This window comes from Tachysurus vachellii, chromosome 7, assembly GCF_030014155.1.
Source record: "Tachysurus vachellii isolate PV-2020 chromosome 7, HZAU_Pvac_v1, whole genome shotgun sequence".
Classification (NCBI taxonomy): Eukaryota; Metazoa; Chordata; class Actinopteri; order Siluriformes; family Bagridae; genus Tachysurus; species Tachysurus vachellii.
In genome coordinates this window covers 5,499,056-5,565,181 of record NC_083466.1, presented here as the reverse complement: position 1 = coordinate 5,565,181, position 66,126 = coordinate 5,499,056, and the positions used below count along the sequence as shown (strand labels likewise).

The 66,126-nt window shown below is 38.9% G+C and overlaps 7 non-coding genes across 7 annotated transcripts; 3 read left to right on the top strand and 4 right to left on the bottom strand.

Annotated features, from left to right (window-relative positions):
- Positions 1–13,730: 13,730 nt before the first annotated feature.
- trnag-gcc (transfer RNA glycine (anticodon GCC)) lies at positions 13,731–13,801 on the top strand. Its single transcript has one exon. It is a non-coding gene; the product is annotated as a tRNA-Gly (tRNA).
- Positions 13,802–31,139: 17,338 nt separating this feature from the next.
- On the bottom strand, positions 31,140–31,211 carry trnaw-cca (transfer RNA tryptophan (anticodon CCA)). Its single transcript has one exon. It is a non-coding gene; the product is annotated as a tRNA-Trp (tRNA).
- Positions 31,212–31,272: 61 nt separating this feature from the next.
- trnak-uuu (transfer RNA lysine (anticodon UUU)) lies at positions 31,273–31,345 on the top strand. The gene has a single exon. It is a non-coding gene; the product is annotated as a tRNA-Lys (tRNA).
- A 224-nt stretch (positions 31,346–31,569) lies between these two features.
- Positions 31,570–31,641, bottom strand: trnaw-cca (transfer RNA tryptophan (anticodon CCA)). Its single transcript has one exon. It is a non-coding gene; the product is annotated as a tRNA-Trp (tRNA).
- A 5,757-nt stretch (positions 31,642–37,398) lies between these two features.
- trnak-uuu (transfer RNA lysine (anticodon UUU)) lies at positions 37,399–37,471 on the top strand. Its single transcript has one exon. It is a non-coding gene; the product is annotated as a tRNA-Lys (tRNA).
- Positions 37,472–37,763: 292 nt separating this feature from the next.
- trnaw-cca (transfer RNA tryptophan (anticodon CCA)) lies at positions 37,764–37,835 on the bottom strand. The gene has a single exon. It is a non-coding gene; the product is annotated as a tRNA-Trp (tRNA).
- A 907-nt stretch (positions 37,836–38,742) lies between these two features.
- Positions 38,743–38,814, bottom strand: trnaw-cca (transfer RNA tryptophan (anticodon CCA)). Its single transcript has one exon. It is a non-coding gene; the product is annotated as a tRNA-Trp (tRNA).
- Between the last annotated feature and the right edge of the window lie 27,312 nt (positions 38,815–66,126).

Genomic DNA, 66,126 nt, shown 5'->3' with positions numbered 1-66,126 from the left:
CTCATGGTGGGCTTGGCCCTTTTTTCCTCGTTTTACTCTTTCGGTTGCTTCGGCTATCTTTTCTTCTTGTTTTTGCAACCTTTTCTCCAAGCCTCTGCATATTGCTGCTGTGGTTTCTTCTTTTTCATATTGTAGGCCTCTTATCCTTTGCTCGGCACGCTTCTGTTCTTCCTTTAGGTCTCCTCTCAACTCCTCCACTTGCATTTCCAGGTGAGATGTGTGTTCTTTCAGTTCCTGCATTGTCTCATCTGCCTTACAACTTTGTTTCAGAGCTGCTTTAATTGCTTCGCCTTGTTCTTTGTCTGGCCATAGGTTTACCTGTTCTAGTGAGGTTAATTGCACTTCTCCATCTATCCTCACTTTCATGCTTCTGTTGCCAGGCTGAAATTCTTCGTCTTCTGGGCCCATCCCTTGGGATAGTTCCTCCTCATTTTCTGTAGCCAGGGAGGTCTGTGACTGCTGTCCAGCAGATCTTTTCACCCTTTCGTCCACCGTTTCCGCTCCTCCTTTTTCTTCCGTCTCTTGGCGGGGCTCTCCTTGTCCTCCCGCTATGAGGGCCCTTTTGGCGTGAATTTCCAGCTTATCTAGAGATTCGTGCAGTCTATCCATCAGTGCACTCTGTTCTTCCCACTGTATGTCCTGCATTCGCCTTCTACTTGCCCAGTAGGCCTCGTGAATCCTCCTCATCCGATATTCTCTTGAGGCTGGTGTGCTGTGTGCTCGCATGTATTGAGATTGGGGATGTCCTGCCAGCCATTCCGTGTTTATAGCTTCTGTCTGTTGGTGAGATAGGTGAGGATGTTCTTTCCCCCACTGGGTATTAATATCTTCTATCTGATCATCCCAGTGCAACTGGTATCCACCGCCTTCGTCCCTTTCCTGTTGATTTTCTTTTCCTTCTTCTTTTGTAGTCCCTTTTGGGTGTTCTGAGCCCCCTTTTGCTCATCTTTGTGTTTTAGAATCTCATTCTCCTCCCTCTGGCTACCTTCTTCTGAGGAAGGATGATAGGGCCCTTCATACTTGTTCTTAATATCTCCTTTTCCTGCTGACATTTGTCGGATTACTCCTTTGACTTGTCCACCCGTGATTTCCAGTTCTATTTCTTGTGCTTCACCTTCTTGTCCCGTATTTATTACGGGGTATATTCCATGGTAATCGGGCTTCTTTTGTTCGTTGTACGGCGGGGGTTTGAGCTGCTCCACCCATTCACCTGATGGTGGGGCTGTAGCCTTCTCTTTCTCCTGTTCTTTACTCTGTGGCGTTTTTAGCTTCTCTTCCCTTCTTCTCTTTCCTTCCTGTTCAAACCATTCCACTATTTCCCATTTCTTCATAGTTTTATCTATACTCTCTTTTTTCGCTTCCCCCCAGCATTCTATTCTTTCCTTCATCTTTTTACATTTCCCTTCATCAAATGTCCCACTTTCAGGCCACTGCAATTCTCCCTTTGTCCGGTCTTGCCACTTTTTCATGTACTTTCTGATTTCTTTTTCAGCATCCTTGTGCCTCATTATTATAATTGCAGCTGGGGTAATTAGACTTTTTCCCTTCTCCATCATGCACCCCTATCTCGCCCTTGTGGCACTGTCACGTGGTACTGGATTTCTGTGTACTGTTGACTACTTCAGCTGAATGTTTACTCTTTTTCTGGTAAACGTGGTTGTGCAGGATTCCTTCTAGTATGGCTCTCAAGAGAAACAAGGCAGATATTAGGATCTCAAAGTATACGTACAAAAAGTACAACTTTTAATTCCATAGTTATACTTAAAAATGAATTAAAATCAATCAGCTACATAATCAACCAAGTATTGACACATCCCATAATTTAATTCACTAATCAATCAGATAAATACCAGTTATTCAATTAATCCAATCCAGATTAAAATTAAATTGTTTCAGTCACTCGGTAATTTCTCCCAACTGGTTTATTATTCCTTCTCTAACGCCTCGTTTATAACATCATATAATAGTGTGTCCTCTAGTCAGTTAGAGAATGCCCCAGATTGGAAAGAAAACAATCTCTTGTTTTGGTTACACGTATCAGGGCGATTCAAGGCCTTACTGGCACAGAGTTACAGAGGCTAGAATGGAGGTTTCATTTCCACCAAAATAATTTTGCTGTAAAAATACTACAAGATACTACGGTAAACACATGCCAAGAGCCTATGAAGAACTCGAGATCATAACCATACGTCTTAGCTTCCAAAAAACATTTTTTCTAAAGTCAAAGAGACCCAAGAGTGGATTTTATATGAATATTTTACACTAAGCAGTAGTATTTGCTCAAGAACCACGGGAAAGCTATTCTGTGTGTGTGTTCTAGGATTGCGCAATACACCTTAAGAATTTTTATCACTGGCAGCCCCCCCTTGCCAGTTGGCCCTTATCGCACCTCAACTACCACACACACACAACTGCCAACAAACGGAAGGTGTTCTGAATACAGTGGAGAACCGTCATTGGCCTTCACGCTGTCTATCTCTACTCTACGGGCACCTATTGGCTCACGTGGGGTTTGTTTGATTCCTAGGACTCTGGACTACAAATCTGACACCGAATTGTAGTTTTCTGATCCTCCAATGAGAAGTGAGAGATGAACTTCTACTTGCGGTTTTCGGTCAGAACCGTGATGATTGTGAGGCGAGCAAAGTGATGTGGATAATACGGCTGAGATATTCCAACTCCCATGGATTCTTGGGAATCTAAGAATATGAAAATCTATAATATTTGTTATGAAAGAAATCACTCCAGTGAGGAAAAAAAAAAAAAAAAAAGGAAGAGCTTAAAGGCAAGTAAACCAACTGAACTAGCGCCGCCTAGTTCAGGTAACGATCAACTTCATCACACTTGTACGACCACTATAAATCATATTATGCTTTGTGTGTGGGCTTAATAAATAAAACATGACCGTGTATTTAGAGGATCTAATGCTCAAAAGTTACAATGAAGTTAATGCAGCCTCATCCCCTAGCGGTGCTCGTAATACTGGGCGAAGCTGTGCGTGTCCGTGACGTTGTTACTAAGAGGAATTATAACTTAAACGCAGGATGATGATGACTGTTCTTGAATATAAAATGCAACAAAATAATTCTCTTTTCTCGTTTTACTCAGGATATTAACTGCTCTTCATGCAATCCTTTGTGTGTGTAGCCGGATGCGCTGAATCGTGCGTATCGTGCCGTGTTCTGCTGTAACAGAGTACAAGAACTTCTTTACATACGTCCGAATTTTTGAATTTACCCTTTCCACTTTTATTCCGTTATATTTCCACTAAGCATCTTCGTTACTTGTTACTACAGACTAAAACCAGACAAATGCCATAAGGGAGATTACACTGCTCCTAGACTGGATTGCATTACTCATGTCCGCACGCTCCATGGAAAAGCACAAGCGCACGCAGCGTGCACGCGCTGTCAGAGCTGGAAAGAGCGCAAAAAACACCCAACCGCGGTGAAATTCTTGTTCCTACAGTTACAGCACAAACAAAACATTAATGCAAACACTCCATGCAATACTTCATAAACATAATAATCATTACTCTGGTCTTTGTCTTGTCGATATTATTATTTGTTCATTTTATTTATTTATTCATTTATTTTTTTGATGACTACATACTGGACACACTGTGGAGACTGCACACATACATGAACTGATCTATTCAAATTTGTCTATTCTGCCCTTTTACATAATACCATAATTTTTTCTGACTATGTAGTCATATAATATAAACCTCTTGCTTTAATTTCACACTGAGGCCTAAACCCTGCTCCTAGCTTGCCTAAAATCACTCTCAATCCAATCAAATTCACAATCACTGAATTTTACTTCTTATTTCTACTTCAGCTTTTTAAGTACAGTATATATCAGATACTTTGAGATGTTTTGCTTAATTATCATTATAAAAGGTGTTATATTATAATATATATGGTAAAATATTCTACCAAAATCTTTTTCTAGTATGATACTTGCACTTTTATTCAAGTATTGTTTTCTACTACTTTATACAATACTGGTGTCGTGCTTACTTACCTTTGTTCTTTACTTACCCACACACCACACTTTTCCTACATCAACCATCAATCTGAATCGTCATTCGGTTCAGCAATGTTCATGACCGATCCACACACAGTTTGCACACCACCGTGCACCCATCACCGTACACTTATCACGTGTGTACTTGTTTGTTCATGTACACTTATCCCGTGTGTACTTGTTTGTTCATTTGTGCTTGTGTGTTCACGTACACTTATCACGTGTGTACTTATTTTGTGTACTTATCTATGTACACACGTACACTTATCACGTGTGTACTTATTTGTTCATGTATTTATCTATGTACACACGTACACTTATCACCGTGTACTTATATTGTGTACTTATATTGTGTATTTATCTATGTACATACACTTATCACATACATGTATTATCCACTTATTATCATACACTTATTATCATACACAGATTATTATACACAGATTATCATATACAGATTCGCATACACAAATTATCATATACAGATTATCATACACTTAATACCGGGCACTTTACCGTGCACCTATCACCGGGCACTTTACCGTGCACCTATTACCGGGCACTTTACCGTGCACCTATTACCGGGCACTTTACCGTGCACCTATCACCGGGCACTTTACCGTGCACCTATCACCGGGCACTTTACCGTGCACCTATCACCGGGCACTTTACCGTGCACCTATCACCTGGCACTTTACCGTGCACCTATTACCGGGGGCCCCCTCCAAAAATAAATATTTACTCATGAGATTTTTTTCCACACACACACACACACACAGTCACACATCAAAACCTTATCTAGTTATGGAGCTTTCCCTTTGCTTTTTCTCATCCAGCTCTTTATCTCACCCTTATGAGTTCTTATCTCGAGGGCGGCTGTCCGCTCTCCTTCCCGGGGCCAATCCCCCCGCTCAGGCCACAGATTCACTATACACAGACATTTGAGTTTAACAGGCGTCTGCTCACCTTGTTATTTATGGCCGGCCTCTGTAGCCTGTCAGAGAGAGCGGTCCCGGTTCTGGAGGCAGTTCACACCGTCCCTGCAGAGGTCGCTTCGTGGTCGCCATTAAATATGTCGGAACTTAGAGCCCGTCTCCAAGTCGGCACATATCAGGGTGAATTATACTGATATACTTTATAATACTTTTATACTATATAATTGTTACTAAAACTTAATTTACTGATAGCACTAACATTAATACGAATTAAACCAATGGGAAAGCTCCCCAGACCTGGATGAGAATGAGCAAACTTCTTTTATTGTGGTCAATCAGCCAACAATTCTCTAAGAGAAATTGCCAATTTGAAAGTAACAAAAGAAATCCCAAAAACCCAAAAAGAAAAAGCATCTTCATGAAGAGCATCGGCATGCAAAAACAAAAACCCTCAGGACGGTCCTGCAGAGTAACGGGATTTTTTACGCATACACCTTTGGCCCCAAAAATTCTCCTCTATATATACGTTTCCACGCGCCTCCTTATCGGTCCCCCCCCTCACAGACCGGTTTTCATATCACCTTTTCATTATGTCATCTTATTTACCGGAATCATCTCATATGTTTTTGTAACGTCCTGTTCCTTGCAGTCCCCTTGTTTTTCCTTCACCTTTTGCCCATATGCCCATTTATGGATTTTCCTCCCCTTAGTTCCCCGGGACCCAGGCCCGGGAGCCCAGGCCTGTGACCCTAGGTCTTCTTCATTCGCCATAACAATTATGTCTAAACAACAATTTTTGTTATTAAAAAGTGTGCTCAAAAAAGAGCTTCACTCCCTGGTCATTAGTTACATTTGCCTCTCAGTTTTTCTGTGCCAGACGTCCTGAAGATTTAATCCTTCATTCAACTACAATGGGTAAGTTTCTCCTTTGCTATTTTCTTCTATACATGATTTTTAATAATTATAAGTCACTCTATGAGTCTGATTTATGTCAAAAGTTATTATGTTAAAAGAAAGCTCTTATCTATTTGTCATCTTATATTGTCACTATTGCTAAACTCTTGCTAAATTCTTGCTGCTATACTGTTGTCATTATTGTTAAGCTATTTGCTGCTATAATGTTACTTGTGTACAAAAACAATGGAGTTCTTTGCTGACTCCTCTAATCTGTTAACTGCTTGAGTTTTGATATGATCTCATACTATGATCTCATGCTATGATCTCAGCCTGTCCTTGCACAGGCTGGGCTTGTTTACACTTATCTCAAGCTCCCGTTCCTCTATCTCCTCTAACTCCTCTTATCTCCCTTCAGACCCTTCGCATCAGCCAGCTCATCCCGGTTACCCCATCATGTCCTCACCTCACCATCCTCGTCCGTCTCTCTACCCAAGGCCAATGGCCGCTGATGTCATGGAAAGCTATCGCCGCTTCCAGCTACTTCATATCACCCATGAGCTCGTTGCGTGTCTGGAACAGCTCTGTTCTCCTGACCTCCCCGAGCATCCTCATCTGCTGTTCCATATTGTGAGAGGGCCTCTTACTAGCACTTCCTCGACTCAAACCCCTCTGCCTAACCTCGTGGATCAGAGAACCCAAACTGATGGCTGTCCTCATGTTGAGCTTTGCAACCCTGAGCTCGGGACTCCCGCTTCTCCTCCTCCTCCAGTGCCTCATGCCTATATCCGTCCTCTCAGTCCTGCCTTGGCATCTCCTCCCTCTGATTCCGGCCCTGGAACCCCAGATTACATTCCTTCTTCTCCCTCTGATTATGGCCCTGGATCCCCAGACTATTCCCCTACTTCGCCCTCCGATTACTGAGAATGTTTATAATAACCAATAAACCTATAACCATTCCCTCTGACTCCAATGTGGTTCTTATATATATATATATATATACCTCATATACATATATATTATCTTCACTTAATCATTACACCACGTCTTAATAATAATAATAATTATATCTATATATGCATTATATAATATTATAATATTATAATGTAATGTGTATTCTCCTAAGGTTCAAGGATTTTTCACAACACAGCCGTACATCCGTTTGACATCCCCCAATACTGACAACTTTCATGCTCTAACGTCTTTGCAAATTTTGACATAGTAGATTTTTGCATTTTCTTCGGTGCATCTGGACAAGCAGCCATAGCTATGCTCAATGAAACATACGCGTTACACGTGGAGGAGGGTGAAATGGTATTTGAAGACTAAATCCGGGGTGGGCGTGTCCGTTCAGGAGCGTGTGCACACGTGGGACGTTAACGTTATAGATAGCCCCCCATTGGCTAACTTGTTTTAATTACTTGAAAGCAGATACAATGGTGTTAAACAGAACATAAAACATGACAGACTTTTGTCAGATCAAAAGGTATGGCCTTTGATCCATTTCCTATCAGGAAACATTATATATTTACAATCATAAACTTTATTATGAACTTTTAACTTAAACCTAACATCATAAAACATGACAGACATTTGTCAGATCAAAAGGTATGACCTTTGATCTTTGATCCACTTCCTACATCTGTCAGATCAAAAGGTATGACCTTTGATCCACTTCCTACATCTTTCAACTTTATTATGATCTTTTAACTTAAACCTAACATCATAAAACATGACAGACATTTGTCAGATCAAAAGGTATGACCTTTGATCTTTGATCCACTTCCTACATCTGTCAGATCAAAAGGTATGACCTTTGATCCACTTCCTACATCTTTCAACTTTATTATGATCTTTTAACTTAAACCTAACATCATAAAACATGACAGACATTTGTCAGATCAAAAGGTATGACCTTTGATCCACTTCCTACATCTTTCAACTTTATTATGATCTTTTAACTTAAACCTAACATCATAAAACATGACAGACATTTGTCAGATCAAAGGTATAACCTTTGATCTTTGATCCACTTCCTACATCTGTCAGATCAAAAGGTATGACCTTTTGACCCATTTCCGATCAGGAAACATATAATTACAATCATAAACTTTTATTGTTTTATGGTTTTATTGTTTTATGGTTTTATGGTTTTATTGGGGCAATAAAACTGTCAGCTGATGGAAGCCGCCCTCCATATTCTCTCTAACAATAGCTGCTCATCAAATAATTAACTTTTAATATCATTATTCCTATAATGATATGGCACTTTGGGGTATTTCTGTCATGATACCTGAGAATTTAAGAAAATCCTAAAGTTTAGATGTAAAAATTGCTCTATCATGAGCAACAGCTAGGAAGAAGCAATGACTTACTACTATTTTTCATATTAACTGCAAACATATAGATAAATGAAAAGGGGAAAGAGGAAAGCATGCAAAAATATGCAATTTTATAGAAATGTAAATACATAAATATGTTTGAAATAAATGTGTGAATAAAAACAAAGAAATAATAATAAAAAAAACACCAATAAATAAATAAATAAATGATTTCATGTAAATCTTTCTCTTTTTTCAAAAACAAAATGATACTTTTACATTAATAATGAATAAATGTACAGATTCATGTATATATGAATTCCTTTATTAGTATGATTATAAATAAAGCAATAAATTCATGATTAATAAACCCATCAAAACAATCCAAATAAATAAAAACATTCACACACAAGAAAAAACGTGGCTATGAAGCTATAAGAGATCGAGAGACCTTCGAAGATGTTAAACTTTTACAAAACCTGTCACTTGCTCTTACTTTACTTTCAACAACTACTGCTGAGCGGATATAATAACAACAGGCTCTTACAGAGTCACGCACGGGTTTCGATCCCAGTGTCTATGGGCCAGAACTCATAGACGAACACACTAACCATTAGGCTACGGTCCAGAGCTACAATACACGCTCCAAATAGACCCCGCCCATTTTACAGATGATTGGCTGGCACCTTACACAAACCCTCCGCGGATTGGACAGTTTATTAATCGTCACGCAACTCGCGTTAACAACCGGTAGGCAAAACGGGGCTTGTTCACAAATAACAACATCATTGACACACAAGTCCTAACACTATGTTGACCTACAATTTACTACACAGCAGGAATTCCCTTTCTGGTTGTTGCAGTCTCTTGTTTCACTCTGATTGGATAAATCCAAGCGCACGATTATTCAATAGTTTTGAATGACGGGCAAACGGGCCAATACAGAGCTTCTGGTCAACCTAAAGAGATTCACGATGAATAGTTAAAGATATAATAGTTTAATTACTCTAAGCCTCTTATACAGCCCGGTTGCATGCTGCTGTAGCAAATACAATAGTGTTGGGCATTCGTATGATGCATGCTTGCATGCAATTTTGGGATGTAGCCCAGTCCATTGTTATACAATTTCAATGTTGACAGATAATAGGTAACAGGTATTTTTCCTAAATATAGATTTCTAGGAAATATACATTAAGATGACATCTATCATAATATCAGTCAATATAATTCTATTATATATCGTACAAATACAATGTGCTTGCCTGACCTGTCTAGCATCTAGTGTAGTATAAAACACAAAGAATGTAAAAATTACATGTACCTGGGCACTCTATTTGGGTGCAGAAGATGAAATGCAGGTCAGGTTATATTCTACAGTTAAGTCAGATTAGATGATTCCCTATCATTAACACCCCCGGTGCTAATAGTGTGTGTGTGTGTGTGTGTGTGTGTGTGTGTGTTCTATTTATTCAGGCTACTTTCTTCACTCTGCCCACCAATGACTTATCGTGAAGACAATTAATTATCAAAGCCATCTTTTGTTTTTTTTTAATCATTTCTTTAATAAAAAAGACATCAATATACCAAAAGATCTTGCAGAGGCATTTATTATATTAAAAGCAATGTGATACTTTAATGAATTTAACATTTGTACATCAGTCTAGTCATAACTATTGATATTTAAGAATAACTATTTAAGAAAAACATTGTATGTATTGATAATTTTTTTTAGATTTAAATATAAAGTTAGTGGTACTTTGACAAGTAATATTTTAAGGGAAATTTGATTTGGTATTAAATTCTAACCATATCTTAAAGGTGTATGTATGAAACAATGCACAGAAATGTGAACCCTGATGCATGAAATATAAAAAATTATTCAACAAAGTACACAATACCCGCCTCTTCGTCATGCTATTGGCTGGATGGGGATTGCAGGTGGACATTTAAACCACGTCAGCGAGAGTGAAAGGGTGAGAGAGAAAAAGCCGGTTTTGAATGCTGTGTTGTATGCTGTATGCTGTATGCTGTGGCTTGCGTGCCGTGTTACCCCGTTGTGCAAAGCACTGTGAATTGTTGAAATTTTGGGTTGACTTAGTCATTTTGTGTTTTCTGCCTCGTTGTATGTGTGTCCTGTTGTATGTGTTTCCATGTAGTTTTGTAAATATTGTTATATGTAGATATTGCAAATACACCTTGTTTGGTGGTTTGTAGGAAGTCGGTGCCTGTTTTGTTATACGGTTTTTTATTATTGTTTTTGGCTAGATAGGGAGCGAGGGAAGGACATGTATTTTCTTTTCTTTTCTTTGGATCAGGTTAACTGAGTGGTACTTGTTGAGTTAGAGGGAGTTTTATTTATTATTTTGGCCTTTCCGACTTCTGAAGCCGTAACCACCTAAGAGAAGACTGAATAAATCCAAGAAGTGAAACTGTCGTGCCAGTTTTGTATTTTTGTTCCTTTTCTCTTTTCATGCTGAGTTTGAATTTTTACCTGTATGTTACGATCTGACCTAGACCCGGTCGTAACAGGCTACTATTCACTCATGTGATGAAGTATTGGAAATATGTTATAAACAACATTCTAATATTTACATCTTTTAGAAGCAGTCTAGAGTGTTTGGAAAATCTTTAAATATACTTCAATAAGAAATGTATTGGAAAAAATTGAAAAAAGTGTATTTGGAAAAAAAATACATTTAGAGTTAGATCAAATTTGCAAGTTGGCAAATTAAAGTGAGAACAAAATAAAAGAACTACCACAGTAGTTTTCAGAAAACCTTAAACAGACATCCTTTGGTGCATTCTTGATGCCCTCTGTCCTCCTCTGTCTCTTGCCCCGGTGAACCATTTTGACAGTGCCTTCTCAGCTTCTTGCTGGTTGACCTTCGACATCAGGGCATTGATCTCTACAAATACAAATACATTTTTAAGATAAAATATATTACAAACAGCACATTTGTGCTTTTTACAAAGACAGACCATGGTACAAGTAACTGCTTGTGTTACACCTTATTCTTCCCCCACTCAGCCACCCTAACAGACATTAGGTGTGTTCATCTTGAGGTGGCGCTGTCAACACTGATTTATATATAACATCAAAGTACTGTGAGAGCGATTATACAGCCGATCAAACTGTCTGCTCATGTGGTAATTAGATGTCATACACTGAACAGTCTGTGTAGTGTTGCTTTAAGAAAACGCACCAGTGTGGAGTGTGTAGAGTGTGTGTAGTGGTGTGCACTTTGTTTTTTCTAACGTTGAGCATGGCTCCGCATCAGAAAATGACAGACCCTTTTAGTTGTCCATTATTCACCCATCCCCCGTCAGATGTGCCACCACAAATATACCAATTACCCAGAAAGAAATTTTACTTTCAGGTAAGCTCCCATCTCATTACTCAGCAGAGGCAGCAGAACTTACTGCCCTTATAGAAGCCTGCAAGTTGGCAGAGGTTTAGACTGTGAGACACATGACTTTGGTACATTGTGGCAACATCAGGGGTTTTTGGCCTCCTTTCACTCATTATGGCCTGATAGCTGACCTCCAGGATGCAGTCCTACTTCCAAAAGCAATTACAGTCTGTAAATGCGAAACGCATATGCGTAATAATGATCATTTTCCATAGGTAATGCCAATCCTATCGTCCAGGCGTGGTGCAGTCAAGTGCGTAAATTCTCAGTCAGGCTGTCTCTATTTATCCTTCCTTTAATTTGTATGCTCTAGCGGATTTCCCATTATTTTCAAGTTTAAGAGTTTGTCTCCTCCTATCCTTTTATAGATTTACGGTTTTCTGATTTCCCAATATTTTCGACCTCGTTTCTGAGTTTATATTAAAAAAAAACTACTTCTACTTAAGCCTGACACTTCCTGAAACCTGCACATTCCTCTCTGGACTCCAAGGGAACACTTGTGTTTGGATTTTAACAACAGTCTCTGTGGATTATTTGTCCTCAGCCTTCTTATCTTATTGCTTCTATATAAAGTAGTTCTACAGTATGTCATCCCAAGCTTCCAAGCACTCCTGGCATCTTCACTATTTTAGGCAGCTTTCCTTATGCCTCCTCTTCTCCCACCTACTCTCCATCCAGTCCTGAGACTGAGATATCACCTCCTGGATGTCCTAATTCTGCCATTTCTCTCAATCCTACCTGCCCTGTTTACCCTACTTCTCCCTCTCCAGGATGTTCTTATACTTATATTGACTAGGCCTTTCATCAATAGGCAAGGCAAGGCAAGTTTATTTGTGTAGCACATTTCATACACAGAGGTCATTCAAAGTGCTTTACATAGATAAATAAAAACTTTAATAAAAACAATTTAAAATATGTTAAACAAAAAAAAAGAGTAAAACAGGAATAAAAGTGATTTGGATAAAAAGTGCAGTCAGTGTGAAGCAGCACAGTGCTCATTCATTAAATGCAGAGTTAAACAGATGTGTTTTAATCTTGATTTAAAAGTGTCTACTGTTGAAGCACATCTGAGCTCTTCTGGAAGCTGATTCCAGTTATAGGTGGCATAATAACTAAATGCTGACGCACCTTGTTTTGAGTGAACCCATGGTATCTCTAACTGACCTGATCCTGATGATCTGAGTAATCTTGGTTCATATTCAATTATCATATCTATAATGTATTTCGGTTCTAAGCCATGAAGTGATTTATAAACGAGTAACAATACTTTAAAATCTATTCTAAATGTAACTGGAAGCCGGTGTAATGACCTGAGGACTAGAGTGATGTGCTCAATTTTTTTGGTTCTGGTCAGAATTCTGGCAGCACCGTTCTGTATGAGCTGCAGCTGTCTAATGGTCTTTTTGGGGATCCCAGTAAGGAGTCCATTGCAATAATCCACCCTGCTGGTGATGAAAGTATGAACAAGTTTCTCTAAGTCCTATCTTGAGACAAAACATCTAATTCTGGCTATATTTCTGAGATGGTAGTAAGCTGATTTGCTTATCGCTTTCACATGACTACTGAAATTAAGGTCAGACTCTAAAATTACACCAAGATTTCTGACTTTATTTTGTGTCTTTAGACCCCTAGAGTCAGGTATGTGTTAACCTTGAGAGTTTCATCTTTATTTCTGAATACAATGACTTCAGTTTTGTCTTTGTTTAACTGGAGGAAGTTCTGAGGCATCCAACTGTTAATTTCATCAATGCACTTACTTAAAGAGTCAATGGGGATGTAGTCATTAGGGGACAGGGCTAAGTATATCTGGGTGTCATCTGCATAGCTGTGGTAAGCAATTTGGTTCTTTTTCATTATTTGACCAATTGGGAGCATATACAAATTAAAGAGAAGCGGTGAAAGAATTGAGCCCTGTGGGACTCCACATGTCATGGATATCCACTCAGATTTATGGTTACCTATGTTCACATAGTAACCTCTCCCTTTTAGGTATGATTTAAACCATTTGAGGACCATCCCAGAAAGCCCTACCCAGTTTTCCAGTCTATGTAAGAGTATGGTGTGATCTACCGTGTCAATGACAGCACTAAGATCTAGTAGCACCAACCTCTGCTGAAGGTGTCCACAGCCCCTTAACGTAGGCATTGGTGGTTCAGTGGTAGAATTCTCACCTGCCACGCGGGAGCCCCGGGTTTGATTCCTGGCCAATGCACGGTGGGCTTTTGAGGCAGCTTGTGGGCCCACAGCCTTCTTTGTGCAAGCATTGCCAATGCTGATACGACTGGGCTCCTGGAGGCTTCCATGCTGCTCGATTATACAAGGAAAAGGGACTCAGAAAGGAACTTGCGCATCAAATTGAAGAAACAGACTCTTAGCAGGCCCTCAGAGTAGCCTGTAAAGATCCGTTAAAAGTGTGGTCAATCGCACCCGGGGGCGTCCTGGAGCTCTTCTTCTAGGCATTGTTGGGTCATTGCAAGAACTCCTGCTTGCCATGCTGGAGGCCTGGGATTTTATTCAGTGCAAGCTTATGAGTCGGCATGTGTGCCAAGAGCCTTCACCCTGGAAGCATCTTACAAACGTCGCCAATTCTGCTCGGACGAGGCTTCTGGAGCCGTTCCAGGCTGCTCGGTAATACAAGGATGCTGAGGAGTGCTCTTTTAAAGCTGATTAAAACATTGAGTGCCAGACAAGTCTGTTGAAAATAGAAAGGACACTACATGAAGACATACAAACTTTGGCTGCAGTGGATAACAGCGCAGCTCTGTATGGGACTTTAGTGTAAAGTGCACTCTTATGAATTTTTATGAACAGGCTAATCACATGTTGATTCATTCATTCATTCATTCATTCATTCATTCATTTTCTACCGTTTATCTGAACTACTTCGTGTCACGGGGAGCCTGTGCCTATCTCAGGCGTCATCGGGCATCAAGGAAGGATACACCCTGGACGGAGTGCCAACCCATCGCAGGGCACACACACACACTCTCATTCACTCACGCAATCACACACTATGGACAATTTTCCAGGGAAATCGCATGTTGCACATGAAGGTGTACACCCTGCGTCAGTGGCGCTGAAATTGACGTATGCTTAAGGAGCTCTCTTTCAAATCTGATGAACAGATTCACAGCAATTTGGCGAATTTGCAAAGAAAACACGAAGCACATATGAAAGTCTACTCTGCTCGTACGGCTGAACCGCGATCATAGCTCAACGAGAATTGACTTATGCTTAAGGTGCTCTCTTTCAAATTTGATGAACAGATTCACAGCAAGTTGGCGAATTTGCAAACAAAACACGAAGCACATATGAATGTCTAACTCTGCTCATATGGCTGAACCATGATCATAGCTCAATCAGAGCAAAAAAGGATAAGAGGGGTCAAATCCATGGCAGGGTAAACACCCGCAAGACCGACGGACAGCCGTGGCCGCCTTCGGAACTCGTGGACCGGAACGCCGTTGAGTTGAGCAAATCGCTGCCACAGTAGGAAAAGATAAACCGGGTCAAGTACAAAACAGACGTAGCTTGAGAAGAACCATTAAAAGGGCCGGCCACCTCTGCCGAAGGTGTCCACGACCCCTTAACGTAAGCATTGGTGGTTCAGTGGTAGAATTCTCGCCTGCCACGCGGAGGCAAGAAGTGTATATTTGGAACAGAGTGCCAGCCAATCAAATTGAAGCATTTTTGCTGCTCTCCCAGATGCTAAATGTACGTCACGGTCAATTTTTATGAATTAAAATGTTTGTCTAGACATCGCTTCGAATCCCACTCAGTGCAACTTTAAAAAATATTCTGCACACTAATTTGTGAACTATAAACACAAATACATATATTTAACACATTTCTGAATAATATATAACGAATTCTGTAAAGTGAGACACACTACATCAATGAAATCAGTGTTAATCATTTTGTTTATTTGGCATTCTAAACACTTTAAAGGACTAAAACACAATAGAAATAACAAACGTAAGAAAAACACACGTAACATATACATATTAATGCAACATTAAAGACTAATTAAATTAATACACATTTAAATAAAGAGAAAATATATTTACAAAAGTTTACTGCAGGTGAAAGAAAATTTACAACATTTATTTTTATTTTCTCCTTTCTGCCACCCATCTCTGTCTTTCCATCTCATAAAATATAGACTTCTGAAACTCCTTCCAGGTCATTTCTTTTTCCATCCCCTGATGCTGGTAAATGGAAAAGACTTTTGAAGGGCAGTAAATATATTTCCCAGCAATTCCAGGGAAGTCTGTATGTAGGTGTGGACTGTTTGGGCCCTGCTTTAGTTCCATCTTACAAAACCTACACAGGCGTCCAACACGGTGTACTTCAGGCCTCTTGCGCTTTTGCTGTTTTTTCTCCTCCACCCGTTTCTTTGTGGACGCAAGTTCTCTCTGAAAGAACTCGGTTTCCGTAAAGTCTTGGAATGGCATTCTGGGGTTTGTTAGTCCTTCACCACTGTAAGCTTTGAAGACCTTTGTAGAGCAGTAGAAATATCTGACAGGGCCTTGTTGATAAAAATAGTGGACAGAGGAGCCATCGTTCTCATAGCGAGACTTTGGCTGTCCACAGGCAAGACACGTCTTTGTCTGCTTTCTCTGCTCTGGCTGTTGCTGCTGCTGTTGTTGCCGCGCCATGATGCCCTCAACAATTTTCTCCAAGCTCTCAGGAGTCAAGGGTGTGGTTTGAGCAGGTGCTGGTGGATGTACAACTGCAGGGTGCATAGTTACCACTGGCACACTGGTAGTTTCACTCCCCTCTGTCAATGAGTGCCAGAGGTGCTGTCGTTCCTGCAGTTTTTCTGGACTTGTGTTTAATGAAGTACTGGTGTTCAGCAGTTTGGCCAAGTGCTTGACATACTGTGATATGTGCAGTCTTGTGGTTGGATGAAGCATGCTGTTGGGGTCAGTACAGGAACTGTGGACCATTGCTGCATACTCCTGATCCACAAGCTTTAGCATGTCCTTCTTCCCATGATGCTTATTCAACAAGCTGTCAATGGCCACCTTCATTGGAGCTGTCCAAAGTTTGTGATCCAGCACAAACACCCTTCCACCAGTCTTCATCGGTCCAGTGCAGGTACTAGAAGGTGAGGCCAGCATGGGCAGGGGTGGTGTGTATGTGGTTTCTACATAAAGGAAATCAAACAGAATCAATCTTTGTGCCCCAAAATAAATTTTAACAGTGTTTGATAACAAAATATGTTCATCTGTAATTTACCTGGATTTGACCCAGGTTCTGCATGGGCACCATGAGATGAGAACAGTGACAAGCACAAGCAAGATCCTGGTGGATTCTACAAGTTAAGCATAGTTTTATGGATAAGGGAAAAAACAAAGGCAGTAGGTGCACAAAATTGTTCATCTGTCAAAAGGTTACCTGGCTCTGACTGTAGTTCCAAATGGGCACTATCCAATGAAGAATGCAAGGGAGCAAATTCTACAAAAACTAGCTGACACTAGCTGAGGACTTGAAGTCACATCAAGCTCACCAGGATGGTCTGCAGACTGGGCAGTGGGCGTGCTTCCGTGATCAGCTGGACTGAAAGCTTGAGTGGTCTTGCTCTTGTGCTTTTCCCAGTCCAGCACAACAGGGCGACATCCAGGTTCCACATACTCCAGTCCAAACCTCTCTCCAGTGTCTTTGGTGAACACCTGAAGGATGGGATATTTTGCCGTTCCTAACACCCTTGCTGAAGCATTATTAAGATCGCCAATTAGCAACGGATCAAACACTCCCGGAAGCCTAACACCTGGTATTTTCAGATCCACCAGACGCAGTTCCAGCGTGCCACTCCGGTCATGCCCTGGGCTTGAAACAGTTCAGAGGAAACACGTGTGCCAGTGACCCACTGAGCCTGGTGAAAGTAGTAGCTCTCCTGCTGAGACGTTCCTCTTATTGGAATCCACACATCAACTTTAGCCCCCTCACCCTCAGACAATGAAGTAGATCAAGTTTGATCACTATGTTCTCGTCGAATTGGGACCTTGATGCATATGTGTTTTTCAGAACACCAGATGTTGCCTCCAGAATAACGGTATCCACTGTCTGCCAAGCATCCCAGTTCAGGTGTTCTGATTTTTCAGTGTCTGGCACTCTGTATGCTGCACAGCAATCCCTGAAAACACAACATAAAAGTGTAGCTGTGAACATTAATTCTGCTGTATCAATCAAAGAAACAAAACAAATCAGTCAAGATGTAATTAGTCATCTTTGCATGCCATTGCATCTAGTCTTTATACTGTATCTATGAATTGTGTGACATGTAATGTCTCACCTGTGTACCCACTGGTACTGTGCCTTCTCCACTCCTGCCATCCTGTACCGATGAGCCAGCCCCTGGTACATGGGTTCTAATGACTTTTCCGTCTCAAACTGCACCATCACCCATGATACGGCCATTCTGGCGCTGGTATTCATGGAGGAGGCAGTCAGTAAGATAGTGAGCAGACACACAGAGGCCATTCTGTCCATCAACATCATCATAATCACAGAAGGGAGCAGGCTGAGTTTCATTTCTTATGAAACCGGTGATGCTCTTCTGCCCGTACTTGCCTGCCTTACAGTCAGGACACTCTGACAAGTCAGAAGGTAGGCCAAGTTTGCAGGCTCGTATTTGAGGTGAATCATTTCCATCACCTGGTTGGCCATGTCCGTGGGCGATTTACCTGTACGCCATAGCTCATCCAACAGAGACTTACAGATGGCTTTCTTATAAGTTAGAACCGCAGGCAGTAAATTAGTAAACCTTTTGGGGAGCTTTTCCAGCCACTGTTGGTTGTCTGCATACCATCGTTTTTTGCAGAATTTGCAACACAATCGTGGTGAGAACAGGTAGTACTGACCTGTGAGGCCCACAATCACACGAGGCCTACCAAATCCAGCAGACGTAACCTTTGTCTGCCTACACCCGTAAATGCATGGCAGAGCATAGATATTCCTTAGTCTAGCCATCAAGGTGTCATTTTCAGGCTTCCAAATAAAAAATGGATGGAGTTGGAAATATTTGGAGGATGGTAGATTAGAGATGGTGTCGATCAGTTCTCAGATCAGATCTGAGGAGGCAAATGCCACAGAGACACTGTCTTCATGGGGTTGCTCACAGGGGGTGAGCCTGGCCATAGATCCATGGATTCCAGCTCTGTCTTCATCCAGATCTTCTGCTGATGCGAATACTTCTACTCACGGACATCGTAATCGTAGTCAAGAGGTTGTGGAGGAGGGCCTCTAGAGACGGCTGTAAAATAATATAAAAGGATGATTTTCCAATTATAGATACAGACCTTGACTATGGCAATCACTCATTCCCTATAACAAAGACACAATGTAATCTTTCTTACTTGTAGGTGTCTGTTGCAGAGGAGGACGGCTGCACACTGAAGAGCCAAGGGCAGAGGTTAATGAATCTGGAAAGACAAATAATAATTAAAAATACATTCAAAAGTGGGACAATACACAAAGAAAACAACTACATTAATGACTCAGATAAGTGCATAAATCCAATCTTACCATGTGATGCCTCAGCTGTATGTAGAACACTATATGAAGTGTTATCTGAAGATAAGAGATTTTCTAAAAATTATTTTTAGAAAAAAATTTTCTAAAAAAAATAAATCTAAAAAAAAAAAAAAAAAATTCAATATGTCAAGTCGAGTCATCCGAATGTTTTCAATATGTCAAGTCGAGTCATCTGAAATACAACCTTACCATTTTTGCCACATTCCTCAATTGTAGGTGTCCTACAGACTGGAGAGCTGTCTGTGGTGCTGATGTCTGCTAAAACAGAGCATTATTCCTCTATGAGCAATTATTATTTATTTTTTATTATTATTATTATTTACTATTATTATTTTATTATTTATTATTATTTATTTATTTATAATAAATTATATTTATTATAGAGATTATAAATATGATTTTAAATGCTAAACAGTAAAGGTAGGTGAACATGACAATTTGCTAACAAATCTGACACTAAAAACACCTGCAGTTGAAACCAGTCTCATAGATTGTGTGGAAGCTGATTGTTCCGGGAAACGAAACATCAGCTCTTTGGGAAGAGCCACGGGCGTTTTCTGAGCTGTCAAGGCTGGTGCCAAAAGAAGGAAAAGATACAAAATCAAAGTAGAAAATAAGATTAGTACCATAGTAAATGAGAAAAAAGTACAAATATATGAGCAGAATTATAATGTAATTACACATTAACAATTTACCATTGACTGGTGGCAGTTGCCTGGTGTCAGGAGGTGTTATGGTGAGGGCAGCAGAAGACACTGCAAAATGCAAAATCTTGTCAGTCATTTGTGTATAATAATATAAAAGGTTCAGAATACCCCACACTTACTTCACTCGCTTATCTTTATAATAGTAATAAACAGTAAACATTATGCCTACCAAAGGAATGTTAATAATTTCAAACTGTGAAAAGGTAACTTACACGCACATGCATCACCATGAGTTAGTACACTCTAAAAAACGCTGGGTTGTTTTATCAAGCCAAATGCTGTGTTGAGGCCATTTGGTAGGACTCTGGGCTGTTTTAACCCAAGTTTGGGTTGAAAATTGTCTTGAGCTATAACCCAGCAGTGCTGGGTTGGGAACACGGACGTTAAAGAGAGCATGCACGTCAACGTGAAAATCGGACGACACCAGTGCACGAAGCCGCTATCTTCTTTGCGTCTTCAGATAAAAGCAGTGAAATTCTGTCTGAAATGTGTTATTCAATATGTATTTAACGATGTTCATAGCCATAAAAAAATCTGCTTTACTGTATAAACTAATGTTATAAGCGCAATTTAGGCTTTCAGTCAGTTAAACTGAGACTACCTCGCGGCCGTGACAGCCGTGCTCCGACTCACGACAGATCCCAGAACAGTGAACAGGAGAGCGCGCGTGGCATCTTCATCGGAGCTTGGAAGGAAATAGGGTAAATGCTTTTTATATATTACTTGTGTACGTGTTAAATCTACTTTATTATAAATGATTTTGTGTTAGATACGGTTTTTATAAGGCAGAGTTTACTTGATGGTAACGTATTTTGTTAGACTTAAGTAAAGTTGGCCGCATATTTACAGATTGGAGTTTCCCGAGTCAATAACTCCTGAGCTAAATGCTCTTATTACACAAATAACACCTCTTTTCTATAGTAGTAATTTAGAGAGGCAGCTACAACTCAATTTTCCTCAAAATCAGCTTTCCTCCACGGTGGACAAAATACACAAGTCTCTATGTGCAGACGACTGAGAAACCAAGGGACCATCTGCAAAGGGAAAAACCCGAAAAGCGGTCCCTAAAAAACAGTCAATAACTTCACTGTAATACACTGTACTGTCACCAGCTCACACATCACTGATGTCCTGATAGTTATACTACAACACATATTTGGGGGAAATTTTTTGTATACTTTTTATGATTTTTTTTATATGAAAAGTTATTGACTGTTTTTTGTATTCGCTTTTCGGGTTTTGCATTTTGCAGACGGTCCCTTGGAATCTGAATCTGTTTCTCAGTCATCTGCACATAGAGAATTCTGCGAGCATTCATTTTTGCAGACAAACTGTAAGTTTTTTTTTTTTTTTTTATTTATTAATTCAACTGTGTATAGTTAATTAACTTTTATTATTATTACTGTGACCTGACTGCTTCATTGGATTTTGTGTTCTTTAACTTGTTCACTGTTCACTGAAATGTTTTCATATTTCACATACATATTTAATTGGAAGTAAATTGTCCTGACAGTCAGTTTGATGTATGTTCATTATTCTAAATTCTTCTATTTTTCTTATACAACACTACAATTACATTGCTATTTATTGATTCTTACTGATGATTCTTATATCTTCAGATATTGAGGTTAATGTAAATGTTATGAAATGTTTTCATATTTTAAATTTGTATTCTTAAAGTAAAATTTTCTGACTGAAGTCAGTGAAGCATTTACTGTGATATTTGATACATTTACATACTGTTATGATGAAATCAGCTCTGTATATTACACATATTATATATTAGATTTAAGGTTTGCTATTTTAGCCTGGACATCCTTTACAAAAATAAGAAAACGTGTATTAATAAAATGAAGGACGACATTTTATTTAGATCACCTAAATTGCTTCCACATACTTCTGTGTTTCCCGTGGGCGGGGTTTGATTACCGAAGTAAGTATTGCTGTAGATTCATTATTTTAATCAATTAAATTTCTGACCCATTTTGGGTTAAATTCAACCCAGCAGTGTAGTCATTTTTAACTAATAATTGGGTTAAAATCACAATCCAGCATGCTGGGTTAAACATGATAACCCAACTAGTTGGGTTAAAATAACCCAGTGTTGGGTACGTCCCTTTTTGACGCAGCGCTGGGTTGCCAAAATAACCCAAATTGGGTTGTTATTAACCCAGCAGTTTTTAGAGTGTAGACAGAAATATTTAAAACTCAACAATAAAAAAAGAATACTTACCCTGATTGTGGTTGATATCAGTTCTTGGTGGTCGGGGAATCAATTTGTAGCCCCTTGAACAGTTAGTATATTGCCAACGGCACAGATGTTTGTTAGTGGAACAAGGCCAGAACATGGCCAAAACATTGACCCAATAAGAAAGGCTTTTTATTCAGACTTGGAGAGCATTTCATATCACAATTCAACAGAACTGTGCTCCAGTGCTGAGCCTGATGTGTAAAAACTTTTTCCTGATCCTGCAGACCGTCCAAGGTCAGCTGAGGATGATGTTGTTGATGACAGTGGTCGTGGAGCTAGTGATAAGCACACAACGCATTAACATATACAGCCTATTTTTAAGACTTTTGGCAAAATGAAAATCCATTTGGAACACAATCAATTAATTACATGCAGTCAGTACAGAAAGAAATAGTGACACCGCAACTGTATCTTGGAGGGGAAGATGTTCAACATCGCACTCTCTAACTCATTGTCATCATCCATTTCTGTTGGTGAAAGACAACATTTTCACTCACTCATTTTCTACCGCTTATCCGAACTACCTCGGGTCACGGGGAGCCTGTGCCTATCTCAGGCGTCATCGGGCATCAAGGCTTTTCAGTGTACTCGGATTTCTTAAATTATACCTCTATATTAATTAAAGTATAGTGTGCATGTAAGACAAGCTATGATGTTATTCATTGTACATCCGTGTCCCCGGGACACAAGTCGCCCCCGATATAAAGGATGAGTAACCATCAGCCCTGTTGGTCCAAATCTTCTGCCATGAATTCTTCGCATGAGCACCAAAACCAACCAGCTGGTCACCCTCCGATGAGGCTGCTGGTGCACCCGGGTTTTTGGACACATAACTGAGCAGAGACTGAATTTCGTTAAAACTGCAGGCATAATTAGAAAAGGATAACAGACTGCTCTTGCTGGGTCCTTCTGATGTAAAGACCCACATGGACTCTTCCTGTTGAAGGTTCTCTATCAGGTAGACGGTGTAACCCATGTCATTTTCAAGAAGCCACCGGAAAGATTTCCCCTTGTACTTTCCAAACTGCAGGATGTATTCGCCAAGAACTTCTGTTTTGTCAAAGGCATCCCCTCCTGTCTTTTGCCTGACGAGCTCCTCCTTCTTTGGTGCTGACTTGTCCTGAGGAGATGGATTACCTTTGATCACCCTGGCCTCCTCGGTTGACTCCTGAAGGAGATATTTCCGAGGGTTCCCTTACGGAACACGACCTTAATGCACCCTTGGAAAAACACCGATTTTTTGTGCATGGTGACCTGTAATACAGAAAGAGTAGTAAATGTTAGATGTTAGCATGTCTGTTTAAAACAAAACCTTACAATAATCTCTATAAAACATTATACACTGTTTGTTTATAATCCCTACCCACCCTGGCCCAAACTTAACAATCATATGATTTAATTATCAGGCAACACTTAACAGCTGTTCCCAGACAAGTCCTTCACACCTAGTGGTTTATCACCTAGGAGTGACTTTTGCCCCTTTTCCACCGAGGCAGTTTGAGTGCTGGTTCAGAGCCAGAGCCGTCATACTCGGCTCTGTGATGGCTCTCTAGCCGGTGGAAAGGCAAACCGGTTCTTAGGAGGTTCGCCAGTGGAACCAACTTTGAACCAGCACCAGTGCTAGCTCTGAACCTGCACTCGGTTCTTTTTGGTGGAAAAGGGGTATTTGATGTATGGAAAAAGACAATGGGCCATAGGAGCCATCATAGACAAAGAGTTTCAAACACTCATTATCATAGAGAGTGTAACTAACACTAAAAGCATTCAATGTGCTTGAATTTTTTTTTTAAAACAACTGTTCTGTAAGTCATTAAATGCATAAAATCACAAAGAAAGTCATTGCTCATTAATAATTTAACTAATAAATCACGATGTCATCAAACAAACACTCCAACAGGACAAAAATAAAATCATTTAAAATTAGTTTAATCCATGTAAACTGATTGACACACACACAAAAAAAAGAAAAAAGAATGGACACGTTCATTCATCATTTAGTATGTAATTAACCTGTGTAAACTCTTAATTATTAATATTGAATTAATATGAATAATGAGTAAACCACAGACGATGTTTCGAAGAATAATCACAAGAAAAAAAAAAACTGTTCGCACGAAGCTAATAGGAGCTTAGCGTTAACTGTAAAACACAAAGGAGTCATTTTAAGGTAACTTACCTGTGATCGACGAGCCGATACTGTTGAATGAAGTGAACGGGAGTCAAACAGTGCGCGTAATCTCATGGCGCATGCGCAGATGGCGGAACCAGCAATACAAAAGGGTCAGCGGCCGAAAATATACTGCAACTGTAGTGGTTTAGCACTGCCATTGAAAATTAATGGGAAACGGTTTAGGGATTTTTAGCTAAACAATTCACGCCGCTGGCACTCTGTGCCAACTATACATGTCTTGCCACCTCGCAGAGGACCAGAGTTCGATTCCCCGATGGGGAGGCTGCTTTTATGCCCAGTTCAAACTCTAAGAAGGCCAAGACGTCTTGTACAAAGGCAGCACTGCTCTCAACTTGCCTGCGGAAGACAGTGTTTCGATTCCTCGATGGGGAGGTTGCTTTATAATTCCAACTGTAGGAAAGCAAAGACCTTTTGGAACAGGTTTGACAAAAGCAGCATTGCCATGCCCCAAAACTCAATTAGAGAGCAAGAAGCCACAAAGGTTGATTTGATCCCTTAACCTGGCACCCTATTTTTGGCATTTAACTTGCACTGGGGCAGGCGCAGTATAGTCCCAAATGCTGTCCTTGAGAAATTCCCCAGTGGATTTTAGTGTTTTAGCCACAGTTTATGTGCCACCCAACCTGCTTGCTTTTGACTATTCTCTGGTTCAACCAAACCTCATAGAGAAAATCATCTGGTTTACAAAAAAAAAGAATAGTGCTGTTTTTGTGTTAAAATAGGAAAAAGACAGAACGCTTGAAGCCAGCTGATCATCTTCAATAAAATGAAATGCTGGCCTTGAGAAATTCCCCAGTGGATTTCAGTGTTTTAGCCACAGTTTGTGTGCCACCCAGCCTGCTTGCCTTTGGCTGGTCTCTGCTTCAACCAAACCTCATATTGAAAAATCATCTGATTTACAAAAAAAATAAAAATTAATTGTGCTGTTTTTGTGTTAAAATAGGAAACAGACTGAACTCTTGAAGCCAGCTGATCGTCTTCAATAAAATGCACTGTATCTCTGCCTGTCAATCGGAAAACTGTGATCGCTCACTTTTCTCTGACAAAAGCAACAAACTGATCCTAATTAGTATAATGGAACAGGTTTGACAAAAGCAACACTGCCATGCCCCAAGACTCAATCAGAGAGCAAGAGGCCACACAGTTTGATTTGATCACTTAACCTGGCACCCTATTTTCAGCATTTAACTTGCACTGGGGCAGGCGCAGTCCAGTCCAAGTTGCCGGCAGCTTTCAACTTTCAGGACAGGTGTTCCTCATTAGTATAGTGGACAGTATCTCCACCGGTCACGTGGAAGACTGGGGTTCGATTCCCCGACGGGGAGGCTGCTTTTTCCGCCCAGTTGAAACTCTAAGAAGTCCAAGACATCTTGGACAAAAGCTGCACTGCTCTAAACGTGCGTGTGGAAGACAGAGTTTCGATTCCTTGATGGGGAGGTTGCTTTGTAGTTCCAAATGTAACAAAGCCAAGAATTGTCTGACAAAAGCAGCAAATTGATCCTAGTTAATATAATGTATAACAGTCTCAGTTACTTTGCACCGTTCATGCTATAAGAAATTACAAGGGGGATCATTTCTTTTGTTGCTTGCATCATTTGTATTCACCATATTTACATGTTTAACGTATCCACATCCCAGAACTTGTCAAATCACACAAATATATACATAAATACAACTCCTTAAGACTTCCATGAGCATAGGCTTCAATATATAGCAAACAGGCATTAAGTCTATTACAGGTGAGATCAGAAACAGTCCAGTAAACAGAAAAACAGTCTTATCTGTAGATGAACAAGAAGGCGTTGGATGTTAAGGCCTGTGGCATAGAATCCAACTAAATCCCAGAGAGAGTTTCTTCAGCCCAATAAGCTGCATATCTGTCCATCACACATAGTCCCAGCTCATGAGCAAAATAACCCTCTTGGAGCAGGAAAACAATAGTTTCTCAAAGCATGGTTAAGATGACCATCACCACAGAGCATAAGGTAGCTTCAAACATGATCTCCTTTTTTACTCTTCAATTTCCTTTTTTATCCCCTACAGGACATATCCCTATGTGTCCCCCTAGTGGCCAGGATGAATTGTTAACAAAACTGCGTTAAACCCTGTGACAGGCAGGGACTGTTACATATCCGCCTTTTCATTTTGGAACTTTTATATTCTGCCAAAATAAGGTTTTAATTTCTGTACGTGAAAAGAATCTACATGTTCAGGTTGATCAATAAAAGACACAGAGTAATTAACAGGATCAAGACATTTAACTACTTTGGCAGGACCTTTCCACTTTGTGGCCAGTTTTGCCATAAAACCTTCATCAGCACGTGACAGGGGATGTGCACGAACCCATACTAAATCTCCAATTTGTACGTGAGCTTGTCTCCTACGTAGATTATAGTACTTGCGTTGTTTATTCTGGGCGTGCTCCACATTCCTTCTCACAGCTTGAATCAGTTCTTCTGACTTTTCCAGAACCGGATAGGCTGGACTGTTCGGATCAGATGGTCTTAAGATAGCCCTTTCTAGGGGTCCTTTCAACTTGCGACCCAGCATAACTTCGGCTGGTGTGAACCCCGTACTTTCCTGCCATGCTGTATTAATAGCAAACCGGAATTCTGCTAGCCACCGGTCCCACTGGCGATGATGGTCCTGCACATAAGAGGCAATCATGGTCTTAAGTGTTCGGTTTATCCGTTCGGTTAAGTTGGTTTGCAGATGAGCCGCTGTGGTGAGTTTCTGTATGACATTCCATCGTTTGCATATTAGACCAATGAGTTGAGAGGTGAATTGTGTTCCTCGGTCAGATACCAAATACATAGGAGTGCCCCATCTAGTAAAAATTTCTTCAACCAAAATGCGTGAAATTTGAGTAGCTTTGGCTACTCGCAGCGGAAACAACTCAACCCATTTTGAGCAGTAATCCACAATCACCAAGAGATGGACATTCTGTTTAGGACTTTTAGGGAATGGTCCCATTAGGTCAATTCCCAGCATGTGCCCAGGTTCCACTACCGGGGTAGATTGCATATAGCCAGTTAACTTCGAAACTGTTGGTTTGTACTTTTGGCATACCTGGCATTCCTTACAATGCTTCCCTACATCTGAGCGTATTGTTGGCCAATAGCATATATCCACCAGTCTCAACAATGTCTTAAGTCTGCCGAGGTGTCCACTTAATGGGTTGTCGTGAGCATATTTCAGAAAGTCATCTCTCAAAGAGGTTGGCACCACAAGTTGCAGTTTTTCTCCTTTCTTTCCTTGATTTATGTTTCTGAAGAGAAAACCATTCTTCATTACATAGTGAATACGATTGCGAGCTGGTTCAGAGCTTGACTGCACTTCAGCAATGATTTCCTGGATTTCTGCATCCTCTTGTTGAGCCTTGGCAATGTCTGACCATTCTATGGTAAAGGTTGAAAAAGCAGTTGATGCATCCTTGGATTTTGTCATCGCGATTAGGTTAAGTGCAGAAGATTCAGGGAAACTACGAGAAAGTGTGTCTGGAACAATATTACATTGTCCTTTTCTGTATAAAACTGTAAACTCAAACTCTTGGAGACAAATACCCCACCGTATCAATCAAGAAGAGGGTTTTGGATGGTTGAAGACCCAGGCAAGAGCGGCATGATCAGTGATCACTTCAAATGGTCTCCCCTCCAGGTAAGGTCTCCATCTTTCTACTGCCCACACCACAGCATAGCATTCCTTTTCTGAAACGGAGTAGGACTTCTCAGCACCTCTTAAAAGACGTGAAGCATAGGCCACTACATGTTCCACTCCTGCTATTTCTTGGGTTAGGACAGCTCCTAGTCCAAGGTCACTTGCATCAGTTTGGACTTTAAACGATTCATTAAGGTCAGGAGCAATAAGAATTGGTGCACTAACCAACTCACGCTTAATCAAATTAAAGGAATTCTGACATTCTTCCGTCCACATCCAAGTAGCTCCTTTTCTTTTCAAGGCATGTAAGGGAGCAGCTTTCTCAGAAAACCTTGGAATAAATCTCTGATACCAGCCTGCCATACCTAAAAATCGTTGTATTTCTTTCAGCGACTTTGGCACAGGGAAGTTGGTAACAGCATTGACTTTGTCTTGATCTGTCCATATTCCTTCGGCTGAAATCACATGTCCGAGAAACTTCAATGACTTCTGCATCAAGTTACACTTTTGAAGATTTAAAGTTAAGCCAGCATTATGTAGACACTGCAACACTGCTCTGAGGTGGTTAAGATGTTCTTCCTCAGACTTTGAGTACACCACAATATCATCAATGTACACAAAGCAACTTTTACCTTTCTGATCCTTTAGCACAAACTCCATAAGATGTTGAAACGAGGCTGCTGAGTTCTTAAGGCCAAACAGTAACCGTAAAAATTCATATAGCCCTGACTGTGTCACAAAAGCAGTTTTATGGACGCTTTCAGGATCCATCTCAACTTGCCAATATCCACTTTTAAGATCAAGGGTACTAAAAACTGCTGCTCCATGCACTGACTCAAGGATATCATGGATCTGAGGCATGGGGTACCCATCCAGATACGTCTTTGCATTCAGACCTCTGAAATCAATACAAAATCTTTGTCCACCCTCCTTCTTAGGCACTATTACTACCGGAGCAGCCCAAGAAGAAAATGAAGGTTGGATGATCTTCTTATCCAACATGACCCTGATTTCATGGTCAATGAACGCTTGTTTTTGCTGTGATACACGGTAAGCTTTCTTGCGAACAGGAACGTCATTGGTGCTGATAACGCCAAGGTCGCGGGTTCAAGCCCCGTACGGGCCACCAATCTATAACTGTCTCAGTTACTTTGCACTGTTTATGCTATAAGGAATTACAAGGGGGGATCATTTCTTTTGTTGCTTGCATCATTTGTATTCACCATATTTACATGTTTAACGTATCCACATGCCAGAACTTGTCAAATCACACAAATATATACATAAATACAACTCCATAAGACTTCCATGAGCATAGGCTTCAATATATAGCAAACAGGCATTAAGTCTATTAGAGGTGAGATCAGAAACAGTCCAGTAAACAGAAAAACAGTCTTATCTGTAGATGAACAAGAAGGCATTGGATGTTAAGGCCTGTGGCATAGAATCCAACTAAATCCCAGAGAGAGTTTCTTCAGCCCAATAAGCTGCATATCTGTCCATCACACATAGTCCCAGCTGATGAGCAAAATAACCCTCTTGGAGCGGGAAAACAATAGTTTCTCAAAGCATGGTTAAGATGACGATCACCACAGAGCATAAGGTAGCTTCAAACATGATCTCCCTTTTTACTCTTCAATTTCCTTTTTTATCCCCTACAGGACATATCCCTATGTGTCCCCCTAGTGGCCAGGATGAATTGTTAACAAAACTGCGTTAAACCCTGTGACAGGCAGGGACTGTTACAAATGGAACAGGTTTGACTAAAGCAGCAATGCCAAGCCCCAAGACTCAATCAGAGAGCAAGATGCCACACAGTTTGATTTGAACCTGGACCATTGAACCATCACTGAACCTGGCACCCTATTTTCAGCATTTAACTTGCACTGGGGCAGGCGCAGTCTAGTCCCAAATTCTGGCCTTGAGAAATTCCCCAGTGGATTTCAGTGTTTTAGCCACAGTTTGTGTGCCACCCAGCCTGCTTGCCTTTGGCTGGACTCTGCTTCAACCAAACCTCATATTGAAAATCATCTGATTTACAAAAAAAATTAATTGTGCTGTTTTTGTGTTAAAATAGGAAAGGTTGGGGAATTTCTAAAGGCCAGCATTTGGGACTAGACTGTGCCTGCCCCAGTTCAAGTTAAATGCCAAAAATAGGGTGCCAGGTTCAGTGATCAAATCAAACTGTGTGGCATCTTGCTCTCTGATTGAGTCTTGGGGCTTGGCACTAACCGATTACGCCACATAGACCCCCCCCGCACTGTGTGGAAAGAGGATCGTTGGCCCTGTTGTGCCGCAAATGAGCCGTGGGCTGCCGGAGACACGGTTTGCCGGCCGGCCGACCCGCCCCTTATGGGCCCCGCTGATTAATAGCATAACTACTGCTGATTAGTAGCACGACACTGGAGATAAGAGGAAATGGCTGTGTTTTTTCGCAAACGCTGCTGCTAGAAATCCCGCCTTCCGGTTAAGGTTCGGCTAGAATCAATCCATAGGCCTAAAAGACAAATGTGCCAACCAATAGGGTGACAGGGAGGCGGGACAATACCAATTCTCGGTTTGAAAACATTCGAGCACTTAAACCATTCCTAGCACCTGAAACCGCCAACACAAGACAGCGTCATCCGTCACAGCGAGATTAAACAGCATAACTAAAACCCGTCAAAACTCAGCGTCCATGAACAGAGCGCTTTCTGTTGCTAACGTTAATTGTTTTGACCAGTTGTAAACTGTTCTTTAAATGATCAAGAACATTTATAATAATAATTTAATAATTAAAATAATAAAGTAAATAAAAATAAAATAATTTTCCAGGACAACAAGATTTTTTCCAGGACAATTTATGTTTTCTCTCATTTTCCATGTGTTTTCCAGGACTGGAACATTCGGTAGAGCATCAGACTTTTAATCTGAGGGTCCAGGGTTCAAGTCCCTGTTCGGGCGTTTGTACATGTGGGTGCTGCTGATGTCTGAATGCTTCAACAATCCAGAGGGGAGAAAATGCTTGGCTTGCTGCTGCTTTATTGTACAAATCATGTGCTCGGAGCAGATAAGATAAACAGAGATCAGTGTGTTTTCCATCTTAAATGCTGCTACCTGTGCAACAAAAGCATGACCATCGCAGAAATCCGATGTCATGTAAGTCATCGCATTTGACTGTGCATAAAAAGCTCTGGCACACTAATGTGAATGAAAGAGAAAGGCATGACCCCAACATGATTTGAACACGCAACCTTCTGATCTGGAGTCAGACGCGCTACCATTGCGCCACGAGGTCCCGAAACCAAAACAAAACTGCAGCATAACGCAAACATAGACTAAAGGAACTAAAATCAGAATCCCGGATAGCTCAGTCGGTAGAGCATCAGACTTTTAATCTGAGGGTCCAGGGTTCAAGTCCCTGTTCGGGCGTTTGTACATGTGGGTGGCTGAAATGTGAAAAGCATGCTTTAGGTTGCTGCTGATGTCTGAACGCTTCAAAAATCCAGAGGGGAGAAAATGCTTGGCTTGCTGCTGCTTTATTGTACAAATCATGTGCTCGGAGCAGATAAGATAAACAGAGATCAGTGTGTTTTCCATCTTAAATGCTGCTACCTGTGCAACAAAAGCACTAATGTGAATGAAAGAGAAAGGCATGACCCCGACGTGATTTGAACACACAACCTTCTGATCTGGAGTCAGACGCGCTACCGTTGCGCCACGAGGTCCCGAAACCAATACAACACTGCAGCATAACGCAAACATAGACTCACACATTCTTCTCCATCGACGAGGACAAAAAAATATGCGGTTGAAAGTCAGACACAAGCAGTGGGCCGTGACCTCTGCGACTAGTTTCCCCCATCTTGGTAGAAGCTTTTTCAGAGAATGCCGTGGAAGCTATTTTAATACATAACATGACTGGATTCCCTTACCCGACCTATTAAAGAAATATTTTTAAGCTTCTCTGTCAATTCTCACCTTAGCACGTGAGTGTGAAGCACAACTTAGAGACTAGACAGCCTATGTGATGAGATCAAACTTCAACTTTCTCTTGTAATGTCACATGTTCACCAGGCATACAAGTCCTTTGTGTTATTACATGTCTCAGATAAGGGAAAATCAGTGGTAACGGAAATAGAAGACACGTTGGATTTCATCCTGGAATACTGCAGATGAAGTTGGATATCGCAAAATTCACGGAAAGTCCATCATGGTTTATAAATAAATTGTCTAACGCGCCAAGGACCGGATTGGATATACATATTCTGATCCAGAGCACGAGATCGGTTTAATCACCGGAATCCTCTTAGACATGCGTGGACACAGACCTGATTCCGATATTCCAGCAAGATTACAGAGCAAAAGATCAAAATAATCCAAAAGTGACCGCTGCGACTAGTTTAGTAGTAGTTTTTGTGTTAAAATAGGAAACAGACAGAACGCTTGAAGCCAGCTGATCATCTTCAATAAAATGAAATGCTGGCCTTGAGAAATTCCCCAGTGGATTTCAGTGTTTTAGCCACAGTTTGTGTGCCACCCAGCCTGCTTGCCTTTGGCTGGTCTCTGCTTCAACCAAACCTCATATTGAAAATAATCTGATTTACAAAAAAAAAAATTAATTGTGCTGTTTTTGTGTTAAAATAGGAAACAGACTGAACTCTTGAAGCCAGCTGATCGTCTTCAATAAAATGCACTGTATCTCTGCCTGTCAATCGGAAAACTGTGATCGCTCACACTTCTCTGACAAAAGCAGCAAACTGATCCTAATTAGTATAATGGAACAGGTTTGACAAAAGCAGCACTGCCATGCCCCAAGACTCAATCAGAGAGCAAGATGCCACACAGTTTGATTTGATCCCTTAACCTGGCACCCTATTTTCAGCATTTAACTTGCACTGGGGCAGGCGCAGTCCAGTCCCAGTTGCCGGCAGCCTTCAACTTCCGAGACAGGTGTTCCTCGTTAGTATAGTGGACAGTATCTCCGCTTGTCACGCGGAAGACCGGGGTTCGATTCCCCGACGGGGAGGCTGCTTTTCCGCCCAGTTGAAACTCTAAGAAGTCCAAGACATCTTAGACAAAAGCGGCACTGCTCTAAACGTGCTTGTGTAACACAGAGTTTCGATTCCTTGATGGGGAGGTTGCTTTGTAGTTCCAACTGTAACAAAGCCAAGAATTATCTGACAAAAGCAGCAAATTGATCCCATAACAGTCTCAGTTACTTTGCACTGTTCATGCTATAAGAAATTACAAGGTGGGATCATTTCTTTTGTTGCTTGCATCATTTGTATTCACCATATTTACATGTTTAACGTACAGTATCCACATCCCAAAACTTGTCAAATCACACAAATATATACATAAATACAACTCCTTAAGACTTCCATGAGCATAGGCTTCAATATATAGCAAACAGGCATTAAGTCTATTACAGGTGAGATCAGAAACAGTCCAGTAAACAGAAAAACAGTCTTATCTGTAGATAAGACTGTAGACAGGTTTCGCAAACACTGCTGCTAGAAATCCCGCCTTCCGGTTAAGGTTCGGCTAGAATCAATCCATAACAGTCTCAGTTACTTTGCACTGTTCATGCTATAAGAAATTACAAGGGGGGATCATTTCTTTTGTTGCTTGCATCATTTGTATTCACCATATTTACATGTTTAACGTACAGTATCCACATCCCAAAACTTGTCAAATCACACAAATATATACATAAATACAACTCCTTAAGACTTACATGAGCATAGGCTTCAATATATAGCAAACAGGCATTAAGTCTATTACAGGTGAGATCAGAAACAGTCCAGTAAACAGAAAAACAGTCTTATCTGTAGATGAACAAGAAGGCGTTGTATGTTAAGGCCTGTGGCATAGAATCCAACTAAATCCCAGAGAGAGTTTCTTCAGCCCAATAAGCTGCATATCTGTCCATCACACATAGTCCCAGCTGATGAGCAAAATAACCCTCTTGGAGCAGGAAAACAATAGTTTCTCAAAGCATGGTTAAGATGACCATCACCACAGAGCATAAGGTAGCTGTAGCTTCTTCTTCTTCTTCTTCTTCTTTGGATTTATTGGCGGGTCGCATACCAACTTTATGGTGCATACCGCCACCACCTGTACTGGAGTGTGAAGTGATTTCAGTCTAGCAGTATGTCAGAAGATGTCTATATTCTATTTCTAAGACCACTATGCTTAATGCATTTTAAAACTAGCCTTATAATTTTCCCGGATCCAGGCCTTATGTTTAAAAGGCTATTGATTGTAAATACTTTGCAACCTCTTCCCTGTAGCTCTCTTACTAACTCATTCCTTTCCAGAACATACTTGGGGCAGAAAACCAGCACATGTTCAACCGTCTCTTTCACTCGACATAATTCACATAGTCCCGTACCATGTTTCCCTATAATGTAAAGTGTAGAATTGAGTTTAGTGTGTCCCATCCTTAGTCTTGATAAAATAACCTGATCCTCTCTACTTAAATTTAGTATCATATTACTTTGTCTCACGGCTTTATGTATACTATATAAATGCCTTCCCGTTTTACACTCATTCCAATTCTTTTGCCATTTCTGGTTACAAGCTTCTTTAATAATACTTTTCCCTTCCATCCTACTTAATGCTACAGTAATATTGGGGAAGTTCAGTTTAAGTGATTCCTTTGCCATTCTATCCGATCTTTCATTTCCTGTTATATCTACGTGAGCTGGTACCCACACAAATTTAATTATCACTCCAATTTGCTTTAGTCTATACAAAATATTCAATACTTCCACATAAATATCAGATCTAGCTGTTTGATAAGTTAGTAGGCTTACAAGTGAAGCCATTGAATCTGAACAAATCACAACTTTGAATGGCGTCACCTCTTCCACCCAACTAAGTGCCATCTGAATTGCCACCAGTTCAGCAGTATATACTGAGGTCCCATCAGTCAATCTCCCATACTTGCCTATCTTAAATTCAGGAACATAAAATGCTGATCCAGTACGACCTATCTCTGGGCATCTTGATCCATCTGTGTAAATTGGAAGAAATGTATAATAGACTGTACTAATATATTCAATTGTATAGGTCTTAATATCAACATTTCCTTTTTTAACACTCTCATGAATTGACAAATCAACTTCTGGTTGGCTAAAAAACCACGGGGGTATTGGGGAAATAGTTACCGTTAATGAAAATGGTATGTTATCTAGCGACATTCCTGAAGCCCACTCCCTTGCTTTCCAAGCAAAACCATTACCTTTTAGATTTAAAGTCTCCCAACTCCCCTCTATAATTGCCTTAGCATAATGGTCGTGTTTATGCCCTTGTAAACTGATCCAGTAAGCGACAGCTAATTTTTGGCGTCTTAAGTCTAACGGGTACTCTCCTGTTCCCACTTGCAATGCAGAGATTGGAGTTGTTTTACTTGCTCCAGTAATACATCTCAGTGCTCGTGCCTGAATCAAGTCTAGCCTTTTAAGCATACTATCCGATGCAGATCCATATATCATGCATCCATAATCCAAAACGGACCTTAAAAGAGAACAATATATGTTAATTATAGATCGTTTGTCAGCTCCCCATTCCTGGCCTACTATACATCTCATTAAATTCAGTACTTTGCTGCATTTCTCTTCAATATATTTGACATGAATTTTCCACGTCAATTTGGAGTCAAACCACAAACCTAAATACTTAAAATTTGACACCCTCGCTAGTGGCTGTTTATACAAATAAAGTTTAAGTTTTTCTGCAATCCTCTTTCTAGTAAAAAACTGACAACACGTTTTGGATATGGAAAATCTGAATCCCCATTCCAATGACCACTTCTCTACTATCTCAATTGCTTCTTGAATTTTTCCCACTACATATTTCACATTTCTTCCCCTCTTCCGCATAGCTCCATCATCTGCATATAAAGCTGTTCTAATACCTGGATGGATTCCTTCGAATGCATCATTAATCATTATGTTAAACAATAAAGGACATAAGGTAGCTTCAAACATGATCTCCCTTTTTACTCTTCAATTTCCTTTTTTATCCCCTACAGGACATATCCCTATATGTCCCCCTAGTGGTCAGGATGAATTGTTAACAAAACTGTGTTAAACCCTGTGACAGGCAGGGACTGTTACAAATGGAACAGGTTTGACTAAAGCAGCAATGCCAAGCCCCAAGACTCAATCAGAGAGCAAGATGCCACACAGTTTGATTTGATCACTGAACCTGGCACCCTATTTTCAGCATTTAACTTGCACTGGGGCAGGCGCAGTCTAGTGAGAAATTCCCCAGTGGATTTCAGTGTTTTAGCCACAGTTTATGTGCCACCCAACCTGATTGCTTTTGACTGGTCTCTGCTTCAACCAAACCTCATAGAGAAAATCATCTGGTTTACAAAAAAAAAAAAAGAATAGTGCTGTTTTTGTGTTAAAATAGGAAACAGACAGAACGCTTGAAGCCAGCTGATCATCTTCAATAAAATGAAATGCTGGCCTTGAGAAATTCCCCAGTGGATTTCAGTGTTTTAGCCACAGTTTGTGTTCCACCCAGCCTGCTTGCCTTTGGCTGGACTCTGCTTCAACCAAACCTCATATTGAAAATCATCTGATTTACAAAAAAAAATAATTGTGCTGTTTTTGTGTTAAAAAAGGAAAGGTAAGGAAAAAGGAAAGGCCAGCATTTGGGACTAGACTGCGCCTGCCCCAGTTCAAGTTAAATGCCAAAAATAGGGTGCCAGGTTCAGTGATCAAATCAAACTGTGTGGCATCTTGCTCTCTCATTGAGTCTTGGGGCTTGGCAGTGCTGCTTTAGTCAAACCTGTTCCATTATATTAACTAGGATAAATTTGCTGCTTTTGTCAGATAATTTTTGGCTTTGTTACAGTTGGAAATACAAAGCAACCTCCCCAACAAGGAATCGAAGATTAGTAGCACGACACTGGAGATAAGAGGAAAGGGCTGTGTTTTTTCGCAATCACTGCTGCTAGAAATCCCGCCTTCCGGTTAAGGTTCGGCTAGAATCAATCCATAGGCCTAAAAGACAAATGTGCCAACCAATAGGGTGACAAAGAGGCGGGACAATACCAATTCTCGGTTTGAAAACATTCGAGCACTTAAACCATTCCTAGCACCTGAAACCGCCAACACAAGACAGCGTCATCCGTCACAGCGAGATTAAACAGCATAACAAAAACCCGTCAAAACTCAGCGTTCATGAACAGAGCGCTTTCTGTTGCTAACGTTAATTGTTTTGACCAGTTGTAAACTGTTCTATAAATGATCAAGAACATTTATAATAATAATTTAATAATTAAAATAATAAAGTAAATAAAAACAAAATAATTTTCCAGGACAACAAGATTTTTTCCAGGACAATTTATGTTTTCTCTCATTTTCCATGTGTTTTCCAGGACTGGAACATTGGTCATAAATTATCCAGGATTTCCAGGTTTTCCAGGACGCGTGGGAACCCTGTAAAGGCACACGTTGATCAGAGCCCGGATAGCTCAGTCGGTAGAGCATCAGACTTTTAATCTGAGGGCCCAGGGTTCAAGTCCCTGTTCGGGCGTTTGTACATGTGGGTGGCTGAAAAGTGAAAAGCATGCTTTAGGTTGCTGCTGATGTCTGAATGCTTCAACAATCCAGAGGGGAGAAAATGCTTGGCTTGCTGCTGCTTTATTGTACAAATCATGTGCTCGGAGCAGATAAGATAAACAGAGATCAGTGTGTTTTCCATCTTAAATGCTGCTACCTGTGCAACAAAAGCATGACCATCGCAGAAATCCGATGGCATGTAAGTCATCGCATTTGACTGTGCATAAAAAGCCCTGGCACACTAATGTGTATGAAAGAGAAAGGCATGACCCCGACGTGATTTGAACACGCAACCTTCTGATCTGGAGTCAGACGCGCTACCGTTGCGCCACGAGGTCCCGAAACCAAGACAAAACTGCAGCATAACGCAAACATAGACGCACACATACTTCTCCATCGACGAGGACAAAAAAACATGCGGTTGAAAGTCAGAGACAAGCAGTGGGCCGTGACCGCTGCGACTAGTTTCCCCCATCTTGGTAGAAGCGTTTTCAGATAATGCCGTGGAAGCTATTTTAATACATAACATGACTGGATTCCCTTACCCAACCTATTAAAGAAATATTTTTAAGCTTCTCTGTCAATTCTTACCTTAGCGCGTTTGTGTGAAGCACAACTTAGAGACTAGACAGCCTATGTGATAAGATCAAACTTCAACTTTCTCTTGTAATGTCACATGTTCACCAGGCATACAAGTCCTTTGTGTTATTACATGTCTCAGATAATGGGAAATCAGTGGTAACGGAAATAGAAGACACGTTGGATTTCATCCTGGAATACTGCAGATGATGTTGGATATCGCAAAATTCACGGAAAGTCCATCACGGTTTATAAATAAATTGTCTAACGCGCCAAGGACCGGAGGGGATATACATATTCTGATCCAGAGCACGAGATCAGTTTAATCACCGGATTCCTCTTAAACATGCATGGACACAGACCTGATTCGGGTGTTTGTACATGTGGGTGGCTGAAATGTGAAAAGCATGCTTTAGTTTGCTGCTGATGTCTGAATGCTTCAACAATCCAGAGGTTAGAAAATGCTTGGCTTGCTGCTGCTTTATTGTACAAATCATGTGCTCGGAGCAGATAAGATAAACAGAGATCAGTGTGTTTTCCATCTTAAATGCTGCTACCTGTGCAACAAAAGCATGACCATCGCAGAAATCTGATGGCATGTAAGTCATCGCATTTGACTGTGCATAAAAAGCCCTGGCACACTCATGTGTATGAAAGAGAAAGGCATGACCCCGACATGATTTGAACACGCAACCTTCTGATCTGGAGTCAGACGTGCTACCGTTGCGCCACAAGGCCCCAAACCCAAGCCAAAACTGCAGCATAACGCAAACATAGACTCACACATTCTTCTCCATCGACGAGGACAAAAAAATATGCGGTTGAAAGTCAGAGACAAGCAGTGGGCCGTGACCGCTGCGACTAGTTTAGTAGTAGTTTAGTAGTAGACAAAAGCAGCAAATTGATCCTAGTCAATATAATGGAACAGGTTTGACTAAAGCAGCACTGCCAAGCCCCAAGACTCAATCAGAGAGCAAGATGCCACACAGTTTGATTTGATCACTGAACCTGGCACCCTATTTTCGGCATTTAACTTGCACTGGGGCAGGCGCAGTCTAGTCCCAAATGCTGGCCTTGAGAAATTCCCCAGTGGATTTCAGTGTTTTAGCCACAGTTTATGTGCCACCCAACCTGCTTGCTTTTGACTGGTCTCTGTTTCAACCAAACTTCATAGAGAAAATCATCTGGTTTATAAAAATAAAAAGAATAGTGCTGTTTTTGTGTTAAAATAGGAAACAGACAGAACGCTTGAAGCCAGCTGATCATCTTCAATAAAATGAAATGCTGGCCTTGAGAAATTCCCCAGTGGATTTCAGTGTTTTAGCCACAGTTTGTGTGCCACCCAGCCTGCGTGCCTTTGGCTGGTCTCTGCTTCAACCAAACCTCATATTGAAAATCATCTGATTTACAAAAAAAAAAAATTAATTGTGCTGTTTTTGTGTTAAAATAGGAAACAGACTGAACTCTTGAAGCCAGCTGATCGTCTTCAATAAAATGCACTGTATCTCTGCCTGTCAATCGGAAAACTGTGATCGCTCACACTTCTCTGACAAAAGCGGCAAACTGATCCTAATTAGTATAATGGAACAGGTTTGACAAAAGCAGCACTGCCATGCCCCAAGACTCAATCAGAGAGCAAGATGCCATAGGCTGATTTGATCCCTTAACCTGGCACCCTATTTGCGGCATTTAACTTGCACTCGATGGGGAGGTTGCTTTGTAGTTCCAACTGTAACATAGCCAAGAATTCTCTGACAAAAGCAGCAAATTGATCCTAGTTAATATAATGGAACAGGTTTGACTAAAGCAGCACTGCCAAGCCCCAAGACTCAATCAGAGAGCAAGATCGCACAGGTTGATTTGATCACTTAACCTGGCACCCTATTTTCAGCATTTAACTTGCACTGGGGCAGGCGCAGTCCAGTCCCAGTTGCCGGCAGCCTTCAACTTTCAAGACAGGTGTTCCTCGTTAGTATAGTGGACAGTATCTCCGCCTGTCATGCGGAAGACCGGGGTTCGATTCCCCGACGGGGAGGCTGCTTTTCCGCCCAGTTGAAACTCTAAGAAGTCCAAGACATCTTGGACAAAAGTGACACTGCTCTCAACAGGGTATTGCCTGTGGAATACCCCCCACAGACTGGTTAATGGGAGTTACCTATACTGTCACACAAGTGTGCACACACCCACCTTGAATTTACCCTTCAAATACCATATCTCTCCCTACATGCATAACACCTAATGATTCTTTGATCATAGCTATGGTGGTTTCTCCTGATGCACCGATAAAAGAGGCATTCTACTATGTCAAGATTTGCAAAGGTTTTAGAGCAGGAAAGTAGTCAGTATTTAACAATGTCAAATGGTTATACAGCCAGCTTTCCCTTCAATGGTGAATCACCAGACATATCGCTTTTCAAGCTATCTGTACCGGATCACATCCACTGGAGCAAAGCTACTGAGGTCATAACCTTTCATCGGTGTAAATGGTTTAAGGATTTTGACTACATTGTTCGATTGGATTTATTTTCACCAGAGGCCTACAAACAAAAATGGAGGAGCAACAGTACACCACCGCAGCAAACATACCAGCTTTCACTGTATTTTTCCACAATTCCCAGCAACTAAACATCTGATAAAGAGAAATGAAATGTGAGGTTTGATCCAGCCAGCTGGCACGATCTACAACGCTACTTTAATCAAATCGACAATTTATTCCGGACAAAAGCTGAATTTGAGGAAGTAAGAGTAAAACTAAACCTTGATTACAAATGAATCTTTCAAGACCCCACCCCCAAGACCACCACCCCCTTCCCAGCACCTCGCACCACCCACATTGCATCCCCCTAAAAGTGTTTAAAAACAGTTTGCATTTGTGTAAAGAAGCATCGTCTATTTGAACAATGACGAATGAAATGGCTCAGGAATTCTTACCTTACTTTTACAACTCACTTGCTACCTTGGATAAAGATGATGAAACATGTTCTGGTTTTAAAGATGAAGAAAAAACCTGTGAATTCTTCAGAAAGAGAAATCTGACCTTTCTGCCTTCAATTGGGGATGAAACCGATGGCTGTCTTTCCACCACTGCTTTAGCCATCATCTGGGGTGTAATGGGGGAGCTGTTGGACAAAATTATTGACAACGATCTCAGAGACAATTGATCATCCGAGTCAGTTCCAGCATGCGTGTTTGTTTGATCCTGAAGAGTACTATCTACACATGAAAGCCTTCAGATTGTTAAAAAACTGTTTAAACCTTGGTTAAAATACACTCTGGTAAAGGCTCTGAAATTGTGTAGAATAAATCACACCCCTTCCCTGGAAAAAATTCAAGGTAATGCTGAAGCTGTCGTATGTGACTGGCGAGATGAGCCTAACATCAAATATGTTCTGAATGAAGTTAAAGAAAAAAAAACAAAGAAATTTGCAGCGACCAAATGTATGAAGACGTTGTGGACTACTGGACCATTCACTCATCTCCCAGACACATGGGAAATTTCAGAGCGTGCCACGTCTATTCTGTCTCCGAGAAAGTTCTGAAGATCAAGCTCTCCTTTACTCTTTAACAAATCGTTGAACTAAGAGTTAACGACCCGAGTATTTTCACTAATCCTCTCTCAATTCAAAGGTGTTTATCGACTAGAAAAGCTCATGAACATCCTGCGAGATTTTAATAAAAATTTAAAAAAAACTTTGTGCACTGTAATCAGTGTCCTCCTCACATTTATGTACAGTACGACTTTTATCCGCTATGTTTGCCAAATCTTTTGAATGTAAAACTAGCCACGTATTATGCTTCTTAACCTATGTATCTGATACACTGTAAAACATTTACCTGTAAATTAACTGTAAAATACTGGCAGCAGGGTTTCCTGTTTGTACTGTAGAAAAATCTAAGAAAAGCATTTTTTGCAGTGGAACATCTGAAATTAAAATGAAATATGCTTTCAGTAGTGTATTGTAAATTTTTTTACATGTTTTACAAAAAAGCTGGTATAATAACTTAAGCAAATATATGCAAATTTACTTACCTAGATGAAATCCCACTCGAAATACACAAGATTTTTCAGTAGAGGCAACCTTTGGATTAACTGTTGCAGAATTTTTATTCACCACCTTGCCTGTCTTCTTGGAGACCACCTTGCCTCTGCAGGTCTTTGAGCCTCTTTCTGGGTTTATTCCAATGAAGCGTATAAAGACAAATATAACAAAGTACCATTGTATGACAGAATCATGTATCAAAATTCTTGTGAAGATGATCCTTAGATGAAATAAAATACAATATGGAAAGCTTAAGTGTCACACCTTTGAAGAAAATCCAATGTGCAACAAGTGCCCTCTTGATACTGCAGGTTAAAGACGTAGTACACAGCAAACAGTGTTGCAAGTGCAGTCAAAAATGATGACTGGACACACTCACAAATAACACGGCCCTCTAGGCTTATCATCCATCGGACAGCATCTGTCTGCTCTGCCATACCTAAAATAAACCAAAATATATAATAACAATTTCAAGATTTGCCATTGAGAAGACTTTGTAAAGTTTTTTTTAATTCACCTAAAAACTATCAGTAGGAAAACAATACAAGTTTAGAGCATTCAGCAGAGCAAAGAAATTTATACAGGTTTGGAAAAAGGTTGAGTAAACATGGAAAACTTTTTGGGTAAACTATTCATTTACAACTGTATACAACAGAAATGTTTTTTATTGTATCTCCCCCATTTGTCAATGTTTCTTCTTAACATCTTAAAAAGACACTAACCAAGCCAAATGAGATGAGGACTTGCAGGTAGATCAAGTTTCTTCTCAACAGCAGATGCAGCAACCTGTAGAGGAGACACAATACACAAGTCAGAATACATAATATTACTTAGTAAAGCAGAAAACCGAATACTCACATCTGCATGCAACACCAGTCCATCTTCATGTTCCTGAAAATGGGACATTAGAAACTTGATATGCAGGTGTGCCATCTCTGTGTTTTCAGGGTGGGATAGGACATCCTTTACTTTTTGATTTGTTCTTGAAGTACTCAATGATTGCCTTTCCACATTCTTTCATGGACATTTTGAAAGCATTAAGAACATCAATGTCAGTGAGCAACTTGAAGTATGCACAGATAGACTTCTGATGGAAGAAGTATGGCCACTGGCTCCTAATGTCAAACTGAAGGTGCTGGTATGGAATTTAATTGTTCATGCAAAAGACAGAATGTCATCTCCATAAGAGTTTTTACTTCTGCTCTCTCTATACCACCAGTTCCCTCATAGCTGTAAATGTCCTGTAGTCTATTGTCTTTAGACTATATTGTCTCTGCTGTCTCTTCAGGTGGAAGCTGCGGTTCAAATCTCACACAACCATAGGTGTCTGTTGGTCCTCTTTTGCATCCTGAGTTTGGCTTTGCTCTATGATAAACAAAGCTGCTTTTACGGTTCAAATTTTCAACTCGCATCTTCACTTGAAGTAGGAGAGATGTACAGTATATCCCCCCCTATTAATACAATCAATTTAACACATTCAAAAAGTTCTTTGTAATCATAATTTTAGTTGAATACATTTCTTACATTTAAGTTTTGCAACGAAAAACACCCAGTACAGGCATTGATGTGCAAACGTGGGTGTTTTACATGTCTTAAAGATATAAAGTGAATAAACTAATCTTCATCAACTTACAAAAACTTACAAAAAAAAGCATACTTTTAAAATGTTTCTTTCGCTCCATCAAACACTCATACTTTAATAAGACATTAAATCATAACCATGTACATTTGTTGCTGTATCAGTTCAGTGATTCACGCATGTGCAGTAACAACAGCTCATCGGTTCTCAGTATGTCGGACCCATCCGATAGAAACAGTTCTCAGTTCTGTACTGATGATTCGCTGTATCAGTTCAGTGATTCTCGCATGCGCAGTATCAACAGCTCGAGCTCACAGTTCTCTCAGCACAACATGTCTCAGTTCAGTGTACAGGAGTTACATATACTCCGGGATATTAGTTTATTTAGAGTCGGAGGGGCTGTCAGGCATGACCGAAAGTGAGTAACTTTAGTAACTTGTGGATCAGCGCTGACTCAAGACGCGAACTGTTTAGAACGAATCAGTCCGATTTGGTGAACTGGTTCATCCATGTGTTCCTTACTCTCTGCTACTTTAAAGAGTTTAAAATGTAAAATAAATAAATTTATTAACACTGATTTCTTTAGCGTTGTGTATTAATTATTCAGAAATGTGTGTTAAATGTCTGTTTGTGCTTATAGTGGTGTGTGAGTTTCAGAGTTGCACTGAATGGGATTTGGACCCTGGTCCAGACAATCGTTTTCATGAATGTGATTTGACTGGAAAATAAATTTAGCACCTGGGACAGAAACAGAAATGCTTCAATCTGATTGGCTGGAGCACAATATCCTACCCATAGAACTAGCAGAGATAAAAATTCTGTATTGTTCCAAATTACACTCTTGGAAGCTTCTACTTAAAGTGTAGAAGCTGTGCCTTCTGCATATTTGCTCCTATGTGTTTATTATTTTTATAGGAATAATTATGTCTTAAAAAAAGTAAAGATTACTTCAACATTAGCTCTTAATTCAAACGATAGATCCATCTAAATATTCTAAGATCTTGATCTCAAATTGCTAAAAGGGGATATTTTCTATAAATATTCCAAAATCATGAAATTCCTCAGAAATTATATTTTCAGTATTCAGTGATATTCAGTGATAACACTAAAGTGAAGTCTGTTCCATATTTGCAGGGCTTTGTAAGAGAAAGCTACGCCCCCTGCTGTAGACTTTACTACTTTAGTTATTACCAAATAACCTGCACATTTTGATCGAAGTAGGTGTGTCAGATTATTAAAATGTTTCCTCAGTGGCATGAGATCATTCAGTGTATTATAGGTCAGTACTAGTATTTTATAATCAATGTGAAATTTGACTGTGAACCAATGCAGTATGGATAAGACAGGAGTGAATCAACTGTTTATTCTTTTGAGATCCAGCAGAGTGATGCTGTTCTGTGCAGGACATGTGGACTGTGTGAGCTATAGCATGATGGATCTAGATGACCAGTTTGTACAGAAATAATAAATTTTGAGCTCAGGTTAATGTATGGAGTGTTTGTCATGCAACTTTCTCTAAAGCACTGACAGAATGGCTTTCAAAAACAAACAGCAGCAGTGTGTTAGTTTTTGTACAGTGCAGCTGGATTTCCTGTCACTGTGGGCGCCAGAGCACAGTAGTATAAAGCAGAGTCTGATACAGCAGCTGAGTAGATGATCAGATCCACTACTTTATTATCTCTATTAACTTTAACAGACATTCTTTGGGGAATGTTCAGACTTTGATCTCCAGTATCAGCAATATAAAGAAGGAACTCAGGTTTAGATTTTGGATATTGTCTGTACCAGTGCAGGTAGTTTCCTGAAGGGTAGCTTGTTTCATATTTGCAAGACAGAGAAACATCATCACCTTCATCTACAACTTTATGAGTGAAAAGTGTCTCTATTGAATCTGCCATGGAGTCACCTGTCATAGAGAAGAGAACTGTGTTTTATTTTTGTTTATTTATTTTTTTTATAAACATTTAACTTCAATCAAGCAAGAGCTATATAAATCAGGCTTTTATTAACACAACACATACTAACTAATCACCAATGTAATCTATAATCTGATCTACCAAAATAAATACATTGTTAACTCACCTAGTAAAAGCCACAGACACATGAATATAACATTGATCATGATGACAGGTTTTAGCTGAATGAAAATATTCTGAGATCTTTACGAAGACTAATATGTTAAGATCATAAAGGTTCATGAAGCTCCACCCCACAGCATCACATGACAATGTCACCAGTGTTGTTTGCAGATGATTGATTTTTACTGAAGCATACCAGCGCAAAGCATAATCAATAACAAAGGACAAAGGACATTGATAATCAAGAAATATTTATGACATTAATGCAAGAGACCAAAATAAATGTAACAGGTTGTTGTGCATGAAAATCCAGGTGAGTAACAGCTTCTGAAATACTCAAACAGCTGTCACATATGAATAATAACTGAAGCACCAGACCTGTATTTGACTGTATGCATTGCACTGCTGCTGTTTATTATTCATCCATTTCATCATGTTTTATCTGGATGATCAAACTCACATCTGCTCTAATTGTTTGTAAATGGTCATTGTCTTAGCACACATCCAGGGCAGTAATGTGCATGTATAAATAACACATGAACAAAAAACATTAATGAATGACAATTCAACAGTACAGAAAATGTCAATGACGTTCATTCACAATAACACTGCAACAATGCCTGACCCATTTGAACCTAAAACATGTAGATTTGTGAATTTACTGTGATTACTGTGTAGTTGTCATGTTTGAACCCTCTTTATTTTTATTTACTATTTCTTGCAGCTGCATCTGTTACCACCGCTTTTTTATGTCTGTGGTTAACTGATAAAAAGTTCATGTGGTTTTAGAAACCTCTTGTATGTGTATTTGCCATTATAATGTTTTTGTAAAGCCTTTCACTACATCATTATAAACTTACATAGCTGTCTATATACTGTACACTTACTGTACACTAACATTTTCCAAAAAAAAACTGTACATATTTACATGTGAATAATTATTTTTTTGTCTACAAATACATTATTATTTTAAAAATAAGTGTATAATGATGGGATTAAAGATTTTGATTAGTTAGATATTGTTTTTTATATTAGTTCAGTTACTGAGCCTGACGGTCTGGGGGAAATAGAAGCTGTTACAGAGTTTGGCAGATGTTCTGTCCAGATGTTCTCATTCTTTCTTCCAGTCTGGTAGAAGAAGGGAGGTGATGTTCACAAAACTGGTGGATTTATAAATGTATTTGGTAAGAATCCTTTATTGAACTTAGAGAGACCCTGATGATGTTTTCAGTGGTGTTCATTATCTGTTGTAGTGTCTTGTGTTCTGAGACAGCATGTACTTTTCATATTAAACAGTGCTACAGCTGCACAGGATGCTCTTTATGTCTCACATGAATCAGTGGCACCCCCAGAAACCTTTAATAGGGGTGGCACCAAAAAAAATAAAAAATAAAAAAATCAGTGTAGTAACGACGAGATGGAGAGGGGCAGTGAAACAGCTACTCTGGTGGCGCCAATCAATATACAATCTTTTTTGGTGGCTGCAGCATGTGCTTTATTTTATTTATTTATTTTTCACTTCATGAACTATTGTGAATTTTCATTATGTATTCAAATTCATACTAGGGGTTGCCACAGGGGTGGTCAGAGTTCTGCAGGAAATGAAGATAAAGCTGAGATGTTCTGTCTCAGACTTCAGTCCTGTCTCAGCAGAGCAGCACAGGTTGACCACTGTAGTCCTGAGAACAACAGTCATATCGTACATAAAGTACAATACACATCATATAAAGCAGAAATCTTCACTTCAGTAACACACAAACCTTTCTAGTTTATTCTAGTTTAATTCATCTACTGTAGATGTTGAATTTGATGCTTATGGCTGTTCACAGTGTTTTCAGATTTATATATAAGTAGACAAAAGCTATCAAAAAACACAGTTTTGTCATGTTTTAATTATAAACCACAAACCCTTCTGACACATTGCACTGGACCTTATAAATAATATAAACAGCTGCTTAGGGTCATGCAGCCACAGCCTAATGAATGGTCATTCAATCAGATTACATTATCCTGGTCACACTTCTACAACTGTCTACATACACCTACATTCATTCATCTTTAGTAAGTGCTTTATCCTGCTCAGGGTTACAGTGGATCTGGAGCTTCTCTGATCAACACTAGTCATGAAGTAGGAATACACCCTGGATGAGACACCAGTCAACACAGGACACCATGCACAGACAAGAGTACACTCTTATTTAGACTTAGAGTCCACCTTACTGTATGTTTGAATCACAGTACAAATATGAAAAAAGAGTGCTAGCTCAAAAGGCTAGAATCATCATCCCTCAATCACATAATTCTGTTTTAGATTATAGACATGACCCTTATTCTTCAACATTGTGTGCAATCAAATCTTGTCATGAAACATGATCTTTTTTTGTGTGTACGATCAAACTTATGTCTGTTTGTATGAATAAACCTACACGCATAATAAACACATAAACAAATGAAAGAGTTAATAAATTAATGAACAAATAAAAATTGATTACAGTGGGTTATGGGTGATTATTAGTTTAATTACACATTGTATGCACCAGTAACACCTGAAACATGGAGACTTGTGAAATAATGTGTAGTTGTGTTCATCCCTCATTATACTTTTTTGCTGTTTCCTCCAGCTACAAATGTTTCACAGATGTTGTTTGTGTCTGTGGTGAACTGATAAGTTGATAAAGCGAGTCTCTATCATCCTCTGTGGTTTAAGAAACTTTAAAGAAACCATGCTGAAGATTTTGTAAAGCCTTTCACTGACTCTGTATCACTGTGTTACTCTAAAAGCACAGTGATAAAAAGCAGAATAGGCCTCTAATAGAGTTTTAGACCTCTGATATAAGTTCAGTAGAGTCTCTGCTTGTTTTTGACTCTAATCGATGATCATCAGGAGTGCTCTTTCTATCAGATCTTGACCTGGCACCTTTATACAGTAAAAACTGTGGTGCGCTGTTAGGATATTGTTTGAACCAGTAAAGATAAATGTATTCACTGCTTGACTCATATGAACATTTCAGAGTAACAGTGTCTGTTTCTTTCCCCACAATGTTTGCATCGATCGGCCCGGCTTCGACTCGGGCCGATCTCGACTCGGCTTCGCAGAGTCTGCGTCTTTTGCATGTCGGTTTATGTATCATGTTGTGCCGGTTCCTGTGCTCCTGAATTTATGTTCCCTGTCTGTTTCTGTTGTTAAAAATTTAGTTTTTTGTTTTTAAATTGTTATCCCTGCATTTGGGTCTGCTATTATCCCCGCATTTCCTGACAGAAGGATTCTCTACCTTAAGGTTTTACTGAGCTCGCTATCATGTTATCTGTTAGCTTGCTCCATCAACTCTTGGCTGTATTCTGATCTGAACTAATTCACAACACAAACAGACCTCTGAGAAAGAACACTGTAACAACAGACTGTAAACATACATGATGACTATGTGGAGGAAGACCTTGCTACTAGATGCATTTAACATGCGTCTCATACACTTATTCATATATACATGATTCTGACCTTAACGTTAAGTTGTTTTTTCTTGCAGAACCAGGGAAAGTCCAGTGCTAACATCTGACAGTTTTTTTATAAACACAAGGTGTCATGGTGAAACATGTCGAATGTCATCAGTAAACTGTGTGCACATTTAACTGTCTACACATTGTGTTACTGTGTTACATCTTTGTTACATCAGGGGAATTAACAGCATGAACCTTAACCAGGAATTAAGTCAGTAATCATTTAATACAAACAGTTTGTTTTTCATGATTTGTTCAAACATTAAGCTTTATCAGTTTGGGTAAGAAGATGATCAAAATACAGGAACTAGTAAATGACTCTGTTTGAATGAAACAGATAAACAGCTCCACCTGCTGAGAAACAAATATCTAGCTTGACTTTTTGTACAGTCTGTTAGAGTTTTGTGTCACTGTGGGCTGCATGGCACAGTAGTACAGTGCAGAGTCTGATATTGCAGCAGGAAAGATCTCCAGATCTACTTTCTTCACATTTTTATGGAGTTTGGTGGACAGTCTTGTGTCAAGCTTATGTTTAGTTCTAGTGTCTGTGGATTTATGAATCTGCAGCAGAAACTCTGGTCCTGATTGAGGTTTTTGTCGATACCAGTAAAGACTGTATGCTGATTGATCATATGTGCAGGTCAGTGTGATGTTGCTGCCTTCACTTGAAGATATGATGGTTTGGTCTGGTGTAATGCTGCTGTCAACAGCACCTGCTGTAAAGACATTGTACCAACATAAACATTTCTTTCATTGCTTAAGGACATTCATATAATATATATATATATATATATATATATATATATATATATATATATATATATATATATATATATATATATATATAATCATTTATATAAAATCATGTTTAGGTAGCATATATAATATAATATAAATGACTTACCAATATTTTTGACAATTATCAATACAAAGAAGAATAACATGATTGTTCTGTGTGTCTCTTGCAGTAGATATAAATGTCAGTATCTCTGTGAAACTGTCTAAACTGTATCTCACCACATCTAGCTCCACCTACTGAGGTGTAGTCATGTCAATTCTGACATCAGTCTCTCAGCCTAGAATTGACTCCTCATGGCATTACCTCATTGATTAATTTAATGATTCATGATGTCTTTTTCTTCTTAATGTTTCCACATTTTGATGGATCTTTTAATAATATTACATAGTTCAGAACTATAACGACTTTCTTAGATTAATGTGATATTAGCAGTGTGATAATCTTATAATGCTCTCTGACAGCACGTCCTCTGGGTTTAGCGACGTGCCCAGTGCTACCCCTAACGTCTGTCGTAAATTTCCAACATATGAACGTGAAATTCAGTTTTGTGAATTTCAAAGAAAATGACATCCGCTGTTGCAGATACACCCGATCTTGTTGCTGATCTACTGAAAACGCCTTTTTCAAGGCGCACTTGAGAAAGGAAGACCTACACCCAAACTGGATTCACTAACAAAGGCTGGAAAAGGTTTTGTGCGCCATTTTAAAGATTGCAGTTATGAGCGCTATGAGTGGCTAACAGCTAGAACCCAGCACAGCAAGTTATTTTGTTGGCCGTGTTTACTTTTTAATATGAGTAAAGGGACATAGAATGATTCTGGCTTTGACAGTGTGAACATTTCCAGAGGCAGAGCTCAGGAGACTGATGGAGAACTACGGTGCACAGTTTGACCTGTACAGGCTCAAAGCTGAGCTCAATATCATGTATAGCATGTCAAACTTTCGTTGTAAAAGTACAAGCGATCTCCTAAATTTTCTGAGGATGACAGGCCTTGCAGACAGTATGACAGAACTTTCCTAACAATACCAGTGTCTACAGCCTCTGTGGAATGCTCGTTTTCGGCTCTCAAACGGATTAAAACCTACACAAGGAGCACAACTGGATAATCAAGGCTGACATTTTTGGCCTCTCTCTCCATTGAGAAAGAATTGCTCAATCAGCTGAAGCAAAAAGGACAACTGCACAATGACGTTATTGAATGCTTTATCAAAAAAGACAGACGCATGGATTTTATTTACAAGTGATGGATGAGTGCTTTACTATTTGATGAGTATTGTATCATGCAGATTGTGTTTCGCATCTGATAATAAGCATTATTAATGGCTTATGCACATTGTTATTGAGTGGTTCGTGTGGCATTGATATTAGCCTACTGTGGCATGTGGATGTGAATGTGACACTATGCACACTGTGTGCATAGGGGGATTACATTTATTGGTACATGCAGGGAAATTTAGTCTGAATTCAACCCACCCTTACCTAGCATACTGTTTTAGGCTAATTGTTGATCAGCTGTCATGTTGCTGAGTTGTAACAGATGAGTATGTATGTGGTTTACATGCTTACTGAAGGCCCTGACTGAAACCCCACGGCACGCCACTGAGTATGACTGTCCTTATTATATATTTACAGATTGTACAGGATGTCTAAGTGTGTGTATAAATATATGTATAGTGCAGTGATGCCCAAAACAAGCAGAAGCAGCTCCTATTTGTCTGGAAAGAAAAGCTGCAGCCACACACAGAACTGAGAGCTGTAGGAGAACAGATCAGGATTCTGCAGTAATACAAATATGTTTATTCAAGTGTACTGTTAGTATGTAATTAAGCTAAAATTAAGTAAGTATGCTTATACTGACAAATACACAGACAAGGTTAAGTATATCTGACGTATACTTGGTACTTATACTTCAGTACACTTTGCTTGTACTGACAAAAAAAGCATATTTGACAAACCTAATGGAGATTTGTTTACTTTTGACAGAGTAGCCCATGTTTTTTCCACACATTAACATATCTGATGTAGTATTTCAGCTTAACTTTAACATATTATCTTACTTATTGAAAGTTTGCTGCTTCTCCTGAATACTGAAATGTTTCTCAGTGTTTTGACACAGTCACACACAATCTCACGATATTTGACCACAAATGCAGGATAAAAACAAACACTAGTGATAAGACTATATAACAGAGAATACTTGTCTGAGGCATCGCAAAACACAGAAAAACAAAATTGTGAAAAAACACAACAGAAACATCGAAAACAGAGACACAAAATAGATTCTTTAACAAAGACTCAGCAAAGACTAACACAAAACAACAGGTTTAAATAGGCAAGCAATCAGAGGAACAAGTGTGCAAATGTGGGGAAACAGGACAAAGGAATGAGTGGGCAAACACACGTGAAAACACAAAATACAAACAAAATCACATGGCACAAAAATAACAGTGACAAAGTAAAAGGGCTGCTCTGGTGGTTCGACAGGGAACTGTCCAAGCAGTCTTTATTATTTCCACATATTATTAAGTTAAATATGTGGAAATTGATTGGATGAATACTGAAGAACAGATAAGAATGATAAGATGGATAGATTAATGTAAAGTGGAATAAAGGCAGAATAAGAAAGACGGTCCAGCTTATTTTCCTGCAAAAGTTTTAATATCCAGTAATAACACTAATGTGAAGTTCCAAAACTGCAGGGCTTTGTAAGAGAAAGCTCCGCCCCCTGCTTTAGACTTTACTACTTTAGTTACTACCAAATAACCTGCACCTTTTGATAGAAGTAGGTGTGGTAGATTATTAAAAAGTTTCCTCAGGTACTGTGGCATGAGATCATTCAGTGTTTTATAGGTCAGTACTAGTATTTTATAATCAATGTGAAATTTGACTGGGAGACAATGCAGTGTGGATAAGATAGGAGTGAATCAACTGATTATTCTTTTGAGATCCAGCAGAGTGATGCTGTTCTGTGCAGGACATGTGGACTGTGTGAGCTATAGCATGATGGATCTAGATGACCAGTTTGTACAGAAATATTGAATAATATAATTCAATAATATAAACTCTTTTAAAATCATGAAAAAGAAAGACTTTCCCAAAAATTGCATGTAAATGTCTTTAGAATTTATCTAAAGCACTGACAGAACTGCTTTCAATATAACAAAACTGTGTGTTAGTTTTTGTACAGTGCAGCTGGATTTCCTGTCACTGTGGGCTGCAGAGCACAGTAGTATAGAGCAGAGTCTGATACAGCAGCAGAGGAGATGATCAGATCTACTTTCTTACTGTTTTTATCTTGATCATTTTCAAGTTTTATGGACAATCGTGGATGAGGTGGTTGAGCTGGTGTGACATGTTTACTGCTTTCAAAAATCAGCAGCAGAAACTCAGGTCTTGATCCAGGTTTGTGTCGATACCAGTGGAGACTGTCAACTGATCCAGTATATGTGCAGGACAGTGAGATGTTGCTGCCTTCCGTTGAAAATACATTTGTTTGATCTGGTTTAATGCTATTGTCAGCAGCCTCTGCTAAAAAAACATAACAATATTGTGATATTTTAATCATAAATGACACATTTCACATGGAGAATTGTGTGTCTTAATTAGAAAAAAGAATCCTTTTGTGTGCAGTGTATATGACTTACCAACATCAGCAAGAGTGAAAAACACCATGAAGAGGAACAACATTGTTTTCCTGAGTGTTTAGTTCAAACCTCTAGCTTTAGAAATGAATGTCAGTGTTACTATTTGATGTACATCTCCACCTCGAGCTCCACCTACTTGTAATTATGCATATTCATGACAACAGTGCTGTTCTGTATACTCTTTATAGTAATAACTGTAGAAATATTTTATGTTAATAATAAAATGTGGTCCTAAGAAGCCGTGGATTCACTCATGCCATCGACCACAGATTTATTGTGATATTCTGAGATATTTTGACATTTTGACAGTTACATCCCTTGTTTTTGGGTCTCTCTCTCTCTCTCTCTCTCTCTCTCTCTCTCTCTCTCTCACACACACACACACACACAACAATACTTTGCTCTTGCAATACTTGCCCTTTATGTGTTATATTCTAACAGAATATAGCTAGTTTTGTTAGCTGTTAGCTTGCTAGCTATTCTCACAGTTATATCAGAGAACAAGAGAAAGACAGAAGGAATAAACTCATAAACAGAACATAACATTAATCTAGTGAGTTTACACTACAACGTGGTCCTTGCAAGCTGCTGATCTGATAAATGAGCATGCAGTCAAAGTTTGTTTTAGTTCTGTTTGTCATTAAAATTTTGCTTGTGTTTATTTCAGACAGTATTGTGTGTTATTCTGTCATAGCATTGCTTTTTTTATTAAGTTAAAGTTAAATTTAAAGAACTTTTCAAGAACAATTAATATAAGTTAATGCTGTTTATGAATTTGCTTAGTAGACCAACACCAACCCGCTCTGGCTAGTCAGTGTTATCATCTCAGCTAGTTAAATTGTTAAACATTAGTTAGCATTAAAGCTAACTGTGCTTTACCTTTGAAGACTGTTAGCATAAGCATAAGAAAATATGATATGCTGTTATTAATAACTGTGTTAACAGAAGTGACTGAACCAGTATTGTATAAATTACTAAGTTCTAGTGAACTAACAGCTGTGAGAGATTCACAGAGACAGAAGGATTAGATTATATATGATGAGGTTTTAATGAAGAAAAGGCACAAACAAATCCAAAACCAGGCAATAAATCAAGAAGTCCAAAAAACAAACAAACAAACAAAAAAAAAACAGTACAATAATATCCCAAAACAGTAAAATCCAAAATACACAGTAACGCAATTCGCATGGTGGCTAAGGGGGTTTTTACTCCTGGTCACTTCATGTGTTTTCTCTGATCTGATAGCTATCTGATTTGTTAAAACTGTTCCATTTACATTAGGCCACATAAAAGCGTCTTGGCGAATCGGATATCAATCCAATCTTTTTACTCCCACCTAAAATGCAAATATATTTTACCTCATTTCCGGGGTAATGGAACACGCTTTGGTGTATGTGGTTGCTACAAAAAACAGCAATTACTGTTTGCTACATTTTCGCTGGCGGCAGCAGTGCATTGTAAGACCAAACAAGACACCTGGGTGAAAGATCGGAGCCAGCACTGGTGGGAAAACATATTTGTTTCTGGCGCGATGCACGACTCGCGAGTCACCTGCGAGTGGCGTACTTCCGTTTAGGAGGAGTTTAGCGCTGACGTATGTGGCTTGAACAACCACATGCATTTACACCTGTCCAGTTTCATCTGAAATGCGTCCCAGACCACCTCCTGAAGTGGTTTGAACGATCAGATTTATATCCGTCTCGAAACCGTTTCGGAGGGCATTTACACCTGGTCTTTTTACGATCAGATAGCTATCCGATCACAGAAAATGCATGAAGTGACCAGGTGTAAAAAACCCTTAAAGAACTGACTGTTAAATACCAGCAGTGGTGGGAGAAGAACCGGAAGTGCTTCAAAAGTCCGGTGAGGGTTCCCTCTGGTGGCTGGAGAGGAGAAGTGCAGGTGGCGTTGTTACAATAGCGAGCTAACATTAGGGATAATCTTAAAGGTTGAATTTAGCCTCCTCTCCATTTTAATGACCTGTAGAAGAGTCCATTATTACTGACTGTAATAATGTCATAGATAATTATAGTGTAAATGTCTTATAGTAGTTCTGCAGATTTAGTGGACATTCTTATTATTCAGGACTCAAGACCGGCAAAGAAACGTGTTAAATCTCAATTACAATAAACAATAGGTGCTCATCAAATAATTAACTTTTAATATCATTATTCATTTAATGATATGGCACATTGGGGTATTTCTGTCATGATACCTGAGAATTTAAGAAAAGCCTAAAGTTTAGATGTAAAAAATTGCTCTTTCATGAGCCACAGACAGGAAGAAGCAATGACTTACTACTATTTTTCATATCAACTGCAAACAAAGAAAAAACAAATACTAGATAAATGAATAGGGGAAAGAGGAAAACATGCAAAGATACGCAATTTTATAGAAATGTAAATAAATATGTGAGTGAAAACAAAGAATTAATAGAAAAAAGAAAAAAAATTAATGATTATATGTAAATCTTAACAAAAATCTTAGTATTTTTTGTCACTGTTTTTGTTTTCTTTTTCTCTTTTTTAAAAACAAAAGGATACATCTACATTAATAATGAATAAATGTACAGATTCATCTATATATGTATTCATGTATTAATATGATTATAAATAAAGCATTAAAGTCATGATTAATAAACCCATCAAAACAATCCAAATAAATAAAAAATATTCACACACACACAAGAAAAAACGTGGCTACGAAGCTATAAGAGATCGAGAGATCTTCGAAGATGTTAAACTTTTCCAAAACCTGTCACTTGCTCTTACTTTACTTTCAACAACAGCTGCTGAGCGGATATAATAACAGCCTCTTTCAGAATCACGCACAGGTTTTGATCCCGGGTGTCTATGGGCCAGAACTCATAGACGAACACGCTAACCATTAGTAGTTAAATATATAATAGTTTAATTACTCTAATAGTTTAAGCCTACTATACAGACCGGTTGCATGCTGCTGTACAATAGTATTGGGCATTAGTATGATGTATGCTTGCATGCAATTTGGGATGTAGCCCAGTCCATTGTTACACAATTTCAGTGTTGACAGATAATAGGTAACAGGTATTTGTCCAACCTCCATGAGTATCACTTTATCTATCTAATTTTTTCCTAAATATAGATTTCTAGGAAATATAAATTAAGATGACATATATCATAATATCAGTCAATATAATTCTATTATATATCGTACAAATACAATGTGCTTGCCTGAGCTGTCTAGCATCTAGTGTAGTAAAAAGCACAAAGAATGTAAAAATCACATTAACCTGAGAACTGTATTTGATGCAGAAGATGAAATGCAGGTCAGGTTATACAGAAAGTATTATTCTACAGTTAAGTCAGATTAGATGATCCTCCATCATTAACACCACCTGTGCTAATAGTGTGTGTGTGTGTGTGTTTTCTATTTATTCAGGCTGCTACTTTCTTCACTCTGCCCACCAATGACTTATCGTGAAGACAATTAATTATCAAAGCCATTTCTTGTTTTTTTTTAATCATTTCTTTAATAAAAAGGACATAAATATACCAAAAGCTCTTGCAGAGGCATTTATTATATTAAATGCAATGTGATATTTGTATGAATTTAACATTTGTACATCAGTCTAGTCATAACTATTGATATTTAAGAATAACTATTTAAGAAAAACATTGTATGTATTGATAATTCTTTTTAGATTTAAATATAAAGTTAGTGGTACTTTGACAATAATATGAAATATGAAAAAGTAATATTTTAAGGCAAGTTTGACTTAGCTATAAGTCAAGATCTATAAGTCTAGACTTAGCAGTCTAGAGTGTTTTGAAAAGCTTTAAATTCAGCAAGAAGTGTATTGGAAAAAAAATACAAAAAAATTACATTTAGAGTTAAATTACATTTGCAAGTTTGCAAATTAATGTAAGAACAAAATAAAAGATCTACCACAGTAAGAAGCAACAACTCCACTTATAACCTTTCAGAAAACCTTAAACAGACATCCTTTGGTGCATTCTTGATGCCCTCTGTCCTCCTCTGTCTCTTGCCCCAGTGAACCATTTTGACAGTGCCTTCTCAGCTTCTTGCTGGTTGACCTTCGACATCAGGGCATTGATCTCTGCAAAAACAAATACATTTTTAAGATAAAATATATTACAAACAGCACATTTGTGCTTTTTACAATGACAGTCCATCGTACAAGTAAATGCTTGTGTTACACCTTATTCTTCCCCCACTCAGCCACCCTAACAGACATTAGGTGTGTTCATCTCAAGGTGGCGCTGTCAACACTGATTTGTATATAACATCAAAGTACTGTGAGAGCGATTATACAGCCGATCAAACTGTCTGCTCATGTGGTAATTAGATGTCATACACTGAACAGTCTGTGTAGTGTTGCTTTAAGAAAACGCACCAGTGTGGAGTGTGTGGAGTGTGTGAAGTAGTGTGCACTTTGTTTTTTGTAACGTTGAGCATGGCTCCGCATCCAAAAATGACAGACCTATTAGTTGTCCATTATTCACCCATCCCCCCGTCGGATGTGCCACCACAAATATACCATTTAACCAGAATGAAATGTTACTTTCAGGTAAGCTCTCATCTCATTAATCAGCAGAGCCAGCAGAACTTACTGCCCTTATAGAAGCCTTGAGACTGTGAGTGTATACACTGATAGCAGGTACGCCTTCAACGCCTTCAAAGTCACACATGACTTTGGTACATTGTGGCAACATCAGGGGTTTTTGGCCTCCTTTCACTCACTATGGCCTGATAGCTGACCTCCAGGATGCAGTCCTACTTCCAAAAGCAATTCTATCTGTAAATGCGAAACGCATATGCGTAATAATGATCCTTTTCCATAGGTAATGCCAATCCTATCGTCCAAGCGTTGTGCAGTCGAGTGCGTAAAGTCTCAGTCAGGCTGTCTCGATTATTCTTCTCTTAATTTGCATGCTCTATCCGATTTCCCATTATTATCAAGTTTAAGATTTCGTCTCCTCCTATCTATTTTACATAGCTCCTCCTAATTTCCTATTATTTTTGAGTTTTCAGCTCGTATGGCCTTTTTATTTATTCCTTTTATGGATTTACGATTTCTGATTTCCCAATATTTTCAACCTTGTTTCTGAGTTTTTATATATATACTTAAGCCTGACACTTCCTGAAACCTGCCCATTCCTCTCTGGACTCCAAGAGAACACGTGTGTGGATTTTAACAACAGTCTCCGTGGATTATTTGTCCTCAACCTTCTCATCTTTTTGCTTCTATATAAAGTAGTTCTGTCATCCCAAGCTTCCCAGCACTCCTGGCATCTTCACCATTTTAGGCAGCTTTCCTTATGCCTCCTCGTCTCCCACCTACTTCTTCCTCTCCATCATATTCTTATACTTATATTGACTAGGCCTTTCATCAATAAACTTCTTTTGATCCATGTTTCTCTGAGTGATTATTTCATTTTGATTAGCTTATCTACTACAGCTAAGGCATTTAGGCTTAACTGATTATGTGCTATAAAGTCTGAGTTTAATACAATTTAGATTCAGGTAGTTAGATTGAGTTATTATATTTTTACACTTTATCACACACTCTCCTTCTCTCAGATTTTTCTCAACACTTCTCATTACAAAAATAAGTTTTTATTTTGTTGCATTAATTGGAGATTAACATTATTCAGGAAAAAAAGTATAAAAATTGTCTGAATTTTCCCTTACATAATTACTATCATTAAATAGTAATTAATATTTTAATTCAAAGTTTTTAATATTAAAACATTACATATAAATTAACATAAAATATAATATACAATATTTACAATATATACAGTTTATTGAAAATATTAGATGTTCTTCTTTCTCCTCGTCCTCTTCTTCTTCTTCTTGAGTGAAGGAAAATGCTGAAAAAAGAAAAGTAGACATGCACTGATTATAATGTTATATTTCTTTTATATATAATGATAATTACCAAATTACCAAAACTACAGTTTATTATATTATAACAATATTATACTATTATTGCTCTGGTCTTAATAATTATGACATTCCAAAATTGTCATTCCGCATGTATTCTATTCAGCAGATTTCTATTGAGCAGATTGATGCACACAATAATTCTTAGACAAATGCTACACGATTTTATTCTGCAGTTATTACACACACTTTGCAATGATTGAATTTCTTCAGAGTACTTACCACGTCCTGGCCAGCTTCCCTCGCCTGAAGCACAGCAGCAATCTGCTCGACCTGCACACACGCATGAATATGACAGTAAATTACAGTTTTTCATCTATCTGATTTGTGTATGATGATTGAATAAGCATGTTGTTGTTGTTGTCCTTTGGCTGCTCCCTGTTCGGGGTCGCCACAGCGGATCGTCCGATCCACATGCTTTGATTTGGCACAGGTTTTATGTCTGATGCCCTTTCTGACTCAACACTCCAATTTTATCTGTGCTCGGGACTGGAACCGCTTATTGGTTGGCTTCGTTTTGGTGAGAGCACAAGGTATGATTGAATAAGCAAGTGATATACATGAATGTGAGTATCTGTAAATAAGTCATTAGTGGGTGTGGCTTTGTTTCCACACAAGTAAAGCTAACTCATGTCAACTGCATGAATCAGACAGAACACAATTTATATATTGCTAAACATCTAGACAATTTACTAAAACATACAAAAAGAAAAAAGAGAGTAACCCCCTCTACGTGTGTGTTTATGTACGAGTGTGTGTATGTGTACACGTACATGGGCACGCAGACGGTTGGGCTCTGCAATCAAGTTGACCAGGTCGTAGTTGTTCTCTCCTTCGATAACCAACCTGGTTATGTGTTTGGCCCCAGTCGGGTGGATTTTCTCCACTAGGGGAAAAATGTACTCATCTGCAGAGAGACAGAGAGAGAGAGAGAGATGAGTGAGATGGAGAGATGCTGCTTTGTCTTTTGTTTGGTTTTGTTTGGCTCCATATTCCAAAAGCAAGAGGAGTGTAAAGTAGACAGTAGACTGTATACACTGTTGTATTTAAGGAAACACTTTACATGCTGTGAGGAAGTGTATTTGAGCTGTATTTGTGTGTAAGTTTGTATATGACTGTGAGACTCACACAGCATCCTGATCTGTTCGTCCAGATCAGCTGACTCCAACATGTAGATTGTCAGCGGCTTCTGAGCTGGTGCAGGAACAGCAGACTGGGAAAGTAAAAGATTATTATTATTAACGTTGTTGTAATTCAAAGTAGAATTAGTAGTAGAAAAAAATAGAATTAATTAAACATCATAGATGTAGTTAATATATTATAATATATTGCAATATTAAGCAAAAATGTTGTGTTATTGGTGTGTGTGTGTGTGTGTGTGTGTGTGTGTGTGTGTGTGTTTAAATCTGTTTAGCTGCAGCACTGTTCAGTACCTCAGACTGGGAGATGAAGGAGCCTGTAGACAGAAAAACATAATACAATTTTTAAGTTAAAATACATTTTATTTTGGAGAGAGAGAGAGAGAGAGAGAGAGAGAGAGAGAGAGAGAGAGAGAGAGAGAGAGAGAATAATAATAATAAACTATAATTTAATAAAAGTCTGTAATGTTTCCTATTAACCCTTAAATACAATATGACCCTCACTGTGCTGTTGTGTAAATGAAATGATTAGCTACATTCTACAGGTAGAAAACACATTGTAACTAAAAGTCCGGAGCTAATCATGTATGTGTCTAATCACTATGTTACACCTGCTTTACTGTAAAACCTGTAGTGAGGATTGTGAAAAGTCACCAAACAACAGAGGAAATATTTTATTGTGAAATTAAAATCGATTCTTAAGTCAAGCTCATCGATTCGGTTCAGTATTTTTACTGTCATTTATACCTGTGTCCAAGTTCGCTAGCACAGTAAGTAGCATTGTGCTAATTCACGTCAAAAGAGGATCTCGTTTAGATAGAAAACATTAGACTGTAACACGGTGTAATTTAAACCTGCTTTATTGTAAAAACACTATGACATTAAAGTCACATTCTCTTACCGTGAGCTGACTGAGTTTGGTCGGGAGGAGCGCGGAAATCCATGGAGTTTTCTTCTAAAATCTCTTTATTTTAGTGCAGATATTCAATGTTGCTCCGTTCAGCTCAGTGTTGTGTTTGGATTTAAAATGATTCGATGGAACGCGGCATCATAATAGAGGCAGTTTAAACATAAATAAACACGACGGATATGACGTGTGCACAGGTTCATAATTGTTGATAACAAGCATTAATAAAATATATCAAAAGGAAAAATAATAAAGCTATTATTATTAATGAATTATTAAAAATTATTATTATTATTATTATTATTATTAGTAGTAGTATTTCATTGCGAAGCTACAACCTACTGTATTCATGCTCTATATCAGTGTATGTTCATGATCTAAAAGGCACACAGGAGATATTACAGTCTGTAGCCTACTGCAGAAGCTTTGTGAAAGTTTTAACTGAAATGAAAAATCTCATTTAATTAACAAACTTTATCTGATCATGTTACATGTTGTGTTTGTCGTTTTTTTTTCTTTCCCTTCTCTCCGCTGTCTCCTCATATCCCTGCCATTGGACATCTTTTCTGTCAATCTTAATTATCCGGTGTGACGTCACTCATCGCTCCACCAATCAACACCCGATCCCGCCTATTTAAACCCACCAACATTCATTCATGGAGTTCGCTCGTGTTTCTGTTGAACTTGAGCCGCGTTTGATAACCTGTGTGCTGATTTGCTTGTTGTGGTGTTTTTCCGTTTGTATATCAGACTGTTCGTTAACCCAGTTTGTTAGTCACTCGTTCTGCGTCTGTACGTTAGTGTTCATTCGCCCTGTGTTTGTGACTTTGTTTATATTGGGGAAAATGGACAGGTAAGTACGTCACGTGACCTACATTGTGCAACACGTAGGAAATCATTACTGTATTAGACACACTAGGTTAGGAGCGCGTGCCACCCTCTGTACGTTTTGTAGTGATGGTGAAGTGAAGCTTTCTTAAAGCAGTGAAGCTTTCAACCCAATTGTATCGGAAAAAGGTTCATTACTCGAAGCTTTTCAAATCAGAGCTCGATGAGGACCTCTGCTGTTGAAAGTGCTATCACAGAATGTTCCACAACCAAACAACGTATTAATTTTAGAAGCAAAAATCAGTGGATTAACAAATTGAGGATAGATTAATAAATAAATAAATGAATCAATATATTAAATACATGACCAAAGCATGTTCCAGTGCATACACATGGTAACTCCCAACAAAAATGTAATAAAGATCACTTTTTGTATGGTGAATGTGGACATTTTTACTGTTTTTATAAAAGAATCAAACTCATGATTGTTGAAGGTACATAAGTGCAGACACACTTTTACACGATTATAAATCTCCCTTACAGACTACTGTACTGTAGGCTAGATGGATGCTTTGTGCTTAATTATGTTTTATTAACAATCAGCAATCAGGTGTCCACCTGTTCATTTGGCTTGCTGTTTCATAATGAGCCAACCTCTGACATTAGTGTGATGAGGTTGGTGCAGAGCTTTGCTGCCTTCTCATCAGTCACCACTTGATGAAGTCCTGCTGTCTTGAAGCCCTGGGAAGTCAATAGCTTTTTTAACAACAAGGTTTAGAGCATGAGCTATGCAAATGGTACTCCTTAGCTGTAATTGTTGGCACATGCTATCATATTAGCAGCTGTATCATTGACAAGACATCTAATTTTAGACTGAATCCCCCATTCCTCAATGAGAGATGTGTTCACTGTTTGCTGCTGTATGTGAAGCAGGAAATTTTCCTACTCCCAACAACACCATAGCAAGTTGTTCTTTACTGTCAGTGAAATGGCAAGTAACAGCTAAATAAGAATCTATATGAATTAATGTCACATCTGTAGCCCTAACCACTTCTTTAGCTCTCTCTTTCTCCTCTGTAAACCTTTTCTCCACCTTTGTCTTCAGTGTTTGCCTTGATGGGAGCATGTACGTATGTAGGATCCAAGAGGCTGACAAAATTTCTGAAGCCAACATCCTCCACAATGGTAAAAGGCTGCGAGTCTTGGACAATCATGTTCACAAGAGCCTCATCAATCTTGACTTTTTTTGTTTCCTACAACACAGAAAGAGAGAGAGAGACACATCTTGGACAGAGGATCTGGCACTGTCATGCTTTGCACGAAAATGCCTCAACTTGGATGATGTATTATTATTATAGACCAGCTGCTGGGAGCAAATCAAACACTGGACCTAAAAACAGATTAAGGATAGACCTTGTCTAAAAAGTATAAAGTGTGAACCATTTAAAAAAGATCATGTTATAAAGCGGTGCACAAAAGTCTTTTCTTGCATTCTTATATTTTACAACTTATTACTACTATCCAATATATATATATATATATATGAATGATAAAATATATGACATTAAATGTTACATTGAATCGTATAATTGCCCAATGATGAATGAGATTTAAGTTATAAATATAGGCTTTACTACAAAACCATATATATATCCACCTTATTGGGCAAAATCAAATAAAAGTGTTCCCACATTTCAGAACGCGATCTTTTTGTAACAGGCTTTATTGACAACTCGCACCAATAAGCTCTCCTAAACTCGCTACAGTAATAGATTGTGTCGTGTAAGGCTTCGTGCAATGCTCATGTTATTGTGTTTCTTTCACATGTAGAGTAAAATTGCTAACGTATAAAATGTAACTGTGCTAATTTAAATGATGTAATAGTGTGTTAGTGCTCAAACTGTCAAAGATGGATAAAACAAGAGTTTGTTTTGCAAACGTTTCCAAAGAAGGGATGTTTAAGTGTTATAATGTGTTGATTTAATCATTTTAAAATGTATGTTGTGCAGACTGGTGTTTGTTTCCTGGACAAATTGTTGGATGATATGATTGAAACATGGATAATCTGAGTGGATTCTTCTGGATAAACTCTTTGTCACCTTGTCGTCATGTATCGACTTTTCAGCTCTTGGTTCTTCTGTTCTTGATAACCTGGATGTTATTTCTGGGGAAGTGGTAGGACTGAGACTTTACTTCATGCACATTGCCCTGGACTGAGACATTTTTCTTACATATTTTTTTTGCATCCTTAGAAAAGGAAAGAGACTGAACATTTACACATTGGGGAAATCCTTTTTAAAATGCTTGGCTTATAATTGTTTTGTTTATATTTGTTTCAAGTTAATTGTCAGTTTATTTTAATTACTTGGGTTTTCTGAAGTGCCAGAACATGAAAAAAAAACATTCACATATACTGCCACAATATACATTCCTGGTTAACAGTTTCTGTGTGTGGCACTGATTCATTTGTTTTAATATTTCCCCTTTATGATGCTTTCAGTTGTTCTTTCAAACTCGAGTTTTTCTTTCTTTCTTTAAAGTCAGATGTAGGATGTTGCTCTGTGCAGCTCAGTGTTGTGTTTGGATTTAAACAAAAATAAACAAGTTAAATAAAAACAACAAACATGACAGATACGACAGAACACAGCTCTGTGACGATTCTGTATAATAGTGCTGTATGTGCTGAACTTTACACGTCTCTAGAAGGCCACACCCAGGAAGTGACTTTTTTATTTATTTTAAAACATTTAAGAGACGATTCTGTCTTTGCTTCACACTTTCCCTTTTTTCTTTTCCATACTTTTGCCAGAGTCTCATGACAAGTTCATACCTAATAATCTGTAGTCTCTGTGTTTGTAACAGTGTTCAGTGTTAAATGTGAATTGAACTGAACTTTCTCACACTGAACATTTGTGCACAAGAGCAGAAAACAAATGATGCACTAATAAATAAGTCAGTTCTAGTTACTAGTTACGTAAAAATACCAGGAATTGGTCTGTAGTGGTTATACCATCTGTAGAGATAATGCTATGTGGAGAGAAGGTTTCCTGTGTAAAACTGTAACACAAACATATTAAAGTACACACATTATATAAAATGAAGCAACAATACTTTAACTCACACACATTGCAGTGGTAAATTACAGAGACTTGCAATCCATCTTAACAGAAGTGACAAAGCATGTGAGGTCTAATTCTTATATCCTGCAAAGCCTAAAACTCTTTCCTTAGTTCTGGAGATTTCCTCATTACCTCATTGCTGGTCTGAGTGAATGGTCTTAAATAGTTCATATAGTTAAATGTTATACTGTATATGTGGAGTCACGGCTTGTCTTTAGTGAACTTCTAATTTAATTACAAATTGCTCCAATCTACATCTGGAACCAATATTCGATTAAATCCAATCTAGTTTCTACAGTAACCAAATGTTTCTCTTAAAACTAGTTAATTTGACCTAGTCAGGTTGTTTATATCTGTTTTTCTGACTCCATCAAACTAGAATAGAAATTATAAATGAAATAAATAAAGTGTAGCATTAATGTTCTAACTGTAATAGTACAAGATGTCCAAAACAGAGCGTTTACTGGGTTTC